The following is a 60,948-nucleotide window of genomic DNA, read 5'->3' as shown; positions in this document are numbered from 1 at the left end:
TGGTATGTTTTATGGCTGATGTCGTAAATGTTAACGCACCTGTACACAGCCTAATTGAAACGAATGCAGCATTCTGTTAGAACCACACAGAGGATTGTAATAAAGACACGCAAATGAATAACACGTTTTATTACATCTTAAAAAACATATATATCATAGTCATGTAATCAAGCAAAGTGCATTACACAGCTGATTAGTGTTTTTACGACTCGTCAATGAGAATAAAGTCTAAAGTTTGAAACCTGAGAGTCAACTGAGGAAGTGATCGAATGAGATGTCAAATCTTGATAAAGAGGTGCACAAGCCAAATAATTCAGTAAAATGTCACATATCTAGTGTCTTACATATGTAGTGTCTTACATATGTAGTGTCTCGCATATCTAGTGTCTTACATATCTATTGTCTTACATATAAAGTGTCTCACATATCTAGTGTCTTACATATCTAGTGTCTTACATATGTAGTGTCTTACATATCTAGTGTCTTACATATATAGTGTCTTACATATGTAGTGTCTTACAGGTCTAATGTCTCACATATCTAGTGTCTTACATATCTAGTGTCTCATTTATCTAGTGTCTATCACCTGTATTTCGACGATTGTACAAAAGCCACACAATTGATTGACGCCTTTTTATTCAAATTTATAATTTGATAGAGTAGAGCCATTTTATCAACTACACTGCAATGTAAGCTGCTTTGTCTTCACAAGAACTCGTCAGTGGTGTTAAGGGCCTAAAGGGCCTGGGAGGCTACTAACGAAAACCAAGTGTGAGTAATGAGTATTAGTTTTGCACAAGAGTAGTAATAATCAGCTGATTGTGTAGCTAATTACACTGACTCGTAACAACAGATACTGAAACCCGACAAATATGTGTTCCGTGGTCTTTACCGGTAGTGATCTAGACGACACCACTTCCGGAGTAACTACCAACAATCCACCGAACACCGAATGACACTGGTGTGTACAATATCATGTCTTAGATTTACATATCGAAGGAGTAAATGTGTATTGTTTGTGAAAATGATATTGATGTCACCACTACCTCAGTAACTACCATAGAGTCAGGCGAATGTGTACAATAACCACCCACTACGGTAAAACACATGTATTACATCTATGTTAAAGAACATTCTTAAGTAACTTGTCTCCGTCCAGCTACACAAGTGAAGGAATCAACTATTGATATCTATAAAGCTGTACGTAAGTACAGAGATAAAAGGATCAATGCGCTGACAGTGATTGGTTTATAGTGACCTATGATTAAGGTGACAGGTTCCACATAAGTGGAGGTGTCCGGTTTTATTACAGGCAAGATTTGCACCTGAAATATATTGGATTTGAGATAAGTTTATAAATGCTGTGCCCACGTCAGTCGCAATCCTTGTAAACCCTAACATATATACAATTTTACCTGCTGTTAAAAGAGAGAATCTTTTAAGATATTGAGGAAGTATGTAACGGTCAACCATGTTATCTATAACATATATATCACTATAACACACAGTTATTGGGGTATCTCAAGGTTCTGCAGATTTTTCATGTTCATTTCGTATCTATTATATATAGAGATCAATCAAAAGTAAGAAAACGATATTCCTTCATGTACACCCATACAAACAAAATCGATAGGTGAACGGATAGACTCAAAATACGTCATGTAATCAACGTTTTATAGTTTTCATAGGATTATCTTTTTTATTTTGTTCCGTCGAATTTAAAAGTAAGCTGATGACGTGTGTACTGTAGGATCTAAATTTGAACTGATGATGTGTGTGTACAGAAATGTCTATAATTAGACTTAACAGTAAAAAGACTATCAATAGTTTAGACAAATTCGTGTTGACAAAGATACAGGCTTTTAACAAAGCAAGGAACATGCTTTAAGAACTTGTCACCATGGAAGATTCTGATCCAAAGGAGATTCAAGATAAGAGGTGAGTACATTTCTGACAACTGATGTACAGTGTTCGGGTAACTTTTACAACGCAAGGCCAGTAAGGCAGGTTATTGAATGCTAAATTCCAGTACATTGGTAAATATTTGAAAATGATATTGCGGAATTATTTACAAGATTAACTACTATAGACAAGAGCACAATCATACATTTGGAATGAGATCAAAGTTAAAATAAATCTTCTATAATCTTTCAGTTCCTATGTCACAATCTGTTAGACAATTATGTGTGACTTTCGACGACTATACTGACTTATTCGTCAGAATTTTCTAACTGGTTCAGGTATAGTGATATAGGTATAAGGCTAACTTCCGAGGCATGATGGCACGCATTTTCTTATAACTCTATAAATATGTTAAATAGCAGTTCCGAACTTTCACCAGTATGAATATAGTACCAATGGCGTCTAAAGGGAGGGAATACAATCAGGGAATGAACCGTGTTTAACCAGAATTTTCATAACATAAGGATGTATTAATCTGAGAAATCAATAAAAAAAAAACAATCAAAATGTCTCTCTGATGATGGTATTTGAAGGTTTTAACTTAGTTTGAAAGTAGTTTTTTGAAAAATGTGTATCTGCACTACTTTTTTCCGGTACAGGCGTCAGAATATGTGTAACAGGAAAACATATTTCTAGTTAATATTTTTTTCACCATAAATAACAGATGTTCTCTCAAAATATCATGGCATCCAGTTTTATTATAATCTTTCGTCTTTCATTACAACGCAACGCTATGAACAACCCCAAAAAAAATTAAATGTTCCAAAATGACTTAATTCCTTATCAAACCATCTTCTTGTTAAGTTTTTGAAAGGTCATTTTTTCATATTTGGATATAGAAGTATTCGAGGATATTTTTCACGATTAAAAAAAATTACTTATTCATTTATTATTTTTATTTTTTTTATTTACTTATCTATTTTTTTTTTTTTTTTTTTTTTACAATTTTCACCAAAATAGCCATTTTTGTCGGAGAAACAAGTTGAAATATTCGTTAACGGATGCTAAAAATCGTGAAAGAGGTCTAACAAGACGGAATACACACATTTGAAATCTGGGATTTGTGGTGATAATGCATGCAAAAATTTATGTTGAAATCTACCCAAGACTTACATAGTTATACTGAAGAGAAGTACCTTAGCGACCAGAAAACATTGGAATTGTTGACGCTGTTAACCGAATCACGCCGTCAACTTCACCGTCAAAAATTAGTCAACAAGGGCAATCTCTTCAGAGTGTCATAAAAATCGGTCTTTTTGAGGTATCGAGTATTACGTAAGAAAACAAAGCGTATAAAAGCACATAAGCCCAAGCTACGAAAAATAAGTTATGTTTTAATTAATTTGATATCGAATTATGACTTACTTCCGGTCAAACGTTAACAGAATTTATCTATAAAGTAGGTTCAGACTTTGAAGAGTAAGTAATGGACTTGTTGATTGTTAATTATCTAATTGTAAATTGTTTAATTGTTTATTATTTAATTGCGTATTAATTAATTATTTAATTGTTTAATTGTTAATTGTTAATTATTTGCTTAGATTTTATCATTTTCCGTACAGTTACGATGTCAACATACATACGTTTCACTGGAAGAGTTTTAAAAATGTGAAAACAATAAAGGTTTGCTTGTTTGAGGTTCACAAAACTCGTCCTGGCGGTTCTTGTTATCACAAGCACTCTTAGATGTATAAATGGCAATACGGGTATGTGTAAACATGCATTATCAAAATATATCGCGAATAAATGATAAAATATCTGTCTCACAAAGAAAACAACATGTTATATAACGACAAGTTAGATAATTTTTTTTTATCTTTTTGTAACATTATAAAGCTTCACACACTTGCGCCTTCAGTGCTGATAAAAAAATCACGTTTACTAAACACGGAAGATATTCATACCACACTCACAAGCGTAAACAAAAATAAAACCGATGAATATTATAACGATACTGATAGTATTGGCCACATCTACCAGGATTCATCTTTATCATAAAGGACATATTTTGCATTCCGCCCTTGTTGACTGACTGTAAGAAAATTTGTCTCTTTATCACATTTTGTCTCACTTGGCTCCACATTTCTTTGACTTTAGGGATAATCGCCAAGCGGGGAGGGTTTGGGGTTCTGTCACCTGGCTGAGACAGCTTAAGTCTATAAAATAAGATGCAGCGTCTTTAAAAAAAGTGCTGAAAAATCTGGTTATCCCATTGTAGTACAGAGTACTGACATTATACAAGTGTTCATGAGCGACCCCAGTATCCATGGGCAGCATAAAATATGTAATTAGTTGTTGTAAGGATGTATAACCCAACAAAGATTACCATTGTGTCTTAATTATTGTAGTATAAGGGAAAGACTGGGGACGTTGATGCACCATAAAGTGATGCATACTATTTCCATGTGTCTACTCTTTTTGGACGCCATCTTTGTTCTGCTTCTCCTCCTCGTGGACCTTGACGTTATACCAGGTAAGTGTAAAAAAGACAAGAAAATAGCAACATGTCTCTACATAGTCATGATTTTGACACAATTATTCATAATTGCCATTAATACTCTTCAGAAAAGGTATAAACCAGTTCAGCTCTACTTTATTTAGAAATGACGTCAGTCACATTATGAAATATTCTTCACCTAGATTCGACTAATTTTAACGCCATTGTAATAACACTATACACATCATGTTACAAACCATTATGTTCTATGATATGTATGTACATACATTTTTGTTTATGTGAATACAACAAAATAAATGATATCTATATACGATGATGTCTTTCCAGAGAATATTTTCTTCAGGTTAATGTCAATAGAATAGAAGTTCTTATAACACAACCAGTAGAAGATTAGAGTGTGACGTTCCGATGACTACACAGTCACTTTCATCTTATAACACAACCAGTAGAATATTAGAGTGTGACGTTCCGATGACTACACGGTCACTTTCATCTTATAACACAACCAGTAGAAGATTAGAGTGTGACGTTCCGATGACTACACAGTCACTTTCATCTTATAACACAACCAGTAGAAGATTAGAGTGTGACGTTTCGATGATTACATGGTCACTTTCATCTTATAACACAACCAGTAGAAGATTACAGCGTGACGTTTCGGTGACTACATGGTCACTTTCATTAGACAAATAACTTGTGTAGAGCGAACAAGCACGAAACGTCACACTCTAATTTTCTAATAAGATGAAAGTGACCATGTAGTCATCGAAACGTCACACTCTAATCTTCTACTGGTTGTGTTAGGAAGATGAAGGTGACCGTGTAGTCATCGGAACGTCACACTCTTATCTTCTACTGGTTGTGCTATAAGATGAAGGTGACTGTGTAGTCATCGAAACGTCACACTCTAATCTTCTACTTGTTGTGTTAGGAAGATGAAGGTGACCGTGTAGTCATCGGAACGTCACACTCTTATCTTTTTCTGGTTTTGTTATAAGAACTTTTTGTCTACTTATTTTCATTTGTTCAAAGGAATATATTGAAAGCTAATTTATATATGTTTTTCAAAATTGTTTAAACCTATTTTAATTATCCCGTATACCAGGTTTTATTCATATGATTTGAGGTAAAATTTCACATATTTACATATATCGAAAATAGTGAAACTTACACAATTGGTTAGTACTGTGGTGGAAGTGGATCTCCTTGTCGTGTGCCTGTAGTATGCAGTAATTCGCTAGGGCGAGTTGTCTTGTCAAATCAGAATGCCCTGGGCGACTCGGCCACCGACTAACCTTTGTTGGTCAGTCTACAGCTTGTCGCGTCAGTGAGCACACGGGTTTTCACAGCTCCGTTCACTGCCGTGTTGTAGACCTTGCGATAGCCTGCATTCGTTAATGTTTGCCTATTCTACATTGGTGTCAGAAGTATTTGTTTGGTAGTCGGGAATTCACCGTATATATTTCCGAATATCCCGGCCTTTCAGGACAGTTGTCCATTTTTTCCTTCCCCTTTCCCAATTCTTGTATACCCCCAATTTATTCCTTCTATTACCCTTCCCGCATTACTGTTATATTTCTTCATTACTTTCACACAATTACCCAAGAGCACACCACTCACTCTCCTATCCCCGCATACATAATCCTAAACACCACATCAAAACTTTATAAATAAATATTGGTGATAAGACATGTCGGGCCCATTAAACATCAATGTTGCCTCGGCTGAGGAATTAAGAGATATTCCCGGTATAGGGGAGAAGAGAGCTAAAGTCCTTATAGCAAAACGTGCTGAATTAGGGTCTCTCACGCTGGAGGATGTCAAGATGCTAACTGAGATTCCTTCCACAATATGGGACCCCCTTGTGAAAAAGGGCAATGTTTCATTTGAGCCTCTCGATAACCCGGGAGGTAATTCTATGGAAAATCCTGTCAGTAATGTCCAATATGAGCTGGTTGTATTGACGGAGAAACTGAGGAAATTTGAGACAGTTATCCGTACTCAGCAGGAGGAACTGGCTGAGAGAGACAAGCATTTTAAGCAAACGCTTGAGGAAATGAGGGAGGCTCATAGAGAGGAATTGGATGAACAGAGAGAATATTTTGAAAAGAGGGAACAGATGCTGGAGGAAAAACTGAAAATTGGGCCAACTCCGTTGACTGTTAAAGAAGAGCAAACCTCGTTATTCAGCCCCGCAGCTACCTTAATGAGTAAAATGGCTGATGTGGCCCCTGGTGGGGTGTATGGTGGTGCAAGAGAGCGGCAATCCCGGCCAGTGTCAACTGAGAGGAAAGAAAGGTCAACTGTTCCGCCTGGGAATTGGGAAGATGGGAGAAGAAAACCGAGATTCTTGCAGCACGATGATCGGGGTCAGAAAATTAAGATGCCCACCTATGATGGCAAGTCCGAATGGAGACCCTACCATCTACAGTTTTCTCATATAGCCAATCGATATAATTGGGATGACGATGAAAGGCTTGACAAGTTTGTGGAGTGCCTGCGGGAGAAAGCTCTGAAATTTTTCAGTACCCAGCCTGTCTCAGTACGGAGGAACTTCATAGCACTCTGTCAGAAAATGAATGAACGGTTTGGGAAGAAGGACCTTCCACCCATTGTTCGGCGACAACTCCAGGATTTAAAACAACTTCCCGAGGAGTCCATAGAGGAGTACGCAGAAAGGGCCATGGAACTTGCTTCAGATGGGTTCCCAGACCTTGATGAAAAGGGAAGGGAGATGTTAGCCGTTGACGGGTTATTGAAAGGTCTGAAGAATAAAAATGCTGCTCTAACAGCCATGGACAAGAACCCCTGTTCACTTGATGAGGCGGTGAAATTTGTGAAGAGCTCCATAACCAACCAAAGGGTCATTCTCGGGTCAAAAGGGCTTAGCCCAGATGTTAAACGGGTTTCGTTTCGTGGGTTGGATTGCGAGGAATATGGCGTTAGGGAAACAAAATTTGAGCTACCCCCATCTAACATCCTAATGGACAAGATAAAAAAGACAGAGGAAGATATGGCAGAGGTTAAGAAGGCACTCGGCCGAATCTTTGCGAAACTTGAGAATATTGATAAGCCTGGGTCCCCTAATGCCAGGGTTCGGTCGAACCGTTCGCCGTCACCTCAGGAGAGGTCTTCTGCATGTTTCGGTTGTGGAGTAGAAGGCCACTTCCTCAAGGACTGCCCGACCAAGTCAGCTTCCACCTCGGTCAGACGGAATAGGTCACCGTCGCCCCAACAGCGTTCATCTTCACCTTTAAACTTCCAAGGGCAGAGGAAATAGGCCAATCCTCCGCCCACCAAGATAACTTTGGCCAACCGTTCCCGAAGAAACTAACAGAAGTACGTATGTATACGCTCGAAGCTCCGTCTGCTAGGACCCTTTACATTCCTGTGGTCGTAAATGGCACTTGCCTAAAAGCAGTCGTCGATACTGCTGCTCAGATATCTGTAATAAACTCAAAATTACTTAAAGAGCTGGATGTTGGAACTGAACTTGAGGAGGAAGTTTTCTTAACTGGGATTGGGAAGAACTCCAAGGTTAGGGCAAGTTTCATACGCGATGTACCAGTTGACATTAATGGGAATGTGTTCAAGTTGACACTAGTTGCCGCTGACATAAGTGACCAGATGATACTGGGAATCGACTTCTTAGAGGCACATAGTGCCAAAGTAAACCTATCTCCCTGTTCAGTGCTGTTAGATAGCAAGGATACTGGAGCAGAAATGGAAGGGTCTACAGTTTGCAAGAGCCAACCGGTTTTTACGCTCTGTAGAAAAGTAACTATCCCTCCCCGCACAATGAAGGTTACTGCAGTCTCTAGCAACGCATCTCCAAACTGTGATTTTGTTATCCAGCCCTGCAATAGTCTAAAGGGCCTGTTGACGCCTGCTTCCTTGCAGAGTGGAGACGGTCGGAAAAGGGAGTACAGTATCGCTTTGCTGAACCCTACAGATAATTTTTTGTCTCTCAAAAGAGGTCCGACGTTTGGTAGTGGTTCAGACGTCATCGCAGTATTGGATGAAGAGGTCAGGCATTACAGTGTAAAGACAACTAAACCAGTACTAGTGGAGGACGGAAGAGAGGGTGTTGAACTGAAGGAATTACAGGATAACTTTCCGGATCACCTCAAAGACCTGCTGACCAGATCTTGCTCCCAGCTTAATACATCCCAATGTGTTCAGGTGGCGAGGCTTTTATTACAGTTCCAGGATGTATTTGCGCGAAGTGACTTGGACCTAGGGCTGTTCAGGGGTGACATAAAGCATAGGATAGACACCGCCGGAGCAAAACCAATTAGACAGCGCATGCGGAGGACACCTGTTGGTTTTGAGAAGGAGGAAGAGCAACATTTGTTCCAAATGCCAGAAAAGGGGTGATCAGACCATCGTCCTCAGAGTGGGCTTCACCACCTGTGTTGGTGAGGAAGAAAGATGGTGGCCTGCGATATTGTATTGACTACCGTGCACTTAACAACGTGACGGTTAAGGATGCATTCCCCCTACCTACTGTCGATACCTGTATCGATGCTTTAGCTGGAAGTTCATTCTTTAGTACACTGGACATGGCTGCAGGTTATTGGCAGGTCGAGGTAGACGAAAGGGATGTACACAAAACCGCGTTTGTCACAAAGTATGGCCTTTTCGAACATCCTCGCCTTCCTTTCGGATTATGCAACAGTCCAGCCACCTTTAGTCGGGTCATACAGCTGGTGCTTTGTGGTTTAACTTGGAAGGAATGCCTGGCATACTTGGACGATGTTATGGTTCTTGGCGTCAGTTTTGAAGTGCACCTTAAAAGTTTAGCTGAGGTGTTGTCCCGGTTCCGCCATTACAACTTAAAGTTGAAACCTAAGAAGTGTCACTTGTTCCAGACACAAGTGGTCTTTCTTGGGAAGGTAGTCAGTGCGCACGGTGTTTCCGTGAATCCAGACAGTGTAAAGGCCATTGCAGCGTGGCCACTACCGGCAAATAAGAGAGAATTGGAATCTTTCCTCGGATTTATCAATTACCATCGGGAGCACATAAAGGACTTTGCGAAGAAAGCTGCACCCCTCCACGATCTTACTGGCAAGAAGGAATTCTGTTTTGTGAATGTCCATCAGGAGGCATTTGAAACATTGAAATCGGCCATGCAAGAGGCGGTTACCCTGGCCTTTCCAAATCCTGAGGATACATACATATTGGACACAGATGCTTCAGATAGGGCCATCGGGGCAGAACTTAGCCAGCTACAGAACGGTAGGGAACAAACTATCAGCTTCGCAAGCAAGGTCCTCACTCCCTGCCAAAGGAAGTACTGCACTACCAGAAAGGAGCTTCTTGCAATAGTAGTTTTCACCAGGCAGTTCCGCCATTACCTGCTAGCCAAGCCTTTTGTGGTGAGAACTGATCATAGTAGCTTGACATGGCTCCTCAATTTCAAGAACGTAGAAGGGCAGTTAGCTAGGTGGATCGAGGAACTCTCTTCCTATGCCATGATCATACAACACCGCCCGGGGAAAGAACATCAAAATGCTGATGGCCTATCCCGCGTCCCAGATTTCCTTAGTGAGTGCAAGAACTATCGACAGAGTACAGCCCTGGAGAATTTGCCTTGTGGTGGTTGCAAATACTGCACGAGGGCGCGACAGCAATGGCAGACTTTTGAAGACGATGTGGATTATGTCGTACCACTGGCGGTTCGGAAAGTTGAGGCAACGTTCCCGAAATGTGACTGGGCTATTGCTCTGAGCCAGGAGGAGTTGAGGCAGCGCCAGCTAGAAGACAAAGATCTACAAACACTTATGAGCTGGATAGAGACAGAGCATGACCCAACACCATTCGAGTTGCAGCTAGCGGGTCCGGCTGTTCGCCATTGGTGGATGTGTAGATCCCAGCTTGAGCAGCACAGTGGAGTGCTCCATTATCGTTGGGAGGATCCAATCTGCCCGAGACGTTTGGTGATGGTGCCCCGCACGATGCAGCAGGAAGTTTTGGAAAAAGCCCATGATTTGCCATGCAGTGGACATCTAGGACAAGTGAAAACCCTGGAGAAGGTCAGGAAAATTGCTATTTGGTACGGTTTGTCCAAGGCATGTAAAGACTACGTGGCTTCCTGTAATACGTGCAACTTGAGCAAAAAAGCCAACCGTAAAGCCAAAGCGGAGCTCGGACAATACCATGCAGGGTTGCCTCTAGAACGACTTCACATGGACATACTTGGTCCTCTACCGATTTCTAACCAGGGCAATAAGTATGTCTTGATGTTAATTGATCAATTCACCAAATGGCTTGAGTGCTTTCCGATTCCCAACCAAAATTCTGAGACTGTAGCAAAAATGATGGTGGACGGATTTATCAGCCGTTTCGGATGCCCTTTGGAGCTCCACACAGACCAGGGTAAAAACATGGATGGATCAGTTGTTCGTGCTATATGTGATCTGTTACAGATAACAAAAAAACGTATTACCCCTTACCATCCTTCTTCTAATGGCCAAATTGAAAGGTACAACAGAGTCCTCCTACAGTGTATACGTTGTTTCCTCAAGGCCAAGCAGGATTCGTGGGATCAATACTTACAACAACTTGCCGGGGCCATTCGCTCTACTCAACATCGTCAGACTGGCTTCACTGCAAATCGGATGATGCTGGGAAGGGAAGTTACACAGCCACTCGATTTGATGCTCGGAACTTCCGGCAGAGTCCGTAAGTATGATGGGGCTTCCGAGTATGTCCGACAACTAGAGGAGACGTTCCAAGAGGTCCATCGAATTGCCAGAAGTAATTTGCAGGCGTCCCAACTTCGTCAAAAGAAGGACTATGACCTGCGTCTTAACCAATATCGGTTCAATGTTGGGGATGTCGTGCTTAAGATAGAGTCAGCATCGAAAGTTGGACATAGTCCGAAGTTAAGGCGTCCCTGGCGAGGTCCATATGTTATCTCACAGGTATTGTCCCCCGTCCTTTATCGCATCAAGGACAGGAAAACCAAGAAGGTTATCCATCATGACCGCCTCAAGCTGTGTGAGGATCGCGAGTTTCCGCTGTGGCTCAAGAGATGCAGGAACCAAATCCTTAGCAAAGTTGAAGATGAGCCGCCACATTCCTCGGAAAGCGAGAACGTGCAGATCTCTGATCTGTTTACTGTTGACCCCGAACTCGCATCCAATGCCGGGCAATCTCATCCCGAGAAGAATCTCGCAGTTGGGTATTCTCAGGATGAGCAGTTCTCTCAACAAGAACAGTCCCCAAAAACTTGCCTCCAGGAAGAAGAAGCCCAGAGTTCAACAGGTATCAAGCCCCCAGGTAGGCAGAGGAGACAACCTAAGTACCTGGAAGACTACCACCTGGATGCCGGATGGGATCCATGAGGGAATGACGGATATGTTCCTCTTCAAGAAAGTAAACGGGAGGGAGTGTGGTGGAAGTGGATCTCCTTGTCGTGTGCCTGTAGTATGCAGTAATTCGCTAGGGCGAGTTGTCTTGTCAAATCAGAATGCCCTGGGCGACTCGGCCACCGACTAACCTTTGTTGGTCAGTCTACAGCTTGTCGCGTCAGTGAGCACACGGGTTTTCACAGCTCCGTTCACTGCCGTGTTGTAGACCTTGCGATAGCCTGCATTCGTTAATGTTTGCCTATTCTACAGTACCCTCCAAGTCAATTTTCTGGCAATCTTTATTTTCTTCAGTACTCACCTAAATTTAAAGTCGTTAGATCTTTTGCTTTATTCCAAGGAGGAAAACGCTTTTATAAAACAGTTGAATTCAATATTTGGATTTTCTGTATTTAATTATACACGCACTCACCTCACATACACCGGGAGGCCGTCCTTAAATGACCCTATCTGTAGATAGGAAGTTAAACAATATGAAACCAAACTAACTCACCTTGCATACACCTGGAAGCCGTCCTTAAATGACCCTAACTGTTGATAAGAAGTTTAGCAATATAAACAAAACAAAACCTTTCTACAAATTTTCCATCCACTTCGTCTCCAGATAATTATCATTATGTTTAAATACTCGTAAGATATTTAAAATATAATCTGTCTCTAATCCTACTCTAATACAACAACGAAGACAATAGCTTACTATCAACCGATTTATGTTCAATATGTTCTTACAATGGAAAAGAGTACATCTTTGTTTCAGGAAGTTATACTATTTGTACATTGTCTATGTAAATATATATAGTTATATATATCTTGTAATATACAAATACATAATGTACATTGGTGGTGATAATGTTATGTATGACTGAATTGAGAATGAATTAATGACCTTGTGTTATAGTGTTTGATGATGATGAGAACCATTCCAAGAAAGAAGAAATAGAAAACGGCCTTCACTATACAAGTCTAACGATAATCTCATTGTTTGTTCTGGAGGTGAGCAGTTCTAATATTTTAGTAAAACATCCTAACACTATAACACATTATTGTATTTTCGTTCTACCTAATAAACTGAGTCTTTTGACATCACACGGGTATTTATTAAAAACTATCGGACATCCGGAAATTTTGAACTCAACCAGTGTATATTTTAACATGTTTATATACAGCTAACAATCTAACAATTTAAAAACAGATTTTGTCGGTTTCCGAGAAGTCATGGTATAACAAATTAAATATGACATCACTGTTTTGCAAGTGTACGACAATACTATACGACAATACTATACGACAATACTATACGACAATACTATACCAGGTAACACTTAAAATCATTGCTGATGGGGCCAGCTTCTTCAAAAAGAAACTAGAGGTTTGTATTTAAATAATCAACATCAAAACTGATTATAAGTTCATGGTCAAAATGATATTTTATTTGAATCACTCTACTATATGTTTACGGGATCTATCTATATATACGTATTGTATACATTTTACGCTAGACTATGAACTGTTAAATAAATGAAGATAATATTTATTTGCAACATTCATGTGGAATTATTTATCTTTAAGATTATTCAATATTTGTTTTCGCTTAACATACCTACATGTACCTACATCTAGAGATTCTTGTTTGTATATAGATTAAGTATATTTAACTCTGATTGTTCTGTAGATTTTTACTTCGGATGATTTAAAGAACAAAAAACGTTTTAAGTGAATATTTTTCAGACCGGCTTCATTTTTGTACCATCACTTGGAGGCTTACACATCTTAATTATAGCAAATGTTTATTTCAATAAAAATAAGAGCACAGGCCTGTTTTTGATTTACTTGTATATATGTATGTGATCAGTTTCGGTTGGGGAATGACATGCCCTGTCTCCCTTATGTCCAATAATACCCGCGAGGACATTAAGGGGTTGTGCTGAAGTTTTATTCTAGTTTAAGAACATGTTTGGTGATATGGACGGCTCCTCTCTACCAGATTTCTCTCACCAATCTCACTTTCCTGTTTTCCCTCGTACCCTGAAAGGCCGAATGGCCGTAATAAATAAAGAAATACCTGAATTGTTTTTTTTTCTCGTGCAGGTGCTCGATGGAATAATAGTCTTTGTGTCCTTTGTGTTGGATATCGCTCTGTCTCTGTCCCACGTCAGCAATCTTGTGAGAGACGCTGTTATTCTGTTGATCCTACTCAGACTCTGGCGCTTCTTTAAGCTCCTATTTTGTAAGTAGATAATTTGTTACTTAAGACAACACGCCCGGCACGCTATCTAACAAACCAGTCAGCAAATAAAACATCCGTATACAAAGATGAAACGCGCCTTAATTTTTTCAGATTAATAAAATAAGCAATATGTTTACATGTAATATGCAGCAGTTAACTTCGAATATTGGACCATACTTCTTCTTTATTCTTGGCGTATACAACAACATCATTATACTAATCAGGTTTCTAACGTCAATAACAGTTATCGGAGTTATCTCCCTTATCATGTAGTTTCTTTTTACAAATGTGGCTTCCGTGAAATAAAAACAAACAGGAGCGAGGAATGTTTTCTTACGCCCTACAAGCACTAAACAGAGACGATATAGCTGACAGATACAGTATTAATCACTATTTGGTTCTACGGTATTTAATTCTAAATTTGTACTTTCGTGCAATTTCCGATATCATTCTAAACAGGTGTCAAGTGACCGTGATATACTAAATCAAATGATTTCTTATTTATTGTAGCTGTTAACACGTTTGTGAGGAAAGACATTCAGAAACAGGTCGACGCCGAGAGAGAACTTCGTCTTCAGGCAGAGAAAGAGCGAGACGACGCCCTAGATAAACTCAAAACCACTGAAGAACAGTGCCAACGATCTATGGTTCTTAATAGTAAGGAAGAAATAAATCAAAATGAGAATAACGCTACATAAAAATCGAATCACACAAATACGTGATTAATTCAATATGAACATATCAGCAAACCTTCTTTCCTGATTTGGCGATTCCCTTATATTTTACTCCATTGAATGTTGTTAGACGATATTGTACGATACATTAACATTGATTTAACTGTGAGCATGGAAGGATGACTAGGACCCTAGTATTGTGGGCTTACGATATGTTTATTTGTGACTAAGCAGTATGCACGCGGCGTTGACAATTTGACAATAACAGTATATCTGTTTCTTTGTTACAATAACAGTATTTCTGTGACATTAACAGTACATATGTGACAACGAGACATGTGATGATTTGACAATAGCAGTTCATGTCACAATGTGACAATAATAGTATATCTGTGAAACTAGCAGTTCATTTGTGACAATATGATAAAAGCACTTTATCTGTGACAATGTGATAATAACAGTATATTTGTGACAATGTGATAATAGCATTATATCTGTGATAATGTGACAATAACAGTATTTCTGTAACAATGTGACATTAACAGAATATTTATGACAATGTGACATTAACAGAATATTTATGACAATGTGACATTAACAGAATATCTGTGACAATATATCTGTGAGAATATTATGAAGTACAATAAAGTAGAGCGGTTGTGAAAATGCTAGAATGGCTATTACTCTGATCATAACACAATATCAATCAGTTATATCATACGTTACCATAGCATTACCCTACATAGCCAATTACAATATCAATTAGTCAGACAGATAGACAGACAGACAGACAATCAGTCGTTATATCATACATTACCATGGTATTACTCTACATCACCAAATACGATATTAATCAGTCAGACAGACAGACAGACAGACAGAAAGACAATCAAACAGTCGTTATATCATACATTACCATAGCATTACTTTACATTTATATGTAAAGATATTAAACGTTACGTTTAAATAATACAAATTGTTCAGGACGTACAATAGACAACAGTGATCATTCTATATAAGTGTGTGTAACATATACCGTAAGCATTTGTATGTTGGTTTGTTAAGCTATATACATAGCGAGATGGTAACTTTCCTGACTTGTCTCTGAACTCTTATTTGGTAAAAGAAATTGTTTTGGGAAAAATTGTAAGATTGAATCTTTAAAGAACATAATCGTAAAAATGAAATAAATTAAATGTCAAATCCATTATCAGATCTGTAAAAGTGTTTGGTTTGTCTTATATATTCCGTTTGAATCATCAAGTCGTATAAAAATGGAACACACAAAGTCAGCCTTTTCACATTATGTTTGATTAAATATAACAGAACCATGCATAAATTAATATCAATGAAGATAGATGTTTGACATTTATAAGATTTCTGATATTGATGATGGCTGTTATAGGAAAAACAGCTAACTGTCTATGATTTATAAATTAGCGAGCTACAGAACACTATACAGTGAACACATACTACATTATTGTTTGTGTTAGACATCCATGTACGTCAACCTTTGATTTTACATCGTGCTTAGATCTTTCAAAGTAATGACTGCGATAAATTGTCTATCTTGAAGTGTTTCCAGCAACATTTATAAAACATGTAATATATTCATGTTGTTGATCTGTTATTAGATTTATTGTGTGTATGTTGTAATATTTATACGTTATGTAATGTTTGCTATTTTCACTTCTGTGGAAATAAAAAATACTTCACCAGAGTCAATCTGTTATGACTATGTACACAGCACTCACTCTGATCAATGCAAAACTGAACCCTGTTATTAATAAAAGATGGCTTAAAAAGGACAAAACTAACGTTCAAATTATTTGATGTCATGGAGCTCTTTATATGTAAATGTAGTACTACAAAATCATTAGCATTAAATCGTATTCCACAGTTTTATAGGGCCTCTCTCGAATGTTGGCAGGTCATGTTAAAACGCCGTCCAGTTGCGACAAAAAACGAAACACTCAATCAAAGAATATTTGGAAACACCAATATCACATTAAGAAAAATCATGTTTTCTTTTAAAATTGGACTAAATCAAATATTACAAAAATAAAAGATATATAAAATGAAAGAATTAATGATTTTAGTAATTTCCAAGAATTATGGGAGAAATTGTAATTCAAGGATAACTGGATATCAGAATTCTCCATTGTAAAGAAAGCAATTTCCTCATGTGGCAATTGGATACAAGAGCTTAAATCAAGAAATCAAGAAATACCAATAACTGAACCAATAGCTGTAACAGAAGAATTATATCTTTAAAAAAAATAAAAACAATGAAATAATACAACCAACAAAGTTAACATATAAAACTTTAAAAGTATTAGTTTTAGATACAAACTAGTATCCCAAATCACAAAATAGCTGAGATACAGTACATCAAGATGACATAAACTGGATAAAAATTAGGATTTCGTTAAGTAGGTCTATAGCAAATACGAAATATAGCGATTTCCAATGGAAATGTTTGCATAATATTATTCCTACTGAGGTAAAATTATTGAAAATGAAAATGTACACTTTGCCATTTACCTGATGAAACTCAAATTCACCTGTTCTACATGGTAGATATTGAATCATGGATCAGCAAAGTTTTGGGTGAAATATATCCCCCAAATCAAATTTTTCATATAAGTGAGAAAGCTGTTATATTTGGAAGTTGTGATCTAAGAAATGAATATAATGTGCAGATATGGAAAGAAAAACAAATGAAATTAAATTTGATGTTGATTATGAAGATAAAGCACAATCTAAAATGTGTAAGGCAAGAAAGTGTTTTAATGATTGATGCATTGCAGAAAAGTGAAAGACATCGATACTTAGGGGAAGTCTTAAAGAGAACTTTCGAAAATTGAAAGAGCTGAAAGCAGAATAAAAAGAGTCATGAATATTCGACACTATAATATGTCTATCTGTGAATGAATATTCGACACTATAATATGTCTATCTGTGAATGAATATTCGACACTATAATATGTCTATCTGTGAATGAATATTCGACACTATAATATGTCTATCTGTGAATGAATATTCGACACTATAATATGCCTATCTGTGAATGAATATTCGACACTATAATATGCCTATCTGTGAATGAATATTCGACACTATAATATGTCTATCTGTGAATGAATATTCGATACTATAATATGTCTATCTGTGAACGACTTTTGCAAGTATATATTCCACATCAATTTTGAATATAAGAAAGAGTAGTTCAGTGTTGAAGGGGAGATAACTACGGCAAAATTTGATTTCGTGCTTGTAGCAATAAAAATTGAATATACCGTACAACACGTGCTGATATTTAAGGAGACCGATAAAATGCTGAGCTACAAAAGAATTCCAGATATTCTAAATGGACAAATATGTCTGACGTTGTGTGACAGAAAAAAAAACAAAAAACGAATGACACCAGAACGATGGAAAGAAATAAACGTAAATAGGATGGAAACATCATTGTAGATTACTAACTTAAATGGCTACATTCGTGCCACCTACTTGTAATAATAAAATAATAAGTTATACTGTTAATAAGGTCAGCTCTAAAGCGCTTTACAAGCCAAGTGTTAAAAACTTATCTCTACTGTCTGTGTGCGACAGACGGATTGTCAGTTTCACTTTAAACTGAAACTCTTTTACAAAATATCTCTTAAACGATATATCATCAAAACTGTGCTTTAATTACTCTGGCGTCTAAGCTAGAAACACTACTGTGTAAAACACATTTAACATTATCAGAATAACATTAAATTTAATTTAAATGTCAACACATAAATAACAATGTGTCTTTTCTCTAAAGAAAAAGATCGGTATTTCTTAAACTTGCCGTTATTGGAGAAAGACGAAGACGACGAAGAAATACTACCCACTTTACAACGTTATGAAATGGGTTTTGCTTCTAGTCTCTAATGGTGGATGTTAGTACCCGAGCTTTGTCGTAACCTCCTTTGGGTATTTAAATTCATTTGAATAGTGACAAGGTCAGTTTATCATCGATTTCCTTTGAAAGCATATTATATTTAACAATAAGGAAATATATTGCATAAACGGGGCTAGGGAATCTTTCCAAATTACTTTTTCGGCATCGTTTAATTTTCCTTGATAGTCCTCGAAAGACGAAACAGCTGTTTGCTGTAGTTTAAATAATTGTTTGGCTCTATAGTATGTTGTTGTTGTTGTTGTTGTTGTTGTTGTTGTTGTTGTTGGTGGTGGTGGTGGTGGTGGTGGTGGTGGTGGTGGTGGTGATGGTTGTTGTTGGTGGTGATGGTTGTTGTTGGTGGTGGTTGTTGTTGTTGGTGGTGATGGTCGTTGTGATGTTATTGTTGTTGTTGTTGGTGGTGGTCGTTGTGATGTTATTGTTGGTGGTGTTGGTGGTGGTGGTGGTTGTTGTTGGTGGTAGTTGTTGTTGTTGTTGGTGGTTGTCGTTGTGATGTTGTTGTTGTTGTTGTTGTTGTTGTTGTTGTTGTTGTTGTTGTTGTTGTTGTTGTTGTTGTTGTTGTTGTTGTTGTTGTTGGTGGTGGTGGTGGTGGTGGTGGTGGTGGTGGTGGTGGTGGTGGTGGTGGTGGTGGTGGTTGTGGTGGTGGTGGTGGTGGTGATGGTGATGTTGGAAGTGTGGTGTTGTTGGTGGTGTGGTTGTGGTGGTGGTGGTGGTGGTGGTGGTGGTGGTGGTGGTGGTTGTTGTTGGTGGTGGTGGTCGTTGTGATGTTGTTGTTGTTGTTGTTGTTGTTGGTGGTGGTGGTAGTGATGTTGTTGATGTTGTTGTTGTTGTTGGTGGTGGTGGTGGTAGTGGTGGTGGTGGTGGTTGTTGTTGTTGATGGCGGTGGTGATGTTGGTGGTGGTGCTGGCGTTGTTGTTGGTAGTGGTGGTGGTGGTGGTGATCATTTGAACAGTCATTAGCAAATTGGTAATATTCTTTTGAAATTATTCAATAACGACAATTAGGACGATTATTATATCTTGTGGCTACCTCCATAACTTATTTTAAACATTGAGTTTTCCTCAGTCGTCTCTTAGACTTCATTACATTACGCCTGAACTATATATACCCTACTGCAGACCTTATTTCATTTCATTATTTGATTTATCTTACCTCATTCCAGATCTTGTATTGAAAGACGCTTTTCATCCGTGTGATTTTAGTACAGTTTACAGGTGATAAACATTGCTTGTGGACTTCAGATCGTCTGAGGTTTGGCGTAATCTGCATGCTAACCCATACAATAGTGCCACGGTTCAGAATACGTTATACATGTGTTAAATGTTAATTCGAAAATTATCCAAAATGAAATTTCTAGAATTTGGAGGTTAAAGGACCTGCCCGTTTGGAGCTGGACATTTATTTTGAGCAATTTTGATTTTCCCAAATGGCCTGTTAGGTCAAAATGTGAGGCCCGTAGCATCACTGACAAGAAGTTTCAAAACAGATATACGATGCAGTTTAGTTCATTATTCAGTTCTAATTTGTCTCATACTAAACTTGTACTACAAGGTATTTATCACGTGTGTTTCGTACAATCCTAGTTAATGGTAATATAATCTCCGGTCATTTCTCCGTATTGTTGTAATTAGTACTGGTGGTTTGGGAGCACAAATAATGGAATGAAACCAAATTAGAACTAATACCCCTTCTTCCCCAGACCTCTAACCTCTCAACGACTGAATGGCATCAGTATGACTTGAAATGTCTGGTTTAAAAGTAGTGCATGTCAAGGGTAGCGTCAAATCGGGGATGACCAGTCAATGAATGTATGTCTAGTATGTTGTCTGTTCCACTTTATCATGATTTTTTCAAACGAGTTGAAAGGAGACTTTTTAATAAGTCCTGACAACAATAGATATTCTATGTTTTCTCTATATATATGCCGGATGAAGACTGATGTCTTTTGATTTCCGGCAGTTGACTACCTTGATCAATAACTGGCTGTTAAACGTATGCATCTCATGTATGTGTTTTACCTTGCATACGTTTTACATGTGTCACGTAAATGACATATGTCGTGTAAATGTGCATCATTCATGACCTATGTGATATACATGTACAATGTATATGACCTTTTCGATGCTTTTCTTTTTAAGTTTTGATTTGTGTTATTTCCTTTCATCAGAAACCTTGATTTTATTATATAACAGTAGCCATCATTCTCAATCACCGGGACACACCTTGCACTTACATTTGTTTATTTATTACTTCGAATTTTCTCAACTCATCGTTGCTTCGAAAGTTCTACATCCTAGAAATCTATCAGGTAATTCACCTTAAAAGGAAATTAATAAGAAATAGAAAACCACAGAGAAATTGTTCTCTTTTCCGAATGTTAAAATCTTCAGATAGGAAGAATCCACCTGTTTCAACATTTAAAATCTCATCGAGAATGTCTTAGACTTAAATCTAAAATTTACGAATTCAGTGTGTTTTTTCTGAAATGCAATGATAAATGACACACATTGAGCAGACTATTTAAAAACTTTCTTAAATTCATTACAAGATATGCAAACTTTTAAACCTGTTTTGACCGACAATACTTTTCTATCCTATACTAAAAACGAATCAGGTAAGTTATTTACAAGTTTAAAAGTTTGATTGAAACATTCTCCATATGTATGTTACACAGCGTTTATTACTGTAGACTGTATAGTCATCCACGCTACCATTGCCCTTACACGCCGTCACACCTCACTGATTTCTCTCAACAGTAATGTTTAAGATAAAAGAATTGTTTGAAGGCTAGATGCATACATCACGTTTTCCTCTCGTATGACAATCATGTCGGTTTTTTTACAACGTTAGGAGGGAAGATATGTATATATTTATACCAATACGTTATGGACTGTTATAGAGGGCAACACATCTACAATGGATTTGTGATGCCCTGAATGAAGATGTACTCGTCTGATGAAAATTGGATAAAAACTGATACTTTAAAACATTCATCTGTGAGCTATATGAATTAGCGGACCGATGTTTTCCTTCATGAAAGATCAAAATACAATTTGCTCGACATTTTTATATTATCTTTTAATCGACAATCAATGTTCCTCTCTTTCAAGAAGATATTGATGTTACACAGCACAAAGACAATTTCTAAAACAGAAATTCGACAAACTGTTAGTCAGAGTGTCAAATGAAAAGAAAAAAGATAGTTGAGTTCCATTAGGAAAAGCCAGTGTATGGGTGTGGGAGGTGGTAATTCTAGGTTTCGCCACATAAAGCGTTCCCTAGTCTGTTAGCCCCGTGGAGCGGATGGCTGATCGCCTGTACCGTCTCACTTCGTAATCAAAGAGAATTTTTCTAATGTAAAGTGTGTTTAAGAAAAAAAGTGAAGGTAAAAAGAAGGAAAGGTATGGCGCGAGAAGGAACAAGCGGCGAGATAGCTATCCGCCAATACGGCATGGCATCCCGGCGTGTACTGGCGAATCGATGAACTGGGAGGGATTTCACTTTGTATACGTTTTAAACTATATACATGCTTAATTTAATCCTAAATAAACCGAGTTCGCTCTGTGGTGAACCTACCCGAGTCTGATAGTGGAGTACCCTACCCTGTAGTTATAACAAACTATGTGTTGAAGGAAGGCCATGTGGTGCGATGGTCTCGCTTGGATTGTTAAACACTCTCTCCGTGAGGAGGGTACCGCCAAACATCTTCCTCCCCTACACATAACAGCCGGACGGGCATGCTCAGAAGCTGGTGTAAGCCAAAATGGTCGTTGTTTATCTCGGGATATCTCAGTGTCGTTTAGAGGAAATCGAACATGTAGACACAGGATCAGGAAAAGGAAACACCGAGGTAAATATAATAGAAATCATTTATCACTTCCTTCAGTTCCGAAACACTGCAGTTCTTAATGTTGTTTATAAAAAATATGAATTTCATTAACAATATTCATTACCACACACATGAAATGTAATAAAAATTCTTATGTTGCTAACATGACTTCAATAAAACCATAAAAAATATTACATTGAAATATTTTCAAACATTATGCAACATTTATGAAACTTTGGAGTGATAATGCCCCGCCTGGTCTGTAAATTGCTCTGTATAGTAGAATATTCAGTATTGTATTAAATTGATCGCGAGCTGACCCAGAACTGGTCAAAGCAATTATATGGAGAGTGCTAAAATACTGGACAATAAAACCAGAAGCATTAGGATATTTACTGGTGAATGAGCAGAGAGATCCATCTATCAATCCAAATCTCGGACCACCCGATATTTACCGGGTTTCCACGACAGGCCTCCGGACATGCTACAGCTGTAGTCGGTAGATGCAAAGGTCACTGACGGAAGCTGGACAAATATTTCGAAAACATAAGTAAAGATTTCTTCTGACATATTTACGACATTCAAGTATTTTGTTATTTGCCGACGCCTTAAGGGAAAACAAATTCTAGATAACTCGTAGTCTTTGTAATAGGTGAAATGTAATCACGTTTGGGTCATATCTTTGAAATCTACACTTTGAGATATGATAACATTGTCTGAATTTGCATTGGCATAGCTTGAGGAAATTGCGATGTGATATTAGATATAATAATGCTTAAAGTGTGAACCCATCTTTTTTGTTGTAAATCGAAACATAAAGAGGTATATTACCTAAATAATATTAAACTAAAATAAAATTGTATCTTTTTCAGTTGTTACGAGGGACTGGTTACACATACAGTACATTAATACACCTTTCTGAAAATGTGATTTAAAATCTGACACAGAATCTCTATACACGAACATAAAAATAATAATTTGAATAAATGTAATCTGATTTTTAAGAAGGATACTTAATATTGCATTATCAAAGTAATTCCCTCGTATTCAGAGAAAAATAATACACTTTTGAAATGTATTATATAAAATCCCCTGACAAGATACAGGTGGTGCTTCACATCAATCTATACGGATAAGAAATACATTATGATGTCAAGTTTCATTAATTTGATATTTTAATGTTAAGGTTGTATTGACGATCTTAATTTTTCAGTTTAGATAAATATAAAACGTCTATTTTAGGTTATAAAATCAAACTACGGGTATTAGTTAATATCGATGCCTTATTATTTTAAATCATTTTAGCAAACATATTATTTATCCATAATGTGTTTTTATATGCAAGAAATAAACAAAGACGTTCGTTGAAATTTAGGTTATTTTCTTATGCAAATTGATACAAAATCAATCAAGATAGGGCGTGTTAGTTTAAAAATCAACAGCAGCATACAGACATATTAACATCAACTATTCAGATAAATACGACTAATATTTAGTGTGGTGAGACGGTATACATGTTTTAATCATAACTCATGAATTTAAACCGAATAGGACTAATACTACTGAATACGATAATTCTACAGGCTGTGCTATTTACAGGGTGCTTCCATGCGTGTTTCCAAACAAATTATCTTAAAATATTCTTCGCGGTTCAGTTAAGAAAGCACCACATCATATTCAGATTTCTACATTAAGCAAGATCAAAAACGTGAAATACAGTGCTTTCTTGTCCTGATATGACACTATCTCATGAAAAAATCTACTCAAAAAATTGAACTCAACATCAAAGATGACCGAAGTTTCTATTAACGTCGAGCTCTTTTATTTTCTTCTAACACAGCAATCATATGAAGAAAACATAAAATAAATATATGCATAAATTTTCACTTGGGAAATGATATTCAGTAGAATAAGTATGTATGACCGTATATACAGTGTCAGGTTTCTTGTCACCGGGTATAGAAGACAGAACATCAGTGACTAAGTCATTTAAGCAATATATCTTATAACCAGGTTCCTTTATGTTCTCTCGGGGTATTTATAATTTTATGTCTGAAGATCCATTTGACAAATTGATTCAGTTTCGTGTGTAGTTAAATACAACATGTTGTGACTCGATAATAGGCTAACATAATGTATGAAACAAAATGTTGAGTTTGCAAACTTGTTTGGTGTTCTAGACTTGTTGAAACATATTTTATAAAATAACAGGTTATTTTCATCAATAAAGTAGTGAAATGTATTTACATATTAACGTTGTCTCGTTTGATGATTCAGATCAGTAAATTATCACTGTATTAACTTGCAGGTAAATTTTATCTTAAAATAATGATAAAGATGTCTTATTTAAGTGTTGAATATATAAAGAAAATTATATGTTTCACATATAAAGTACAATGCGAGATATATCAGATACACAGGGGGTAATAATTTGGCGACAAAAGGTTTAATCAAAACCGAAACACTTTATGTCCTGTCTTGTTGCTGTGATAGAACAACAATTAGCATATGATAATGACAGAACACGAAAACAATACACGGTATGTTTTCTCGTTTGATCATCCACAGCGGTTAAATTATGACATAGGCGTGTGTCGTTTTTATTTGGAGGCATGTTGTCATACTAATAACACAAGGTAATCCTGTTTTTATCATCATGTTATATATATCTTGTATATCTATGACTGATCAAGCGATAGTACCTCTGTTCATCCACTCATCTCATGCTGTAGACATCTATTTGAAAATTCTTATTTTATCATACTATATTAGTGTTCAAAGTGTCATTTAGGGTAAGAGGGGAGTTTTATGTTGTTTTACAGTCTTTTAGTGTTATTTAAGGTGGGAGAGAAATTTTGTTTTGTCCTGCAGTCTATTAGTGTCATTTTGGACAGGAGAAATGTTTGTGTTGTTTTACAGTCTTCGTGTCGTTTAGGGAAGGAGAGATTTTTTGTTTTTGTTTTAAAGTGTTTTTAAGGGAAGGAGAGAATTTTTGTTTTGTTTTAAAGTCTGTTATTGTCAATAGTGTTAATCAATCCCAGAAAGACGCACATGAAATATCCGAAATACATAAAGCTCAAATTTAAAAAAAGAACAATTTTTATAGGATTAAAAAAAACTAATTGTTTCTAACTAATGATCAAATACGCGTAATACAGAAAATGTTTCAAATTAAAATTTTAAATATGGCACGTAATGAAATAGTCGTGTCAAAGAATGCTATACTGTACCATCGATCTGAATATACATACGAAGTTTATTCAGGAAAAATCTGATGGTACTTTAAATAAAGCTTACAACATAGTTTTTCAATTTACTGACTTAAACATGTCGATTTGGCCACGGGATTGTGGTCTTTTTGAATACGAAATCCTCTCGCACAATCTATTCGTGTGATACAACATGCCTTTGACTATGTACCATAACCCAATTTAAATTATTACCTGTTTTTCAAACGCATGTAATGTCGTGTTTAAAATTCGAACAAATAGACTATCGTCCTTGACATAAATGGCCCGTTTATAATATACAAATGCATTAAGCTTTCATATCACACACGTCCTTTATCACTTCAAACTTTACTAGTCGTAATAACTCGCAATATTTTTAATTTCGATATTGCATCAGATATATGTTCCAATTATCACGATATTTGTGCAAGACAAACTCTTAACGCTGGGGTTCATAAGATGCAGGTTAATGGAAATTATAGGGAAGTATTAAGGTTGTTATATAGATCTCATTGTCAAATATCATATCTATACATATATATATGAAGCTGGGCGTGTTTGATGCTCGCTAGTTTACCTGTTTGTTCCGTTGCTGTATAAGTTGTTCTCATTTGAGAACTTGACATTACTTACTTGAATTGACCATGAACATTAAACTTGGGCATCAGAACGGTGAACAATTTTAGAAGAAAGAATATTGAACAATATATCAGGGAAAAGTTATGAAACACACTGTAGATTCCACACTTCTCATCTGTGTTTAATCAATACATATTCATTCACAAAGGCTCGCGTCACATGACCAAGACAGCCTTCCTTAACACTCAGCTACATAAAATGCATATGTATGACTCATTTTCATTTCTCTGACGATATATGGGGAATATATTTGTTATCTCGAAGTAACAATGGAGCCTGGTTTCTATTAGATGTCTAACGCCTGTAAACTTGCCATACATATAATGTAACCATACCAGTACAATGATAAAACCCCGGTTGATATAGATATAGAAAATATATTAATTGTAGAACTAGAAACATCAAAAAAGTAGAAAACACTTGACAAAGAGATGAGAAGGTTGAAAATTTATTTTCAAGTGACGAGAATAATGACTCTATATTAATTAATCTAAGGTTAGAGAGTCAACACTTGGAGGGTTGATACTATATATATATATGATGGGAGAGTTGGTACTATATATATATATATATATATATATATATGATGGAAGGGTTGGTACTATATATATATGATGGGAGAGTTGGTACTATATATATATATGATGGGAGGGTTGGTCCTATATATATATATATGATGGAAGGGTTGGTGCTATATATGATGGGAGGGTTGGTACTGTATATATATGATGGGAGGGTTGGTGCTATATATGATGGGAGGGTTGGTACTCTTTATATATGATGGGAGGGTTGCTACTATATATATGATGGAAGGGTTGGTACTATATATATATGATGGGATGGTTGGTACTATGTGATTGGAGGGTTGGTACTATATATATATATAATAGGGGGGTTGGTACTGTATATATATGATGGGAGGGTTGGTGCTATATATATATATATATATATATATATATGATGGAAGGGTTGGTACTATATATATATGATGGGAGGGTTGGTCCTATATGTGATGGGAGAGTTGGTACTGTATATATATGATGGGAGGGTTAGTACTATATATGATGGGAGGGTTGGTACTGTATATATATGATGGGAGGGTTGGTACTATATATATATGATGGGAGGGTTGGTACTATATATGATGGGAGGGTTGGTACTATATATGATGGGAGGGTTGGTACTGTATATATATGATGGGAGGGTTGGTCCTATATATATATATGATGGAAGGGTTGGTACTATATATATATGATGGGAGGGTTGGTCCTATATGTGATGGGAGAGTTGGTACTGTATATATATGATGGGAGGGTTGGTACTGTATATATATGATGGGAGGGTTGGTACTATATATATATACGATGGGAGGGTTGGTCCTATATATATATATATATATATATGATGGGAGGGTTGGTACTATATATGATGGGATGGTTGGTACTATGTGATTGGAGGGTTGGTACTGTATATATATGATGGAAGGGTTGGTGCTATATATGATGGGAGGGTTGGTACTATATATATATGATGGGAGGGTTGGTACTGTATATATATGATGGGAGGGTTGCTACTATATATATATGATGGGAGGGTTGGTCCTATATATATATGATGGAAGGGTTGGTACTATATATATATGATGGAAGGGTTGGTACTATATATATATGATGGAAGGGTTGGTACTATATATATATGATGGGAGGGTTGGTACTATATATATATGATGGGAGGGTTGGTCATATATATATATGATGGAAGGGTTGGTACTGTATATATATGATGGGAGGGTTGGTGCTATATATGATGGAAGGGTTGGTACTTTATATGTATGATGGGAGGGTTGATACTATATATATATGATGGTAGGGTTGGTGCTATATATGATGGAAGGGTTGGTACTTTATATGTATGATGGGAGGGTTGATACTATATATATATGATGGTAGGGTTGGTACTATATATATATATATATATGATGGGAGGGTTGGTACTATATATATATGATGGGAGGGTCGGTACTATGGATGTATGATGGGAGGGTTGGTACTATATATGATGGGAGGGTTGGTACTGTATATATATGATGGGAGGGTTGGTGCTATATATATATGATGGTAGGGTTGGTACTATATATGATGGGAGGGTTGGTACTGTGTATATATGATGGGAGGGTTGGTACTGTATATACATGATGGGAGGGTTGGTACTATATATATAAATAACAGGAGGGTTGGTACTATATAAATATATCTGTTGGGAGTGTTGGTACTATATATGATGGCAGGGTTGGTACTGTGTATATATGATGGGAGGGTTGGTACTATATATACATGATGGGAGGGTTGGTACTATATATATATAATAGGAGGGTTGGTACTATATAAATATATCTGTTGGGAGTGTTGGTACTATATATATATATGATTGGAGGGTTGGTACTATATATATGTGGGTGGGGGGGGAGTGTGTGTGTGTGTGTGCGTGTGTGTGTGTGTGCGTGTGTGTGTGTGTGTGTGATGGGAGGGTTGATACTATATATCTATGTGATGTGAGGGTTGGTACTGTATATATATGATGGGAGGGTTGGTGTTATATATATATGATGGGAGGGTTGGTGCTATATATATATATGATGGGAGGGTTGGTGCTATATATATATGATGGGAGGGTTGATACTATATATATATATATATATATATATATATATATATATGTTGGGAGGGTTGTGTGTATATATATATATGATTGTGTGTGTGTGGTGTGTGTGTGTGTGTGTGATGGGAGGGTTGGTATATATATGATGGGAGGGTTGGTACTATATATATATGATGGGAGGGTTGATATATATATATATATATATATATATATATATATATATATATATATATATATATGTTGGGAGGGTTGGTACTATATATATATATGATTGAGGGTTGGTACTATATATGATGGGAGGGTTGACACCATATATCTATGTGATGTAAGGGTTTAACACTATATGATTATGTTGTGTAATGGTTGCCACAATTTACATGTGATGTGTTACGGTTGACACTAGACACAAAGTAAACACCAGCTGTTTATTGTGTAATATCGTAGAGAGGAGGCATTTGGAACCAATGAATTATATATAGTTAAACAAATAACATAATGCAGCGTCCTAGAAAGACTTACCATTCAGAGGTGTACCGAACATACACTCCGCTGGCCTCGAGTCTATGTGTAAATCGTGGCATTACCCACACTTTAAAGGTGTGTGGCAATACATCTTAGTGACCTAAATAACCTTGTTTTGTGTTCTATTATCAAGAATTACATTAATTATTGGCCCACTATAACGTGTCCTTGCCTAGGTCTATTGTTCTACATCTTTGTTCATTTGAGAAGTCATTCTCGGTAGCTTCTCCCTCTCATTTGATTTTGACTGGTGTCTTCTAAATCCTCTTTGGATGCTTTCAGATTAATGTGTATGCATTTTTTAAATTCGGCTGCAATATTCCAGCATACCTTATATCGAAGGTTTGTCGTGTCTTCCCTTGTAAATAATGGTTTGGGTCTACACGACATAGCAACTATGTACTTCATCATTCAATCATTTCGCCCTTACTGTTAAATACTTGTCTATTCCCCGTAATAAAGTCTTGGTGGGGTTTATTCTTTTCAGTAACTCCATCATAAATTGGGTTTATACGGATCAGTATTCGTATCAAACCCCTACAATTTTTGTATGTTTCGGTATAACTGTAATATGGCGTTTCATTTCATGATTTTTTTATTTCAAGGTCACACAACCTTGACCTATGTCCATGGTGATCCGGAGAAGGCTACCTGTAATCAGCTTTCTTATGAAGGGTGGTTCATTGTATCGTCACACTTTAGGAGACGATGCTTATAATTTTGACGTTTGTTGATTATCGATTTGTAGTCATGGTAACTGTTTATGTCTTTATATAACGTGTAAAATATGTCTCAAGTATTTACCAATGATACACATCGATGTGTTTCTGAGAATACTTTCACGGAACATTTGTGTTCAAAGGTATACAGGAACTTTTGAAATTGGAATTCAATCAAACACACGTCGAGTTAAGAATGCTGAAGAAATAGATCCCCTGTAAGGTTTGTTCAATAGCTTGTCATATCTTGTATTTATATAAGGGTTATAACTTAGTACATATACATAGAGAATACACTTCGTGTGTAAATACATTTAAATCAATACAGTTTTGTCACTGAAAGGACACATCTCATATCTCATTATCTATATCTTTTTTTATCTTGTTTATTCAAAATTCTTAAATGTCATAAGTATGAAAAATGATTTATTACGATTTTTTTCAATTTTGAGATAAAGCGACACGTGTAATGATTTATTTTTATATATGCACATGCATGAGGTAGCAGTAGAATTATCGACATACAATGGAGAGTTATACAACACGTCTTTGTGAGTTAGATATGATATCCCAGACAGGTGTGTGGGAGTAACTCATGTGTTATAGATGTCACGCTTGATTTGTAGAATCAACTCTTCTGACATACAGTTACCGGTATTCTACATAGTCTCTGTAGTATTAAATATGCAATGAATAATATTGATAGGTACATATATACATACTGATGTGATTAAACAGCCAAGGTGTAACACGTCTTTTCTAGAAACATACATCTTTATAAAAAAAAGCCACAGATAGTTTAGATTATCATCACTAGGTGTGAATGATGGTTAGCTGACAATCTAGTCATCTTTACATGTACAGTATTTATATAAAATCATTAGATATTCCATATCTATATGCTTTTGTTGATGACAGAAAACAACAATAACGACATGCGTGTCTGTTTGTAAGATATTTTGTGAACATTTGAAGTAAATATGATGATATATATTTCATTGTCAGTACTATTTCGCTAACTAGACTGTACAGAATGGTTCAGTCATCAGTCACCGGTCTCCTCAATCTTCATTTGTTCTCGTTGGTAGTGATTATAGGTGTGTTAAACCGTGACTTACGCCCGCCTCGTGTGGGTGCCAGAATGACTGATGATACGTTCACATGGTTTGGATACTAGTCATGCTGTACTAACGATAATCAGTGGACACTTGCCCTCTATATTACAACTTCATTTAATACTGTCTGTGTAACAGAGGTCATTATTTATTCCAATGTCTCCGCTAGGAATCGAACCCGGAACCCCCGGCTTACTAGTTGACGTTCAACCAATCGAGTTCTCCCTAGCCGAGTGGTATATTGTGGCTAGTATTTTACCAGGGCTACATCTGAATTTTACATTTAACATAAGGAATTGTCTCTGTTCGCTTCACAATTCTTGATAATGATGAGTTGATGTATAATTTACTTATCGAGTAAGCAAGGATAAGTAACTACGACGTCACCACATCAGTTTCACTTAAAAGTATGATGTTATACTAATGCTGTTTTACGTCCTTATAATGTCTATGTTATACTGACTATATATGTATTCATTAACAAAGTTTATATATGATGCGTTCAAATTTGAGTAACTAGGCCTATTTGTGACATATCAAGAAAAAAAATACTGGAAACGTATGCTATGGTATAAGTGAAAACGTATGCTATGATAGAAGTGTAAACGTATGCTATGATAGAAGTGTAAACGTATGCTATGATATAAGTGTAAACGTATGCTATGATATAAGTGAAAACGTATGCTATGATATAAGTGAAAACGTATGCTATGATATAAGTGAAAACGTATGCTATGATATAAGTGAAAACGTATGCTATGATATGAAAAGAACATAATTCTTGTTATCGGAATAATTACTCAAATGTATATGTTTACAATGTTCCATTGAAGAGTGTTTCATCAGCTGACTTCTTCTACTGTCGTAAAATAGGAAACACGATTCTATATTCTTACAATGAAATTTGGCGATGGTCATTTATTTCTAAGAATAGCTTGAAATTACCATCCAGATATTTAGATCAATACTACAGTTTACACATCGACAGTCGTCAAGATGGCTGAGGCTACACGTTTTAACTGGTGAAATGATACAGTTCAATTAGAACTGGACGTCTCTCGCACCACGCTAGACATACAACCGAGAGATTTCTATCTACTATGAAACGAAACGGATATGCAATAACCCTTTTTACCATGATAATGTTAATTCTGACAATACTCCATCTCCAGCAACCTCATCTAGGCAGGATCGTAATTATGTACTCATCGACCAAGAAATTGCTTTGATTTTTTTTGTTAAAACAATATTGCCATGCACATCAGAACGTTGCAATAATCACTGGTCTCATATGGGAAAAGAACCACATTTTAGTTCTCCATGTCATCTTGTAGAAATTGGTTTATGAGTCATAGCTTGTTGGCTAGTAACGCCTATATACTACTATTTTATGTTTTTTTTGGAAAATGTATGGTCTCGGCTGATAAAATCACGCGACACTTTGGGAACCGTGGAACATACATTCTCATTACGGTACGGACACAACAAGCTGTGTAAACTTTGGTGGCGAATAGATAAAGGTTTATGGAGATGATGAACGATATCAGTGTATGTGTTAAAGATATCGACAATATCACAATGAAATTGCTTTATTGATATACAACAAATACAGATGTTTAATATATGCACGTTAACAAGTCGTTTGTACATATTTCATATCGACAAGTATTTTATATTATTATGTCGAAATTCGACGCACTTGGCATATAATGAATATCTAAATACATTATTATGTATACAAAAGCTCTTAAATACAAAATGTATCTTTTATGTATCAACTAATTAAGATTTGATTTCTAATGCAGATTTTATAAACGTGAAATCATAGAGACATATACTTCATTTCCTCAGATGTTCAGTCACTACGTTACCCTTTCCATTCACGTTTTGATATATGAAGTGTTTTACATGTATATATAAATATCGTGACAATGATTAACTTAATATACTGAACACTTATATCATTGACAAAAACCTGAGCATATTGATTGTAATCCATTTATGCGAGCTCACACAAGTCTGTATTCTGTTTTATTCTATCATATTCTTCTTTTAGAATAATTAATAATTCTCTTTGAAATATAGATAATTAAATATGTTTTCTTTCATGTCTGGTATACATATGATAAGATCCCATTCAGAAGAACGATTTTACATTACCGCGTAGCACAGCTTGTGATTAAGGTCACAAAAATGATTGACAGGTTTAAGCTATAATATGTCAACAACTTACACGTCAACTCATCCCTGTCACCAAGACGCTTCCTGATTAAATACAGTGTCTGTCTACACTGAGCGATCGACTATATCGGACCTTTATCAGCGTATTATGTATACTTAACCAGATATATAATAATGTATATAACACCAGCTATAGATCATAATGTATATAACACCAGCTATAGATTATAATGTATATAACACCTGCTATATATTATAATATATGTGACACCAGATATATATTATAATGTATACTTCACCAGCTATAGATTATAATATATATAACACCAGTTATATATTATAATGCATATAACACCAGCTATATATTATAGTATATATAACACCAGTTATATATTATAATGTATAAAACACCAGCTATACTTTATTATGTATATAACACCAGCTATATATTATAATATATATAACACCAGCTATAGATTATAATATATATAACACCAGCTATATATTATAATGTATATAACACCAGCTATATATTATAATGTATATAACACCAGCTATAGATTATAATATATATAACACCAGTTATATATTATAATGCATATAACACCAGCTATATATTATAGTATATATAACACCAGTTATATATTATAATGTATAAAACACCAGCTATACTTTATTATGTATATAACACCAGCTATATATTATAATATATATAACACCAGCTATAGATTATACGGTATATACCACCAGCTATAGATTATAATGTATATAACACCAGCTATACATTATAATGTATATAACACCAGCTATATATTATAATGTATATAACACCAGCTATACATTATAATATATATAACACCAGCTATATATTGTAATGTATATAACACCAGCTATACATTATAATATATATAACACCAGCTATATATTATAATATATATAACACCAGCTAGAGATTATACGGTATATACCACCAGCTATAGATTATAATGTATATAACACCAGCTATACCACCTACATAGTTTTTTGTTTGTTTTTTTCGGGGGATGGGAGAGGGGGTCAACATTTATTGTGGCTAATGTTGATTTACCTCTGTTATCCCCCACTTTGTAAGCCCCCCCCCCCCCCCCCCCCCCCCCCCCATTACTTTTTTTACTCCTTTAAAGACAGAACAGATCTATGACACAAATGCACTCATTGTTTGGCTATGTTGTATTCAACGTTGAATTACGAGTAAATGGAGATATTCACTTGTGTGTCATTTATACAATCAGATGATGACATTCGCAGCGGTTTTTTTAAAGAATAAAGCATTATTACGAAACCACTGATACATGGCTATCCTACAGATTTATAAAAATATGTAACATCGCAGTAGTTTGTACCATATTAGGAAACAGTCGAATATTTTTCTATGATTTATTTCAAATTTCCGGAATATACTGCCTTCCTATTGCTAGTTAGTAAGTCTGCGGGTTTGTATCTTTGTGTTTAATGTGTAGGATTTTGTTTTTACGATTTTGAAACACTTTAGAGTTACACAGAACAGTTCAGAATAAGTATTATGATATAAAAACAAAACAAAAAAAATAATAAAGAAAATAAAAGAAATAGAGCTTATAGTTTTGTTTTATTCAAAATGTCTAACTAACGGTTAAACAAGCAAGACTAATGCCAACATATTCCATAGACCATGTATATATCAACAGTAGGTAATTACCCATACACATTTCCAAAACATGTTACACGTGCGAATGTGTTTGTATTAGAAAACTAATAAACAAAACAAACAAACAAAATAATAATAATGATTAAAATAATAAGAATAAAAAATTGAATATGATCACAGAACTTGTCGTGATAGGTAGTTCTGGAAGGAACTTCAGTTTGATGTTCATATTCAGTCAGTAAGTCAAGCGTGTAATTATATCACATCGATAATGTTCGATATTGCAGAAGCAAAATACTGTAAAAACATTAATAACACATAATTATTTGTATAATCAAATTAGGAAATAAAGACCCACAACAAAACAAATAGATAATCTGTTGTGGATGTGTGAACCATTATTTGTATGTCGGTGGATGTGTGAACCATTATTTGTATGTCGGTGGATGTGTGAACCATTATTTGTATGTCGGTGGATGTGTGAACCATTATTTGTATGTCGGTGGATGTGTGAACCATTATTTGTATGTCAGTGGATGTGTGAACCATTATTTGTATGTCAGTGGATGTGTAAATCATTATTTGTATGTCGGTGGATGTGTAAATCATTATTTGTATGTCAGTGGATGTGTAAATCATTATTTGTATGTCAGTGGATGTGTGAATCATTATTTGTATGTCGGTGGATGTGTGAACCATTATTTGTATGTCAGTGGATGTGTGAACCATTATTTGTATGTCAGTGGATGTGTGAACCATTATTTGTATGTCAGTGATAACAATATTCATTCTTCTTTTTTCTTTTTTTTAAATGAAACTATAAGGAGATTAAAACATGTTGAAAAATTGTGAATATCTGTAATTTTCACTATGAATACATGCTTTAGCAAAATACTAGTTTAAAGATTAGTTTACATTCATTTTAACAATTATATGCATGAAAGAACCTAGTTAGCGAATTGCACCTTAACTCATACCTGATTTGATAGCTGTAAAGAGACAAACATTGAAACAAATCATGTGTAGAAATTAATTCTACCTGAGTACGTGAAGTGTTGTGGGTTCTCAGAACAGATATAATGCTGTTATAAATGATACCTTATATGGGCATTAACATTAATATTCATATTCGATATTCTAATAAGTCAATTTCCGTATTTAAATCAAGTTAATTGTACTTCGCATAGTAATCTATCGCTTTGTTTTTTTTAAAAATAATTTTATATTAGATATATCAGGCCAGACATAATTTGTCCTCCCTAGTAAACTGTGGTTTACATATTGTATATACACACAAATTGAAGATCATTTATAAAACATTCTCGATACACCATTCCATTGATTCGTGTAAAGATACTAGTAGATAAATTAATTGTAAGTGACATCAGTGTAAATAAAATCGGATATCTATTTAAGTCATTTTTATTATTTAAAAAATTAGAATGATCTTATTCAATAAAAACAATTTTAAATTAAGAATATGTCATGCCAGGAAAGTAGATGGGGTAATCGAAACAAAATATACACCAATTCTGAATACTTCAAGTAACTTATTAGTCACATCATATCGAGAATTGTACGTGAAATTTGATTTTCATATCACATAATTTATGTTACTGTTTCTATGTTAAATCATATCTTGAATCTGGTCTATATTGCCACGCCGTCTTTATGAAATAAAAGAGAGGGAACATATTTTTTCTTAATACAGATGTATGCTTATTTCTGTACATGGATTACCTCAGTGATACTGACACAGTTTAATGCGATAACTATTAATGATATATCCACAATACCTATATACCATGTTCAGATATTCAATCTAAAAGTGACATAAATATCTTTATACAATTAAATATATAATACATATTGCAGTATTCGCTCCTGAGATTGAATTAAAAGAGACAGATACTAATTACAATGAAACAGGACAGTTATATAGACTGTATAGTGTAGTACCATGAGTTCGTAAAAATATGAAATAATTTAGATTTCATACAAAGGTTTCAGCACATTAGCAGTTGATCATCATTTTCGAGGCATATTTTTTTCCTTATCCAATTTCAAAAGGATTACAAATATGTGTGAGAAAGCTGGGTGGGTCGATTATGATAATAAGGATTCGTTATCTGGGTATTAAGTAAACAGCACCTGGTATAAAAACAGGGACGTAGAATTGTAACAGAAAATATGATATAATTTATCGGTGACTGGGTAATTGTTATCTCGAGCATGAAACGTCACATTATCAATCATATTTGTTCCCGGTATTTTCCTCCAATTAAACTCCTGACGTTGTCAAGAACGGCTAACTATTACAATGTATCAGACTTAATTGTCTATATATTCATCCATTTAACACGAGATTCTCGTGATAATTATTTTTTCAAGATTTAGGTAAGAAAGTAATAGCGGTATAATGTACATATTTTATATTGAACTTATTAGAGAAATGTTGAAATCAGATGTACGAAATAAAATAACTTGTATCTAAGATATCTTAATTATTATACAATGTATACCCACATCATGAATTAATAAGCTTTACACTAACGTCATTACGAAAAACAAAATGAAGGGAAATATTTTACAAAAAAATGTCTTAAATAGATTAAATAAGAATATTGAATATTTTTCGAATATTCATAATATCAAATGGGATTCTCTCAAATTATAAAAATCCGATTCTGTACGACAAACTTTTTTGGACAATTTCTAGACAAATAGTTTACTAGCAGGGGTAATAGTATTTTTGTATATACCTTGATTATTGACCAAGATCAAGATTTCACTTTTAATATGTCCCTGTAAAATATCATTAACTTACGGCTGGTTTCCATAAGTTTAATACTAACTTTGTTCATGTGTTAAAAATTAGTGTAGAAGTTCAGCTGTATTAATAATCAGTACCAAAATAGAGAGTAAAATGCACGTGATTACGTACAAGATAAAGGGAGCTTAAGTTACACTATTCACAGGAAGAGTAAAATTTTAAAATATCAGAAAAAAGTTATGCTTGACTGAGAAGAGAGAATTAAAAGAATGGTATACAATTAGGGCGAAATAAAAGTTACGTAAGATTTAGTTTGAAAGTATTTAATGTTTTATCGTATATTATGACTTCACTGAGCGATGTTAGTTCCATTTTTTTTTTTTTTTTTTACATTATTCGTGGCAGGAGACATACCTTGAGTACTGGATAGGTTCAGCTGGCAATGACCAGTGAAGAACCCGTGACACCTCAGGTGTAATACAGTATATACTTCCTACTCTATCTATCACCTGTCTATACTAATCACTTGTACTTGTGATCGATACCTATTGATCTCTTATATGCTCTTGGCAAGTAGTCTGATCATTCTCAAGGGGTTACTCTAGGGAATACACTATCTTGGAGAGGCCCCCGATGGGTTATCTAGAAAAAAAGTAGGCACATTTCCTTTACTGACTAGATTTGTGTTATTTAAATTTGAATAATTCATTTGATATATATTGTTTGTTTATATAATATTCAAATAATTATTTCTATTACCCGCATCAGGATATCAGTTTTTATTCTTGACAATGAAAGGACTGATGTAGGGCTATAGTATTGTATATGGACCGTATATTACAATTCACAGTGATTCGGTCTATATACAGCTAGACGTTTCTCAGCTGAACAAAAATGGCCGCCGGTCAGCTGTGGGTATTAACATAGTGACACATTTGAAGTTCTGAAGACTTGAGTGGAGATATTGAAAAAAGCGACAAATTAAAGAAATCTTATAATATCAGAACAAATCCGTAATTTGCCACCAAATCCTTATTTGGGGAGTAATACACGAAGATTGATTACGTCAGCGTCGTTTGCTGAAACTTTAAATGACCTTTATTCCACCGTAATCCTATCGCTTTAACAGGCGATATTGCATGGTCATCTTCTCCCGTCCGTTATACATACACTATCCTTTTACAACAATATGCCCCTGTTCACCAATAAGGACACGGATTAATATAAGTACGTAGAATGTAGTGCTTAATTTCGAATTCTTCATCTATATGTATTATTTTTAATAAAGACTAAAAATTAAACTATATCCCCCCCCCCCCCCGCTCCATTTAGAGTGTATATTATTATGATCTGGTAACATTTCATAGCTTTTGTTGACATTCGTTTTAAACTTTTAACATCTGTGTTGTAATAGACTAGCGTCTTATGTAAAATGATTTTCGTCAACCTTCTGGTCTTCGGTGTCATTCGAAACCTTTTACAAAAATGTTTACAAACGACACTCAAGTGAATAGTATCTTTTAATACACATTTGTATCGAGACACAGTAGTTCCAGATAATGAATTGAATGCATCATGCTGCTGTTTTGATTTTCTAGAACTCATCAGTGATACTAAAGGCCTGAATGGCTTAACTTTAATTCAAACCTAATTATGTGGGTTATATATATTAAAAACCTGATATGTTTTATACAAGACTGTACGTTGTAATAGGTATATACTTCAAATTAGAATTAACTGGTAGTTATCCTAGTCATGATAAATTTCAATCGTACACCAGTTGAGTTGAATAAGTTTGAAATGCTCAGGATTTATGATGTAATATATTACAGACATGTAATAGAAGGAAGTATATAAACTAGGCTGTTTACAAAAACGCGTCAAATCGAATCATATTGAAACTAAGAGTCACTAATCTTATATAAAAACCGTAGATGCCTTAAAATCTGTCATATTCGTCTGTCCCCAGAGGGTAGGATGGCCAGGTAGATTTCACGTGTGTACCCCTCAGGGTGTACTTCCGTATCCCAGTAGATGTATACTACCTCATCTACCTGTATATAATTAGGGCCAGATCATACCAAGGCATCACACCACGAATGGACACGACACAGGTAACATGTCCCTGTACTTGTGATCAGTGAAAACAGTACCGACTATCACCAGGATATATCACAAATTTGGTGAGTTATACATTCTGACTTTCTAGTACAAAAAAAGGTTTCAGTTTAACAAAAAAAAAAAAAAAAAATCAAAATCTTATCTTCTCTTATGAATATATTGAGAATGGTTGTCTATGTGAAAGGATGATAATATCTATTGAAATTCGGTAATACTTAGTATCAAAAATCTGAAAATACTTTATCAAAGACTTTTTTATATTTTATAAAATATGTCTAACTATTACTATATGTATCGAACCAGCACTAACAGGTATTAAATAGGACGTAATGTTTGAGATGCCGACATATCTCACTGCTTCAATAACGACACCTTTTTAGTACGCTAAGTCTTATCCGCATGAATATGGGAACGTTGAGAGGTCACCAAACGACAAGAGTTTTGGCGGGAAGTGACATTTATGACATTTGTCCCATTACACGGTTAAATTCACAAAGAGTGCCGAACGTAGGTGTAATATAAGGTCGCGTCAATTCTGAACTCTACACATAAATTATTCGGCATGGCCAGTTATCTTCATTACAACCTTACACCGTCTTATTCATTCATCACTGGTCTGTATATAGGCAAGGGAGTGAATTTTCTTAACTAATGGAATTGTTGTTAAAATTCTCCAACAGTAGCACTTTCAATTTCCGTTATAAAGATGGCAAGTTTTACATTATGACTTTGATGAATTAAATAAATACATTGGTTTACTATCAATTTATAACATTGGAATATATCTTGAATCACTGAAGTCATTTTCTAATACATTAAAACGCGATGAAATATTAATTGAATCTGTTAGTTTTCCATCTGTCGCGTTTTAAGGACATATAGGCGATAACATCTTGGACAGAAATAAGAGGAAGTATTTATCACTAATTATTTATAATATATTTAATGATGGTTTTGGATAATTTCCAACGATGTACTAAACACGGGTCGGTAAACAATATCGATTCTATTGAAAATTAAATCAATAATTCGGTACGTGTTAGATAGGTATGACTTTGTGACTATCCTAGCATCCGTAAAACAAGTACATGTAATTATGAAAATTCCAAAGAATCAAATACTGGAAATGTTTAGGCGAGCAATTCGTCCCTACAACAAATAGGTACCCAATGGATTAAAATCTATATATCCTTAAAAGGGTGCAGCTAAGTATAACACTCCTTTCAGTATCGTCATAGCAATATTCACGACTCGAACACGCTTGAGCAAGTACTCCGTTTAACGCCTGACTTAACAGTGTTTTCCCCTCGAGGTTATCATAAAACTAATTCAAAATTCATTGACTATTGTTAGTGTCATTTTTTTATGTCTGGGACATACACCCGCTATATTTGACCTGGCTTTTAAACTGTGACTTCAAATGACCATTACAAGCACCAGATGACAGTAACAATAGGTAATCAAGATCTCTATAGGCTATGCACTCGTAGACCCTTCTAGCTGGCTTCCGAAATGAATACCTTATCTTCTCGGACTTTACTCTTTAACGCTGTTTCAATCAGCATATGGTTTCTATCAACGCCTTGTGACTGGAAAATGTATAAGACATTTTTGTACAATGAAAATTCATCTCCATAACATAGTGTTGAACGTATTACTTTACAGAGAATCCTTTTTTCTGTAAAAACAATTATCCCCTGGGCACCTCTTAAGTTTCAGTTCAATCACTGGTTCATCCTTAAATTAGAACAGATGGCTATGCGGGGGATATCCGACTTTTTAATTACCATTTAATATAATTCCGTTTCATCTTTTTTTGGGACTTTCACGGTCTTATACATTGACTTGATAGTTGAACCAAACATACACTATGATTTTTATAAAAAAAAATCAATTTTCTCTTTTCAATCATGTGTTGTCGAATTTTTACTTTGTTTACATAATTTAAATTTAGTAAATAGTTTTCGCGTCCTATTTCATATTGTTTACAATTATCAATATTATTAAATACTTCACAAACTGTAATCATTCGAATAAGTTATGTCACTATCATTTTTTTCAGTTCATCAGTGCAGGTAATATTTACAACGCGAAAGTTATATTCTAATGCCTAATTATATTCAGTTGACAGAAATATTTCATAATGATTTCAAAAGATTCCTGACACCTATTCACATGCGATGACACGTGAAATGCGTGCTAACAATGCAACAAAAGTTTTAACATAATCGTACGTATGCATGATCTAAGTGCCACACACTCACAGCACAGCTCCTCTAGACGGGGAGGTCCTGTGTCATTCATGCACACTGTAGAGGAGGTTCTATTGGATCACAGTTCTGAGACTATCGACCAATGTTTATCCCAGAAGTTCTATACACTCAATGCAGTAGCTTCTTCTCTCCTGTACACAACACACATACGCAAATATTTGGCTGCTCATACAAAGGAACAGGATTAATAGCCCTATTATTGAATGCTGTAATAATTCCAAATTGTGTGTGGTTCGAATTGTCACTTTGTGTTAGTTGGCATCAATGACAAAAGACCAAGGCTGTAGTTTATAAAAAACTACTCAAGTGAAGTTTCATTAGTAATAATAATGTTCATAAAAAGGGGTAGAGGAGAAATATCTTGAATATTCATCACTGACATAAATTATCACACCGAGTTCATGAGTGCACATGGCGATATTGTAGTCATAACTGGCATCAAACTTACAACAACACGTTTTGTTAACGAAATTTGTTTAGATCGTTTTGGGCAATATCATGTTGAAAAGGGACATTAACACAGAATGGGGAGATGATGGCTAATTTTTTAACTAGATAATCGTGAAGTATTTAGAAAGGACAATGTACGGTAAATAACGTCGAAGGTTTTGTAAACTAGATGAATCTTAACAATATTGTCACACTTCAATCCATGTCCACATTAAATCAGATATAATGTCCCAAACATTGGTCTCACCCTGGTATCATTTAATTTAAACATTCACAAAGATTTGGTAAGTTTAATACCAATTTATTTAACCCTTAATAAACATGACAGACTTAAGTACACATTTAAAGGGATATTAATTTGTGTATAGGAAATACAAACATCGCTTTAATCAGTTCTCCTCAGTTTAATTAAAATCAGTGAGGCGTACATCTCTAGTTTGTAGACCCAAACATAACATTCTTTCTCACATATCGGTATTAAAATCACAGCTATAGGCTTAAATTCCAGTATCATTGTAAGCCATACTGGATTAAAATGTTAAACGCAGGGACTAGTAATAGGCAGTTGTTAGAATGCATTAAATAGTTTATACTTATAACACAAAGTTTAAATTGTGAGTGTGTAATTCTCTGCGCGCGAATATATATGTATGTGTCCATTCACTGGCATGTAAAAATATGTTGTGTTGATAGAATGATTAGAGTTGAATATGCTTTTATCTACGTCTATATATTTTTTGCTGATGTTTGTCTTTTAAAGGAGCTTAACAATATACATAATTATTTCGCATATTCATAAATTTCTTGTTTTTGAAATACAGAATACCAAAACAAATGAGTCATCATCTTGTATTGAGACCAGGTATGATATACTGTGTATTTAGAATACATTAAGGGTACTGCTACTCATTAGTGGAATTTTAATGTGGAAGGGAAATATCGATGAAGGTGTGATTGTATCACCTTTATGTATAGGTACGCGTTTTAAATGGTTTGTACAAGTTTAGAGGCCTCGAGGGATTCTGTCTTCTATCATGACTGCGTGGCTTGCTTCGATGTTATATGTTTGTGCCTGAACACTATACAGATAACAAATTACTTTAAATGACTGCTCTCTCCCCCCAGGATACCATTCAGCTCGGTAGCACTTATTGCTATCTCCAAACACAGCAATTCAGGTATACTTACAACATTAATTGGCATCTTGTTCACATATAACGGTCAGATTTTGGTATTTCTTCTAATTCAAAACTTAACTGTTTAATAAGCAACATAAAGAAAAATATTAGTATTTGATCTGATTTATTATAAACATTGTAGCATATGTATAAGTGTATATTGGACAATGGTATGTATTCATTATCATTCGTGATGAGTTTATACATTATAGTATCAGTCTTTTGAGATTTTATGGCTTCAGCAGGACTCAACTAAGTGGTAGCTGGTATTGATTGTTTTAATAATTTGTGAGTCCGGCCTCAGTTCGGACGAGTCATTAAACTTATGTTATGAATTATAAAGGATGTGACCGATGGTCGAGTGGGCATTGGTACCACATAAATATTTCTAATCGAGTGTCATACAAAACATTGGGGTTTTATTCCAGGCACACTTGATTACAGAGAATTCACGTGGCAATGTTTCACGTTTTGACGAATTAAAGATATTATTATCTTAGGAATTGTTATTAATACGTTAACGAGGAAAGTCCATTTTAACTCAGTTTTTCTTAAAAGTGTTTGTTGCTCGTAATAGTACTTCACCTGTTATTTGTCGATATTTTCAGAGAAGCCAACAACAACAAAAAAGCCGGATTTAATTATAATCAAAATAAAATTGACATGAAATAAGAAAATAAAATTATAGCATAGATTTAGAATGAAGTCCTGTTCAAACGTGTCCAAAGCACGTTTGAAAGCTATTTTTTTAAAAGTTTGCAAGGAAAATTCACTAGGATGTATTCTAACATTTAAACATTTTTAAGACTCGTTGAGACGTATCGAGCTTTAATGGCGAGATCGAGCGATTTGTTGCTTTCTAAAAGCAGTCCAGAGTTATTCTAAACGTGAATGCGCCTGAGGAAATTTAGTTCTGGCATGTCATCAAAATTTCCTACATGCCGGACATGATATATCATACAAATATACTTTTAAAAAGAGCCCAAAAATCATTCTTGTACAAACATTTCTTATACATACAAGCAATATGAATATGTGTATGTATGTGTGTGTGTGTTCGTTTCGTTCCTCAACCATCATTTGCTTGTTCATTGAACCATGCCAATTTCTAAATAGGTCACAATTGAGTGAACATAGTTATACCTTGAGTAATTGCTCCGAACCTTATCGATATATTAAGTGAAAGAAACCCTCAACCATAGCAATCAATGCATCTGTGCGGACAAGAGTGTTCAAGTCATTTCAATGGTTGTGTGCTGACCGACTGGTTCTATCGTGTCGACACGATGATCATTCAGTATACACCAGCCACGTAGCTACCAGTCGGAATATACGCATGTGTGGTAAAATATGTTCATTAGACAAGCTACAACCAGAGGGAAATATATGTGTGACACACCGAATTATACTAGAAGGAAATATCTTATCGACGCTGTCGTATTCAACGGGTGGGCATGGATAATTCGACTCGTCAGAACTAACTAATAGAGAAAATACTTTCAACATTAGTGGATGATCTCAGCTTTCTCTAATATGGACATGTCTTTTAACGTTTAGTGACAGGTATGCTTTGATTTTGTTTTCTGCTATGTATGATTTCTTGTATTTGTGTAAAATTATACAGAATGAAGATACAGCACCATTACGTTATTTGAAATGCATCCATTCAAGGTGTTAGTTAGCAGAAAACCATGGAGCTATTGTCTGGCGATAATTTGACAGACAATACATAATAGATAATTCATATTTCCGCTGTACTAAAAATATGATCTTGAACAAATCCATTGTGAGACTATTAGTCGATTTTCTTTGTAATTGACTTTTTTTGTCAGGTGCTATCAGTAACTAGAATGTATGTATATAGTACAGTAATATATCCCGTTAGAAACAATGGACACGGTACACAGCAGAAGACACACATGACCTGTTTGTATAGTATCTAACACTGTCATAGTCATGAATTCAGCAAAGATTTAAAGAGGAAATCACTTTTTATATTTTCACAGATGTTTACCGGGGAATTACAGTGGAACTACAAGCCGGAAATGGGTAGACAATTCACCGGATACTGGGAAATTCAGTACAAGAGGTTTTCCGAAAAGAAATTTTGTAAAGAGAGGAAAACAGAAGAAGGATTCCGAAGAAGACGGCCCTAGTTTTGTCTTTGGTTATCTAGCTGTATGATTGTATTTGCTATATCATAAAGCTAGGTTACCAAAGGCAAAAATGGCGGTCCAATCCTGCTAACTCTTCGATATCACTGGACATATCATAATCTTGTCTTTCATTATAATATCGGCTTTGTCAATGATGTATTTTTTTTTGCATGCTTGTATCCGTTTTCTGTAACATATTCGTCCTTGGTGGATGGTTTGTAACCCATATTCAATATGTGATAATGATCTATAGATATGTATTACTCTCGTGGGCTTATATCCCATTACATTACACCTCTTGTTTAAGGTAAGTATTGGTTTATATGCGTTAAACGTATGCCTTTGTGTTGAATTATGACGTATAACTTTAATAAAATATTTTAGAGAATGAATTGTTGACGTTTTCATTGCCTTTTATGTGTAACTTCTGATGGAATACTGAATTATCACTTCATAATGATGATGAAATCAACGACCCTGCACGTTTTATAAAGCCAGACAGAAAAAAATTGAACCTAGGTAAGGTCGCCATGAGTGTGCTGGATAGAAAACTGCCAGATCAGCAATTTAGTCGAAGGGTCAGACTTGAACAGATTAATAGAATTAAATATGAGTGAATTGTCAAAAGATATCTTAATGTTTGCTCTATCAATTTACTGAGCTAACGATAATTCTGAATCAATATTAAAACATTTCTTAAGATTATTGAAAACACTTGAAAATTGTTGTAACTGATCAGAATATCAGTATAATACATCGTTAATTATAGAGTTTGCTACAAAATGCTCCTTCCTTTGTTTAAATTGGTCTCCTGGTCCAAATCCTTTCACGGCATGCTAAGAGGGAACGATTTTAACATTGATAAAATTAAACAGTTTAAGGTAAAAATATATACAAAAGTTTAAACCTATTGTACTTTAAAATGTGGTATTTTCTAGACGTTAATCGACATTTATAACACCCCTTCACCATATCAATATAGATGATTACATATCATTGATATCGTTCACACATCAAATTACAAACTAGATCAATATGTAAATAACTTCTGCACTAATGGAGTAAAGTAAAAACATAGCGAGTTTGTATAATGGAGACATCTTCAGCTCTTCTATAATTCGTCTTTCTTTTGTGAGAAAACAGAATATATTTGTTGTTTTGTTTTAAATGACACTTGACGAATTCAATACTTATTTGTTTGGCAGTGTTTTATTCCTCTACATGTATTTACAATGGCTTACAAGAGATTCTTCCTTTAATTATTAACAAAATTATTTGAATCCCATATAAATAAAAGGAGTGAATTTACAGATGAGATTATAATTGAATGACACATGTTATGTGAATACGACTTCCCGCTGTCATCATTTATAATGTCAGCATGTCTTTAAGGCCAAGTAATTATCAAGAAAACCCACAGGATTTAGACGTGATTTTCTATTTAAAATGTGAATTATGAAACGTGTCTAAAATTAGCAATTGTTGCCAGCCTTTGGCGAGTTTCAGGTTTTATATAACAAAGGAAAACGGATGTAAGGTTTTATCTATCATGTGCTCGACTATCAAAATCGTTTACTGGTGGAAACGCCAGATATTACGTCTTTGCGGATCAGGGCATATATGTTCCCCACTGTTACGTCATAATGCAGTCTGTGACGTCATTTATAACTGATTATGATGTTATTATGGGTTACATTTCACGTGTGGAATACATATCATACTGTAATATAGCCACAAATACAGTAAAACACAGGAAGCATAGTATATTAGGTGGTGTGATTTGGCCGTTGATGCCATTAATTATCCATTTGCGATCGCTTTACTATGGCAGAGAAACTTAAAGGTGGAGAATGACGTCTTTTTGACGTGAAATATGTTGACAATGTCCCAGAAGTGACAGTGCCGTAATATAATTTAGAGTTACTTTAAACCGTTTTTTTATGTGAATACCAAGAATAATGTGAATCGCAAAATAAATGTTACAGTTTCTAAGAACAGTGTAAAAACTGCTGAACCTAACCACTTATCATAAATAATGAACAGGAGATGGCAGATATTGACCAAAACAAGGGAAGACTGCCTAAAAAATCTGGAGATCACCCCAGGACGAGTATATGATTCATAGCGGCAAAAGGAATTGCATCTTAATACGATACGATTACCAGAAAGAATTCCTTCCATGTATGATTAAACACACACAAATCATTGCTTATGGAAAATGTATGAGAACAAGCTTCAGCGTTTAGGATGGCTACGGCAGAGAAAGGTCATGCGGAAGGATACATTAGAGTGAAACAGCCCACTGAGATAAAGTGGCGGAAAAGTAGTGAAACTATATTATAACACGTACTATTTGACTAAATAGAGTGACGTCTGTTAGAGACGTCATCATTATGTATCGACCTTTTAAATTGCATTCATCTTGACAACAAAAAAGATATTTTCATATTTTTTAATCATTTTAACGTTTCAACGTGTCTATTTTTGGAAACAAAGATTTTATCAATATCCTTTACTTTCTTATTTATTTGTTTACGGGGTGATTATACTGAATAACTGAACGGTCTACATGTGTCTATGATTGGTGCAAAATGGATACATCAACAGTGCCAGAGTGACGTCATGATATGGTCATGTGATCTATTAGGTGACCACAGCCATATGAATTACCATACAGATGAATATTAGCAACTTGAAATGAAAATAATTAAGCCACGAGGGACAATGATTTTAATATACGATATCCTGAGCAATTCTAGTTTCATAGATATTTTGTATGTCACCTTTTATATCCATCATACAACAATTCTATCAAATGTTATCAATTATGAAGAAAAAAATCAAATATTAAATATAAATACATTTTGATATTTACATTTTGTGAAGCTACCCAGACTTTTCTCTTCTATTCTTAGACGTAAATTTGTAAATATGGCCAGACGTCATAGCTTGAGGAACCATGCAGCCTATCAGATCGAGATGTTCTGACTTTCATTCCGATAAATCTATATTACCAGTTTATCTGTACTTTCATTGTTTTTCAAAGCCTCTCGTATATGTCGTTCTCAGCTTTTGGGAACCAAATAAAACTGGTTATCAACTTCCGCAAACAAAGTAAAAATAAACCAAATAATAAAAATGGCAAACCATTAATATGATCAAGCGTCTATATAAAGTCAAGATCCTTGTAATGATAAAACCAGTGCACAACTTCTATATTTGATTTTATAGATCGCCTTCTTTCTTTGCTCACACTAGAAACTTAACAATCATCAGAAATCTGATACCATGTAAACATGACTAAAACGTTGACGACAAAATAACATTCAACACCACTATAAATATTTACGAAACATGTGTACTTACAAAACATAAATTCCTTTTCGCCCAATAGTCTTTGTTTTTTGTTTATGTTATCATCTAAGAACTATTTTTTATCGCTCACTTAAGCTACTAGACAAGATTACTGCATTTGTGAATATCAGATAGAAGCAAAATTAAGTATACAGTCGTTATTGAATTATTTGTGTTTCATAGGAAATTATATTCATAATGCTCATTCTGAAGAGACAAACAAGTCCTATACAAAACATTTTATGTGTTTTTAATCAGTAGATCATTTTCTTTTATACTAGAGGTGCAGTACTATAGGAAACGTTATGTAAGATACTAAGAAACATGAATATTCATAAGATAACATTAACGAAATAAGAACTAAACACATTTCCTATACTTCTATTATGTATCATGGAGGATGGACCAATTATAACTACTTAGTTTGCATTATGATGACTGGCTTTGATATAACAGGACGTAGAAACTGTTGGTGGACTTTAAGTCCACGTCATTGTTCTAAAATTATCTAATATATGAAAATAACGAAATTTATATAAGTATGGGACTGCTCCACCTCATTCTAGATCTCGATTTTCCTTTCCATCACTTTGGATTTTCCTCAGTCGCCTTCTTGACTTCAAAATATTGGCCCGTAGCATCACTGACGAGTTAAAGAAGAACCGAAACAGCTGTGTATGATGCAGTTAATTAATTGTTTGGATGTATCTATAAGTTTATATTAAAAGGTGCTATTCACTTGTGCATGTTTAGAACAACCTTACAATAAACACAATTAGATATTAATGTATTTCACCTTACAAAGGAATGAACGAACGCAGTAAGAATTTATGAAAATGTGAAATAGTTAAATGCACTGCTTAATATAACATTTGCAGAATTGTACTACAATTTGTGACGGCGTTGTTCACACAAAACACGATTCAGGTAACATTGTCAATAATTTCAACGTATTTCCGTTACTAAGGCATTTCTACTGAATATAACTCTGGAAATTTATGGTAGATGTCAACAAATTTGTAAGAATTATTCAACCCAAACCTACACATTTGCTATAGGGTCATCCGAACCGAAATCATCACATTCACTGATATTTTGGAATGCCAGTGGATATTTCACTCTTTTGGGGAGCGAAAAAAAAAATTAAAAAGTTATCCTCTATTTGTTAATATTGAAAAAAAAATCTTATTATTTCTCTAAGTAGAATTTTTTTACAGTTTTAATGTTTAGCCACTGTCAATATAGTAATTAAGTCATTTTTAAAACTGTTAAAGTTGTTATACAATTTTGAGGAGGAAAGTTTTTTTTCCTAAAATCATCTTTTTTATGATCCAAATACCATTTTAATATTTTTAAGTGAAACTAGTAGCAGTTAGATAGACATGATCGGCTTTAGAATCTTTGTATAAATTTGGTAAATAATGTTTAAGAACGTCTTAATTACAGATCGCGAATTATTTCTCTATGCTATTAACAGGTGCACTTAAACAGTTTGAAAATATATTCAACTTAACAGCTTGTTTTTGATTTACTAAAGCACTGAAAACAATTATCAGATATACGGAAATTACGAAAGTTATTGCATTATAGGGTTAGTACCTCTCCCAATCTAGGCTTTTCTTCCTTAGTTGCCTAATGGCTTCAAAATGTAGGGCCTTAGTATCCATGACGCATCTAGAAGGACGAAACAGCTGCATGATGTAGTTCATTGTTTGGCACTACTGTATCTAACTCCGAATTTGTATTTACCTGTGGAATAACACCTGACATAGAGTAACTAGAATATCGCTCAAATGTAGAAACATTCACAGTTTTAATTAGGGTTTTAATTCCAATCAGATCTTTACTTGCATTAGCATTTCAAATTAATAAGAATGTCGATTGTATCGATTGTGAAACTGTGCGCATGTGTGACAGTTATTATTTGTGTTCTGACAGGTTTCAGACCTTCACTTCCCCCGCCTCCGTGATGACATGACAGTACAGATAGGTTACATATATACCATTAAAAATGTAAAAGATGTATAACTATTGGATACACTAACTGCTGCAGGGTTCATTACATCCTATTTATCATCAGGGTCTTGCTATAACCTTCCCATGGATTCTTCTTATGATATTATCAAATTTCCAAAATGGTTTTAATCTGACCTTAACTTTGAAACATCACATATATTTGTTCTATCTACTTTAGAAACAACTATATATGTCACGTTTAGCAGAACGTTAAAACGAAAAGACATACATAATTGATATACACTTATTTAGTATCACGATGACAACGAGGCATACAACAACCTATTTTTAACTGATCAATTCCGTTATGTAATCAATATTATCATTGATTTCACTAATTAAGACCAGTATATCATAATGTAAAATAATTTGAAGAGGAATAGTTCCACGTACAAAACCGTTTATCTGATACATTGTATACCACACTGCCTTCACCACCGAATTAACAATAAGCCAGATCACATCATCAACATGCCACCCTAATCGGGAAAACACATAGTGCAGTATAATGGCGGTTCCTTAATGATTCAACACTGTCGGCATAGATATCTAACCAAGAATACGTTACTTGAATTAGGCAATACAGACAGTTTCAGGAACTTAATGAATATAGTAATGTTTCAAATCTCTTTCTAATACATGTTGATACTCATTTAATATTAACCTGGTGATTTTTGCATTGAAAATAAATAACATCCTTCAATTATATAACGCGATGAGCCAAGATTCTTGATCAAAATAGTCTTACAAATAGGAGATGACAAACTCTTTATGAAAAGATACCACCTGATAGATTAGATTACATTACAATACCGCCATTTACATCTCGGGCGACCCTCTTGAATGCTGTAATGATTCTGACAGCTCTTTTAATATAATCAAAACTGATTTAGATATGTGTATTTTTTGTGAAATAATTTCCATGTCATGTCTTTACAAATGTTTTGTAATGATTTTTGATGATTTTTGTAACACATAACAATAACATATCTACATCAATATATAGAGAAATATAACAACCCATAAATCAGAACCCAGGGTAATGGCCTCACAAATATAACTCTGTAGAGTGCAATATTTATAGCAGGTATGTACTGCAATATTTATAACAGGTATGTACTCATGCAAAACGATGATCGTTCACGTGGTATCCCCACAATCTTAGATTTCTGATGAATTATATATGTATACACGAATGTATTGCACGCCAGCTACTGGCCCAATTATCTGATGAATGAACTTTTAATTAACGCACTGTTCAGTGATCCGTAAAACTAACTTAGTTGGTCTGCTTTGTGCTAGCGACCCACACAAATCCAGATATAGACTACACCATGCACGATCTCAATATCTTAATACATCGGAGTTGCTTTCGTTTCTAATTCTTTTTAATGCTTGATTGTATATCTTTCTAACAAAATTGCATCATTAGTAATGTTCATTGATAATACTTGTTGTCATCACATCAAAGGAATTTGAAACCGTGCCTGTTCGTGCTGACCAACTAAGTTAATGAGTTAAAGTGACAGGAAAGATTACATATCAATGATTTGGTTGGTATGGCGACTTATAAAAGTGCAAAGTTTTGGATAAACAATAAACGTTATTTCAGCACCCCATTGAATCTGAAGCCGAAACACAAAATTATCAAACTTCTCGTATCTGCCGTCCTCAAAATGGCTGCTTAGACATATGTAAAACAGCAAACTCATTCATTAAATGAGATAGATAGTTGGTATCTTTTCGAAATTTGAAATTAACTGTCGGTACATAATCATATTCATCAGAGTATCAACGTCCAAGGTAATGATCTAGAGATAGATTTCACAAACATTGTGAAAACTGTCAGGAGTCAAAGGAACAGAACTGTTCGCTTGATAGCTACGTTGATATTTTACTATATAATAAATTGTGACATTACAAGAAAACGAAACTTCAAAATCTACACAATCAGCTATAAACGATAATAAAGATCTTTTTTACCGCATGTGATAATGGTTTTGGACACAGGCATGATGTTAGCTGCAGGGTCACGTGCACCAATGATGGCGCATTTATTGGACTCGGTGTGTGCTGCTAGTCTGCCAAACCTTCCGAGGTTAGGCTGGCGCTTGCTTTCACGGAACATCAAAGGGACGCTCCAACGAGTGTCGCCGATCCTGTCTACAGTTCTTAGGTTCAATGGGGCGATGTGAGGGATGAAGGGAAGCAACGTTCCATTGTTATTTGGCAGAGTACATGTTCAATTATTTCAAATTTCCGTTTTCAGATACAGACTATTCCATTCTAATTTGTACATTTAATGCAAGATTAGAAATTAAAACCAAAAATGTAATAAGCAGATAATAGATGCATGGATAGTTCTTAGGTTTGAGTCTGAATGTGATAGTCATATATATGTGACAATTGTACTTTTAAAGAAGGGTGAACATGAAATTAAAAAAAAAACGGACATGAAATCACACCATAAATTTACCACAACATAATCCAACGATTTGATATATTATGCATTGACACCAGCTAAGGAAACACAAAAAGCAAACACGTTATTTTTTAATGATCGGAAGTAACTTATGAAATTGTCAGCTTTTACTGCACTGAAAGATGTTTAGGTCGATTTCATGGTTAATCAGATGTCTTGCAACAAAATTCATACTTTCGGTATGATGTATTCCGTTGTGAACCCCAAGACTGAAAATCTAATAAAAAATAAAGACTCTTTCCGGCACGAAATCTTGAACAGTATATTGATAACAAATTCCAAATTACTTGTCGAGTGTGTCCAGTGTGTTTCCTTATCATTTAAACCGAGTCTTGGAACCGTATTCCTTATGGAACCCACGTCTGAAATCATCCTAAAGTTACCGATAAGAGTAGAAAAGTTGCATGCTAATACTGTGAAATGGTTAGGGAAAATTATCTTTCATCTGCTTAAATGAATCAGATTAAAAATATTCATCAATCTTTGTCACAAACAACAAACACAAAGAATGCATTTTACCCTGATATACTTAATCTTAAACAACCACATTCGAATTCCTGAACATAATTTTGATTTCAGTTCTTGCTGACTTTGGTAAGCCAGATCCTTTTTTGTCATTTCATTACGAGTGTGTGCAGAAAGGTTAGCGTTAATCGATGGTTATTCGAAAATAATGTATTCAACACAGAGGCGTATTTTCTACCTCCACATACAATATATCATAAGTCGTTTGTTTCTCTCTTCTAAGCAATCAGTGTTCAGAAACAAAAGCTTTTTCATGCTTCACATTAAACTTTAAGTATACAGTGCACATATCTGACCAGAATTGTGTGGAGTGGAATAAATAGAAACATTTTATCTGAGAAATCACAATATGACACCAAAATATAAGAACGTTTCTATACGATTCCAACAGAAACATCAAGAAAATACCAACATGTTAACATAATCACAATACAAACTCAAAATCCATGAAACTAAGGCTAAATATGAACAAAAGAAAGATTTACATGGAGACTCCTTAAAAACCACAAGGAGAATAAGACCAGATGTTCGGGAAGAGTAAGCGTCTTCCGCTTCATCGACGTCACTGGTCATGTAGTAAATCTTGGTCAATCCAAGTAAGTAATGTCAGGTTCTCAAATGAGAACAAGGTATACAACAACGGAACCAACTGGCAAACTAAGAAGCATCAAACACGCCCAGCTTCATGTCGCACAAATAAATCGAATTGTTTTCAATGAGATCACTATGGCGACGATAAAACTTCCTCGTAATTCTAAGAGATCCTAGCTTTGAATTCAATTATTAACAGTCATATCGCCGACATGGTGTTATCATGGCTGCATTACGACAAAACAAATACTAGCAAAGCAATATTGTTTTAACAAAGGTAGAAAAGGCGGTACGACGAGAAAAACACAAGGATGTAAATGGTCTTTTATGTGAAAAACTTCAAGATGGTCACTGCTGATATTGCCGATAGAACTGGTAGAAGTACAAATCTATTTTCAATATACATACATCATAAACAGAATACGCTCTTCCACTGACCACTCCCTAGTTAAATAACTCATGAAAGAAATTCTTTCCGATCAGACTGAACAAATAACACGTTATGTATAGGCACTTATACCTAATCTTTGAATCCTATAACGCTTTAAGCATATCACGTAATGATGAAAACAACGTGTCCGAAAGAAAACGCATGCGGAAGAAAACTACGACGGGATCCAGAAAACTAAATTAATTTTACATGATGTAATAATCTCTATTGCATGTAGCTTAATTATATCTCCTCTACAGGTTTATAATCGTCTTACTTTCATGGCTGTTGCCATATTTGAAATGAAATTGAATCGGACTATTTTAAGAACGCATTCCCCTGATCAAGACCAACACTCAATCGTTTAATGCGCTGACGAAAATAGGAAAGTACGTCTAAAAGCAGTGATTATTTCTGGGAGAATTTAGACAGAATCTGGAAACCATCACAAAGTTTCAAACGGGTTGTTAAGTTCACGATCTTATTTTTTCATAAAACAACAGTAACAATGTAGTACTGTATATTTTTCATTGAACATTAAACAACACCTGACCAAATACCTGAACCCTTTCTCCTAGAATATCGGTCACTAATAGATGTTAATTCTACCAGTATTGTTTATTTTGATCACATATCACTGCCACATCCAACATGTTACTGGAGTTTTACAGATGGTAGTGAGAGTCTACACACATTGCTCTCTATAGTGTACAGTAGTAGTTGTGTCAACATGATGTACCAAAATGTCATCTGTCAGGATCTAGATTTCGTGACGACTTACGTCCGACGGAAGTATATATAGTCTTGGTGTCTCATCATAGCGGGAAATACTTGTCCTTTGAGATATATACAGAGTTACTGTTCTTGGCGAGTGAACAGTTTCTTGTGCATGAAAGCCCGAGTTTGTTGAGTTTTCCGTCCGTTGTTCGCTATCGATGAAAAATTAACTTTATTACTTTCGGCGAATTATAGTTGAAGTATTCATGAAAATGTACAATTAATTTCTAATTTAAAAGCAAACGGAATTTCACCGTCAAAAAAGGTTATCGTGAAGTCAGGAGATAGTCCGTGACTGTATACCGAGAGTACGCCTTGCAAGGGTTCCCCTGGTTTCGCGTTTATAACTTTTCTTTTTCTCAGCCAATCGCATATTACTTTTAAAATGACGTAGGACGATTATCCATCATCTTATTATACCATCCAATGAAATCGCTTGAATAATATTTCACGATATGTTGTATCAGAACCAATCCTGATAGGTAATAATACACACATTAAATAGGAACTCACCTCTCAGGGGAACAACATTGGTTCACTGTGTCTGACTTCTAATTTCTTGAAGAATCCAGATCACGTGGTAACGTAAGTACACTAACTCACTAGGAAGAATATAAGTTTTTAACTACCAATGTATTACAGTTAGGTTTCAAAACGACCGCAACTTATCAGTTCAGGCGATAAAAAGTCTAGATCATCACACTTCTGATGATAAATTAAGATTGCTGGAACTGTCAGTACCAAACAGCGGATAATCGTCTGTTACACCAGGGGATAATCTTCTGTTACACCACTCTGTTACACCAGTGGATAATCTTCTGTTACACCACTCTGTTACATCAGTAGATAATCGTCTGTTACATCAGTGGATAATCGTCTGTTACACCAGTGGATAATCGTCTGTTACACCACTCTGTTACATCAGTGGATAATCTTCTGTTACACCAGAGGACAACCTTCTGTTACACCAGTAGTTAATCTTCTGTTACACCACTCTGTTACACCAGTGGATAATCTTCTGTTACACCACTCTGTTACACCAGTGGATAATCTTCTGTTACACCAGTGGATAATCGTCTGTTACACCAGTGGATAATCTTCTGTTACACCAGTGGATAATCTTCTGTTACACCAGTGGATAATCTTCTGTTACACCAGTGGATAATCTTCTGTTACACCAGTGGATAATCGTCTGTTACACCAGTGGATAATCTTCTGTTACACCAGTGGATAATCTTCTGTTACACCAGTGGATAATCGTCTGTTACACCAGTGGATAATCTTCTGTTACACCACTCTGTTACACCAGTGGATAATCTTCTGTTACACCAGTGGATAATCTTCTGTTACACCAGTGGATAATCTTCTGTTACACCAGTGGATAATCTTCTGTTACACCAGTGGATAATCTTCTGTTACACCAGTGGATAATCTTCTGTTACACCAGTGGATCTTCTGTTACACCAGTGGATAATCTTCTGTTACACCAGTGGATAATCTTCTGTTACACCAGTGGATAATCTTCTGTTACACCAGTGGATAATCTTCTGTTACACCACTCTGTTACACCAGTGGATAATCTTCTGTTACACCAGTGGATAATCTTCTGTTACACCAGTCTGTTACACCAGTGGATAATCTTCTGTTACACCAGGGGATAATCGTCTGTTGCACCCGGGGATAATCTTATGTTACACCAATAGATAATTTTCTGTCACACCAGTGGATAATCTTCTGTTACACCACTCTGTTACATCAGTGGATAATCTTCTGTTACATCAGGGGATAATCTTCTGTTACACCACTCTGTTACACCAGTGGATAATCTTCTGTTACACCACTCTGTTACACCAGTGGATAATCTTCTGTTACACCAGTGGATAATCTTCTGTTACACCAGTGGATCTTCTGTTACACCAGTGGATCTTCTGTTACACCAGTGGATAATCTTCTGTTACACCAGTGGATAATCGTCTGTTACACCAGTGGATAATCTTCTGTTACACCAGTGGATAATCTTCTGTTACACCAGAGGACAATCTTCTGTTACAACAGGGGGTAATCTTCTGTTACACCAGTGGATAATCTTCTGTTAGACCAGTGGATAATCTTCTGTTACACCATTCTGTTACATCAGTGGATAATCTTCTGTTACACCAGAGGACAATCTTCTGTTACACCAGTGGATAATCTTCTGTTACACCAGTGGATAATCTTCTGTTACACCAGTGGATAATCTTCTGTTACACCACTCTGTTACATCAGTTACATCAGGATAATCTTCTGTTACACCGGTGGATAATTTTCTGTTACACCAGGGGATAATCTCCTGTTACACCAGTGGATAATCTTCTGTTACACCTGTGGATACTCGTCTGTTACACCAGTGGATTTTCTTCTGTTACACCAGTGTATAAACGTCTGTTACACCAGTGGATAATCTTCTGTTACACCAGTGGATAATCTTCTGTTACATCAGTGGATAATCTTCTGTTACACCAGTGGATAATCTTCTGTTACACCAGTGGATAATCTTCTGTTACACCAGTCTGTTACACCAGTGTATAATCCTCTATTACACCAGTCTGTTACACCAGTGGATAATCTTCTGTTACACCAGTGGATACTCGTCTGTTACACCAGTGGATAATCTTCTGTTACACCAGTGGATAATCTTCTGTTACATCAGTGGATAATCTTCTGTTACACCAGTGGATAATTTTCTGTTACACCAGTGGATAATCTTCTGTTACACCAGTGGATAATCTTCTGTTACACCAGTCTGTTACACCAGTGGATAATCTTCTGTTACACCAGTGGATAATCTTCTGTTACACCAGTGGATAATCTTCTGTTATAACAGTGGATAATCTTCTGTTACAACAGGGGGTAATCTTCTGTTACACCACTCTGTTACACCAGTGGATAATCTTCTGTTACACCAGTCTGTTACACCAGTGTATAACCTTCTATTACACCAGTGGATAATCTTCTGTTACACCAGTGGATAATCTTCTGTTATACCAGTGGATAATCTTCTGTTACACCAGTGGATAATCTTCTCTGTTACACCAGTGAATTTTCTTCTGTTACACCAGTGTATAAACGTCTGTTACACCAGTGGATAATCTTCTGTTACACCAGGGGATAATCTCCTGTTACACCTGTTATAATCTTCTGTTACACCAGTAGATAATCTTCTTTTACACCAGTAGATAATCTTCTGTTACACCAGTGGATAATCGTCTGTTGCACCAGTGGATAATCGTCTGTTACACTACTCTGTTACACCAATGGATAATAGTCTGTTACATCAGTGGATAATCTTCTGTTACATCAGTGGATAATCTTCTGTTACACCAGTGGATAATAGTCTGTTACACCATTAATCTTCTGTTTACCAGTGGATAATCTTCTGTAATGATAGAATAAATTGATGGCGACGTGATTATCATCTTTCAATTCTTCAAGATTGCCGGTGGTAGACACTGCCGGTGGTAGACACTGCCGGTTGTAGACACTGTCGGTAGTAGACACTGCCGGTGGTAGACACAGCCGGTTGTAGACACCGCCGGTAGTAGACACTGCCGGTGGTAGACACAGCCGGTAGTAGACACTGCTGGTTGTAGACACCGCCGGTAGTAGACACTGCCGGTGGTAGACACAGCCGGTGGTAGACACTGCCGGTTGTAGACACTGCCGGTGGTAGACACTGTAGGTAGAAGACACTGCCGGTGGTAGACACTACCGGTGGTAGACACTGCCGGTGGTAGATACTGCTGGTGGTAGACACTGCCGGTGGTAGACACTGCCGGTGGTAGATACTGCTGGTGGTAGACACTGTTGGTGGTGGTACACACTGCCGGTGGTAGACACTGCCGATGGTAGACACTGCCTGTCGACATTAGTCCGCGAGCTTTGCCGTAACCACTTTTTATTTATTCGAATAGTGGCACGTTCAGAATATTCACGTGTACTTGACCTTTTTCTTAAATGATCAGATATATGAAATTAACGAAATCCATTTGGGGTTATTGCACATCCCCATTTATATTTTGTTTTTGTTTTCTTCCAATGCTGCCTCCTAGGCTTCAAACTCAGGCCCCTGGCATCACTAACGAGTCCTAAAAGGATGAAACATCTGTAAGATGCTGTTTAAATCATTGCTCATTTTCAGTAAATATATCTGCGAAACAAAAACAAAAAAAGAGCAACGTATATTTTGTTACACCAGTGCGCGTCAACTTTCTTTTCGTGTTAAGTCGTGCCATCCATCGTACGTTATAAAGAATACAATACCATACAGCCTTTCATTTATTGTCAATTAAAATCTAGATGAGCCAAAGTGAATATGCTGAAAAGACTCACTATCTAACCACAACAACTCAGTTTAATGTAGCAATTAGCTCATAAAAACGAAATAGGTATTCGCAGGGATTCATTTTTTAATCTTATCAGTTATCACGACTCCCAAACAGTGTGCTATTTTTAGCTACTTTTCTATAGAACTGAATTATAGCCTGCATCTGTTTATCAGAACCCCGATCCTATCACTTCCCGCAGCGCATGCTCTCTAAACGTTTCAGGCTGAACTTCCGTATATATGACAGTCTCTTT

At 35.4% G+C, this 60,948-nt stretch overlaps 1 protein-coding gene across 1 annotated transcript; it reads left to right on the top strand.

The window, feature by feature from the left end:
• Positions 1–1,900: 1,900 nt before the first annotated feature.
• Positions 1,901–14,718, top strand: LOC132551314 (voltage-gated hydrogen channel 1-like). The gene is made up of 6 exons (XM_060215440.1): positions 1,901–1,938; positions 4,311–4,435; positions 12,692–12,786; positions 13,109–13,162; positions 13,882–14,020; positions 14,531–14,718. Exons 1-6 carry the CDS (start codon positions 1,901–1,903, stop codon positions 14,716–14,718), a joined length of 639 nt encoding a protein of 212 aa, XP_060071423.1.
• The last annotated feature ends 46,230 nt before the right edge of the window (positions 14,719–60,948 follow it).

Source organism: Ylistrum balloti, unplaced genomic scaffold (genome assembly GCF_031769215.1).
Source record: "Ylistrum balloti isolate Yb309-2 unplaced genomic scaffold, AGI_CSIRO_Ybal_v1 Utg370194, whole genome shotgun sequence".
Classification (NCBI taxonomy): Eukaryota; Metazoa; Mollusca; class Bivalvia; order Pectinida; family Pectinidae; genus Ylistrum; species Ylistrum balloti.
The sequence above is the reverse complement of the archived record's forward strand: the minus strand, read 5'-3'. Positions and strand labels throughout refer to the sequence as shown.

What these genes read in the sequence shown, in the direction of transcription:
- LOC132551314 (XM_060215440.1), top strand. Translation starts at nt 1,901, where the DNA reads ATGGAAGATTCTGATCCAAAGGAGATTCAAGATAAGAG. An exon ending in AAGGAGATTCAAGATAAGAG is followed by an intron (nt 1,939 to 4,310) that starts GTGAGTACATTT and finishes TAATTATTGTAG; the next exon opens with TATAAGGGAAAGACTGGGGA. An exon ending in TCTCATTGTTTGTTCTGGAG is followed by an intron (nt 12,787 to 13,108) that starts GTGAGCAGTTCT and finishes ATACTATACCAG; the next exon opens with GTAACACTTAAAATCATTGC.